This window comes from Populus euphratica, unplaced genomic scaffold (genome assembly GCF_000495115.2).
Source record: "Populus euphratica unplaced genomic scaffold, PopEup_1.0 scaffold416.1, whole genome shotgun sequence".
NCBI lineage: Eukaryota > Viridiplantae > Streptophyta > Magnoliopsida > Malpighiales > Salicaceae > Populus > Populus euphratica.
Genome location: NW_011500303.1, coordinates 57,132 through 128,778, shown reverse-complemented (window position 1 = coordinate 128,778; position 71,647 = coordinate 57,132). Strand labels below are relative to the sequence as shown.

At 32.8% G+C, this 71,647-nt stretch overlaps 6 protein-coding genes, 1 long non-coding RNA gene, 2 other non-coding genes and 2 pseudogenes across 12 annotated transcripts; 6 read left to right on the top strand and 5 right to left on the bottom strand.

Moving 5' to 3' along the window:
• Window positions 1-13,438: 13,438 nt before the first annotated feature.
• LOC105113391 (phytosulfokines 3-like) lies at window positions 13,439-14,275 on the top strand. The gene is made up of 2 exons (XM_011009546.1): window positions 13,439-13,849; window positions 13,969-14,275. Exons 1-2 carry the CDS (start codon window positions 13,724-13,726, stop codon window positions 14,098-14,100), a joined length of 258 nt encoding a protein of 85 aa, XP_011007848.1. The 5' UTR covers window positions 13,439-13,723; the 3' UTR covers window positions 14,101-14,275.
• Window positions 14,276-19,192: 4,917 nt separating this feature from the next.
• Window positions 19,193-20,852, top strand: LOC105113390 (uncharacterized). Its single transcript, XR_839960.1, has 3 exons — window positions 19,193-19,598; window positions 20,366-20,682; window positions 20,780-20,852. It is a non-coding gene; the product is annotated as an uncharacterized LOC105113390 (long non-coding RNA).
• A 1,626-nt stretch (window positions 20,853-22,478) lies between these two features.
• On the bottom strand, window positions 22,479-24,029 carry LOC105113389 (protein PHLOEM PROTEIN 2-LIKE A10-like; annotated as a pseudogene).
• A 5,687-nt stretch (window positions 24,030-29,716) lies between these two features.
• LOC105113386 (uncharacterized) lies at window positions 29,717-34,259 on the top strand. Of its 3 annotated transcripts, none has more exons than XM_011009544.1 (8): window positions 29,717-29,787; window positions 30,572-30,736; window positions 30,821-30,866; window positions 31,535-31,649; window positions 31,783-31,850; window positions 31,994-32,641; window positions 32,744-32,848; window positions 33,036-34,259. In XM_011009544.1, the coding sequence occupies exons 2-8, from the start codon at window positions 30,663-30,665 to the stop codon at window positions 33,426-33,428; spliced, it is 1,449 nt and encodes a 482-aa protein (XP_011007846.1). In that variant the 5' UTR covers window positions 29,717-29,787; window positions 30,572-30,662; the 3' UTR covers window positions 33,429-34,259. The 3 variants fall into 3 exon arrangements, with proteins under 3 accessions (XP_011007846.1, XP_011007845.1, XP_011007844.1); XM_011009543.1 differs by lacking the exon at window positions 29,717-29,787 and adding an exon at window positions 29,809-30,071; XM_011009542.1 differs by lacking the exon at window positions 29,717-29,787 and adding an exon at window positions 29,809-30,106.
• LOC105113387 (uncharacterized) lies at window positions 34,106-37,501 on the bottom strand. The gene is made up of 3 exons (XM_011009545.1): window positions 36,830-37,501; window positions 35,873-36,060; window positions 34,106-35,053 (listed from the first exon to the last, which is right to left on the bottom strand). The coding sequence occupies exons 1-3, from the start codon at window positions 37,425-37,427 to the stop codon at window positions 34,319-34,321; spliced, it is 1,521 nt and encodes a 506-aa protein (XP_011007847.1). The 5' UTR covers window positions 37,428-37,501; the 3' UTR covers window positions 34,106-34,318.
• Window positions 37,502-42,938: 5,437 nt separating this feature from the next.
• LOC105113385 (GTP-binding protein At2g22870-like) lies at window positions 42,939-45,905 on the top strand (annotated as a pseudogene).
• A 1,322-nt stretch (window positions 45,906-47,227) lies between these two features.
• LOC105113384 (uncharacterized) lies at window positions 47,228-48,399 on the bottom strand. The gene has a single exon (XM_011009541.1). It carries the CDS (start codon window positions 48,273-48,275, stop codon window positions 47,682-47,684), a length of 594 nt encoding a protein of 197 aa, XP_011007843.1. The 5' UTR covers window positions 48,276-48,399; the 3' UTR covers window positions 47,228-47,681.
• A 10,930-nt stretch (window positions 48,400-59,329) lies between these two features.
• LOC105113383 (putative glycosyltransferase 7) lies at window positions 59,330-63,082 on the bottom strand. Of its 2 annotated transcripts, none has more exons than XM_011009539.1 (2): window positions 61,452-63,082; window positions 59,330-59,802 (listed from the first exon to the last, which is right to left on the bottom strand). In XM_011009539.1, exon 1 carries the CDS (start codon window positions 62,858-62,860, stop codon window positions 61,484-61,486), a length of 1,377 nt encoding a protein of 458 aa, XP_011007841.1. In that variant the 5' UTR covers window positions 62,861-63,082; the 3' UTR covers window positions 59,330-59,802; window positions 61,452-61,483. The 2 variants fall into 2 exon arrangements, with proteins under 2 accessions (XP_011007841.1, XP_011007842.1); XM_011009540.1 differs by lacking the exon at window positions 59,330-59,802 and adding an exon at window positions 59,974-60,618.
• A 3,540-nt stretch (window positions 63,083-66,622) lies between these two features.
• On the top strand, window positions 66,623-66,696 carry TRNAT-AGU (transfer RNA threonine (anticodon AGU)). Its single transcript has one exon. It is a non-coding gene; the product is annotated as a tRNA-Thr (tRNA).
• Window positions 66,697-66,829: 133 nt separating this feature from the next.
• On the top strand, window positions 66,830-66,903 carry TRNAT-AGU (transfer RNA threonine (anticodon AGU)). The gene has a single exon. It is a non-coding gene; the product is annotated as a tRNA-Thr (tRNA).
• A 324-nt stretch (window positions 66,904-67,227) lies between these two features.
• On the bottom strand, window positions 67,228-70,917 carry LOC105113382 (heptahelical transmembrane protein 4-like). Its single transcript, XM_011009537.1, has 4 exons — window positions 70,663-70,917; window positions 70,169-70,431; window positions 69,168-69,474; window positions 67,228-68,084 (listed from the first exon to the last, which is right to left on the bottom strand). Exons 2-4 carry the CDS (start codon window positions 70,426-70,428, stop codon window positions 67,422-67,424), a joined length of 1,230 nt encoding a protein of 409 aa, XP_011007839.1. The 5' UTR covers window positions 70,429-70,431; window positions 70,663-70,917; the 3' UTR covers window positions 67,228-67,421.
• Window positions 70,918-71,647: the final 730 nt, after the last annotated feature.

The following is a 71,647-nucleotide window of genomic DNA, read 5'->3' as shown; positions in this document are numbered from 1 at the left end:
TCTGCTGCCTTTGCCGAAAGTACAAAAAAGAGAATATGCAAGTTGAGGGGCTACTTACGGGGATGATATCGACCATCAAACATGCATCAACGGATTGGATTTTTAGTACATTTATTCTCATATTTATGTTTAAATAAATATCTATATTATACTCATTACTGAGTAATTAAAAAATTAAATATTTACACGTAATTTATAATTTATTAGGTTTTCGATATTCATTGAAGTATTATTTATTATTTAATAATATATATGAATGTATATGTATGTATGTATGTATGTTAAATGATAACATTATAAATATTATAGATATGTAGATGTATGCATAATGTTAGTATTAAGGTATGTGTATATTATACTAATGAAAACATTATAAATATCTTACATATATATATATATATACACACAACACTAATAAATATATTTTGGGAACTATCTAATAGGTGGCTCAATAATAAAAATTTAGAATTAAAAAGTCTATTTTTATTGTAATTTTAAATTCGAGTCTTGTGGTTGCTAATACGAAGACTATTAAACTTACATAGTCATTAATTTTAGAGCTTCTAAGATTAGTTAAGATATACGTAAATTGATTCAAACATCCAATATATATATTCTGGGTCTTAAGTTTATCTATTTTTATGTGCTTATATTTTTATTTTTGTTTATAATTTAATTTATTTTGTTAAATGTTTGTTGATTAAGTGTCGAGTGTTGAGCTGTTATTAATTTAAGATTTTATTTTTTTTAAAATACCTTTGTAATTTTAATTCAAGAGTAGTTTGGTTATTTTCTAGAAAAGACTAACGAAAGTTTTAAAAAGTTTAACAATAGTCCAGTCTAGTCAATGGATCGAGTTAATCACAAAGCAAAACTAAATAATAAATTATTATAGTACTAAAAACTCAAGCACTAAATTGTTATCCACGCGAAATCTTTTGGGTTACGAATTTACAATATTAGAAAAGATTGAGGACCAAATAAGGGAAAGAATCTTTAGGTTACAAGAATCATCATTGGAGTAGCTGGAAAGAAACTCAAGGAAAGAAAGGAATAAAGCATGAACTGATAATCTATTGTTGCTGAATAAATGATAGGCACAAGCCCGACATTTTAAAAGCAAGATACGCTAAAATCATAAAACATGGGCAAAATAATGCCTTTTTTTTTTTATCTTACCTTTTATACCATCAATATCTTAGCAGTGAAGAATTTAAATGATTATTTAACAAGGACAAGACATGTTGCCTGTTTCTAAATTTCTTTGTTATATGCTACAAATTAACATGTTGTAATGCTAAATTCCTAGTTATGAAAATAATGTTTCCACCTCTATAGTACACGTGTTTAGCTTGTTCAAGTAGTTTGTTAATCGGAGTATGTTTTAAGGCTTCGTATATATAATATACAGTAATAGGCAAAGCTGCAAAGGGCATCTAATTAACTTTCATCTGTCTATAGCGTTATATGCATCGATCCATGATTCCTAATTGCTAGATGAATGTATCATTAAGCTTTATATGCATGATTAAGATAATTAATTAAGGCAAGTCTAAGGAAGCATTTTTATTTCTTAAGAGAGCTATGTAAAAATATTCCTAATGAGTTCAATATGAAAATTACAAACCAGTCAACGCACCTACTCAATCTGGTGTAAATTTGTCAGAAAATGGAGAAGATATATCCATCCAACAGAACCGTCTGGAAGGCAGATTAATTAGCAATTTATGATTCGTAACTTACTGTAATACATTCATTGGTAATAGAGAACATTCGATACATTAGAGGAATTTTTTTTTTTTTATGATTTATTCTATTAATTTTTCTTCGAATGAGTTCAACTTGGTTGGTTATAGTGACAATAACCATGAAAGATATATTGATGATAGCAAGAGTACCATTGATACTATTTAATTTTCATATGAAGTTAAAAGGAAAAATAATTGTGACCCTTTTTTCTACTTAATTACGAGAGACATCAGCTTCATGCATTTTTGTTGCTGTGTGGAAGAAGAATTTTGAAGACAATATACATGTTTCAATAAAAAAGCATATAGAATGTTGTTGATAATAAATCTGTAATTGATTTGAAAAAAAAAGAAAAGTTTTTCATGAGAGAAATAAGTCTATAAATATTAAATTATATTATATTTAATTAGAGTACATAAGTTAAAAAGGGTCTGACTTGATTTTATAAAGTTTAAGGATAGAAATCCAAATATTTTTACCAAAGAAAAAAGGTTAAGACAATAAAAATAAAAATATATTTGATTGAAAAAATAGAGATAAAGATATAAAAATAAAATTATATCTAAGATAATTTTGAAGTAAGTTTTTATACTTCCAAAACAAGAGAAATAGAGAAAATATATTTCTAGAGATAATATTTTTTATTTTTTATTTATAATATATTATTATAAAAACTTTTCATTTCAAAATTGCTCAACTAAGACATGTAATAATAAAAATAATAATTATTATAGTTTTGAAACTCCACTCATGGGTTGATTCGGGGTTTGGATTAACCCAAGTTAGTGTAATGATTAAAATAATTATTATTATAATTTTAAAATTTAATTTGAAGATCAACTTAGGGTAAGATCTAGGTCATGATCGAGGTTAACCCAAGATAATAATAAAATAATTATTATTATAATTTTAAAATCTGAATCGAGAGTTGACTTGAGATAAAGTCTAAGTTACGTGTTGAGAAAGTCAACCAAGATCAATATAAAACAAAACTAGTCACTATTATAGTTTTAAAACTTGACTTGGAAAATGACCCGAGGTAAAGTTTAGGTTACGAGTTGGGAGGGTCTACCCGGCTAATCTAATTTACTTTTTTAAATAATGAAAACAACTTTTTTTGTTCATTTTTCTTTTAAAAAAATTAACAAATTTCTTATTTTTGTTTTATCTGTAGTTTTTAATCAGGTCATGTCAAGTCAATAATTTCTTTATTTTTTTTAAACTTGAATCTATCTAAACCTCAAGTTAATTTGTGAAGTCAGACTTAGTTGTATAATTAAAGTTATTATAATATTATTAATTTTAACATTCAATATAAATTAAAATAAAAAATTCATATTTATTTTTTTAAATATAAAAATTTGACAACAATATATATTAAAAATAAAATAGGCTTTTTCTTATATATTTTATTATAAATTGTCCATTATAATTAAATAGAATATAAAAATAACCACTTTATCTTATTCATTATTATCGAAAACAATTTTATTTTCATTTTTTTTATCTTATCTCTTCTGCCTTTATTTCTTTTGTTCCAGTATAATAACAAACGTTACTCTTATATGCTTAAATAGTTCATACATCAATCATATGTCTACTATTTCCATTAATATAATACATATGCCGTATGTATTATATTAATGGAAATATAATACATAATTATATTTTTTATGTCTACTATTTCCATTAATATAATACACATGCCACGTGTTATTAGCATGGAATTGCAAGGATTGTGCATGTACTAGAAATTCTGTAAATATCTGTATATTTTTAAATTAGACGTGTGAAAATTAGTCAAAATGTTTTAGTTTTAAACACTTCTCTTGCAGTGCTTTACCTCTATATTTCAACACTCTTTTGCAGTGTCCATGAGGCAACTTTACCTCTATATTTCAACACTCTTTTGCTTTACCTCACCTTTAGCTACAACCCGATCATGGTGCCCTTGTCGCAATCTATTCTCTCTACTGTATTCCTATCCTAAAAATGAACTCAAATCAGTTGCTTGCACTGTTCAAATAAATAATGAAGCAGGTTTTTTTTTTATTTTTTTACTTTATCTCTTAATATTTTTTAATATATAATTATAGAATTAACCACTATAAAATACTAAAAATTATTATAACTTTATAAAAAATAAACAAAAACAAATTTATTAAATTTAATAAAATTTATGACTAAGATCGTGAATGCTAAAGATTAACATAAATCATAAATTAAAGAAAAATAAACAAAAACAAATTTATTAAATTCAATAAAATTTATGACTAAGATCGTGAAGGCTAAAAATTAGCATAAATCATAAATTAAAGTTTTATTTAAAAATTTAAAATTTTAAATTAAGATTATTTTTTAACATTATATCATAATCTTCTTGATCAAATGGAGGGTGTGAATCTCACCATCTCATCCTATTTGATAAAATTAAATATAAAATAATGATAGGTTAATGCAAGTTTCAAATTCAAAAAACTTTTATTTAAGAGGATGTGTTAGAAAATAATATAAATTATATCTTAATATCTCAATTAATAACTTAAATTTTTAAATTAAAATGATTATTTAATAGCTGATTTAATGAGTTAAGTTATGAAATCTGAGTTGATAATATATTATTATCTCAATATTAAAAAAAGATATCATTTTCAAAGTCATATCATATTTTTATTGGTCATCCAAATTATTTTTGGATTACTTAAATTGATTAAATTATATCAAAATAATTTTTATACGATTTAATTTAAAACTAAAATAGATAAAAAATTAGGTTAAAAAATTCTAAAATTAACTCTGTTAAGTTAAATTTAATAACAATATAAAAGTTTCCTACTTGCTAGACTTGTTTTTTACTTTCAATTTTTTTTATTCAGATCCTTCGTGATTCAGTAAACTAGTATGCAAATGACACAAGTAACCAAATGACTCTTAAGCAGGTACTGCAACAAACTACCCGTATGACTAAATTCAATATTGTGCATAATTATATTAAAATCCCTTAACTCATTGTTCTTTCCCAAATGCTCACATTCATTCCTTATTCTTCTTTTTTTTTTTAAACAAAAAATGCTCACATTCATTCCTTATTCTTCTTTTTTAAAAAAAAAAAATCATATAAAATATTTTATAATCAATTTTAAAATCCATTTTATTTTTAAAAAAATATTTTTAAATCATCAAATAAATTATATGTACAATAATCCACTCATATATAATTCCTTAGCATGACTTTCACTGTAATGATCACTACTGCCACATCAAACCACAATCACCCGCACCCGCACCTTACCACTTAAATTGTTTTTCATATAAATATGTGAATAATTTTTTTTACACAAAAAAAATACCTATAACCACAAATTAACGCTAAAAATAAAATAGAGAACTAATTTTATATTTATCTCTGAATTGCGTGTTAGTTTTAATTATATACGTTATCTTAGTATATAAACAGATAGAACGTATTTTTTTAACAATCCAAGAATATTAATCCTTTTACACGAACTATATGATATATACAAAGTCCTGTATAATTAATGAACAAATACAACAAATAAATTGTGTATATATATATATGTATGTATGTATGTATGTATGCATGCATTTCCTATATTTAGAACACCTATATATCAATCATCAATCTTTTTGTCCATCTTCGTTCTTCTCAACTCCATTTCCTTTCATGCCCTTAGCCTCGTTGCCATATCCTTCATAGTGTACCAAAGGCAAGTGACTAGAATCTTCAGAATCATCTTTTGTGTCTATGTAGATGCAAGAACACCGCTCTAGAGAGGAGAAAAAGATTGTGGCAACACCATTGATTAGCCATGCTGCAACTCCATCGAGCATTCTACAGGCAGGAACACGTGGGTTGGGAATCGCTGGTTGCTGGACCTTGGGCTCGACGACGTGTCTCCCTCCTTCACAGGAGCACCATTTTGTGCAGCTTCTAGAAATAAAAGTATTGTCCATTCAAGAGGATTTTCAAAATTGTCTAGCTCGAGAGGTTGACGGGTTCTTTAAGGGTTTAACTACAGGCTAAACACGCTCGTCTCTGGAGGCTTGTACACAAAAACAGTGTTGTAATGTTGTAGAAGGTAGATGCCATATATGCCCTTTTGGACATTCAAAAACCCAAGTGGAAATATAGTATAATTCTAGCCTAGAGTTGGAGGATACTTTGATGAAAAAGTTAGGGTAATGGGACAGAATAATTGATATTTTTCTAGCTGAGGAATTGTTTTTTGTGTGGGTTAGTTGAGATGCATTTCTTGTGCTGGGGTTTTTAATCATAGGTCCTACCATCATTAATTATAGGTATTCTATGTTATATTTTTCTTTATAAGAAAGATGATTCCATTCAATCAGAAAATTTGAAGCTCACAATATATAGCTTATAGCTTATAGGTTTCATTCTTGACATTACATAGGATACCATCAATTTAGGCGAGTCAAAAGCATTTTGCAGACGAGGCATTGCCATTTTTAATTGACTTCTGGGAAACTCGAAGGGTCCCCTGCCGCTGTTACAGACTCTATCTATCTTAAGTAACCCCTTGAGGGATTTTCTTCTAGTTTGGCAGTGGAGCTGGTGATCAGCGTAAAGAGACCTGAGAAGAAGCAGGAATAAACATATCCTCGGTCACCTAGGCACTCAAAAGAATTTAAGCTAGAATCTCTTGTCACCGATTTGATGATGATTCAAAGTTTTGAATCTATTCCTTGCCCAGCAATCACTTTAATCATCGACATTTAACAGGTTAAAAGTACTAAAAAAATTTAAATTCAGATAAAGATTTCATTAAGTTGAATTCACATGGACATCATACAGTGTTTTTCAAGGTCGTGTTTAGTTAGTGTCTTCTAGAAAAGACAAATATTAAATGGATAAAAACATAATTTGGCGAGGAAACTAAAATAAAAAATAAAAAATGTAGAAGATACTAACTATATATCATTTAAAATATTTTAGTTTATTTTTATTTTTTATTCTAATTAGTTTCCTCACCAAATTATGTTTTAATCTATGCTTTTTATATTTGTCTTTTCTAGAAGACACTAACTAAAAACACTGTCACTGTATTTTTGGTGAGGAAACTAAAATAACTAAACAGATAATCTTTCTATCTTTATATATCATTTCAAATAAAAAAAATATCATTTCTATATTAATTGTCACTGTATTTTTTATTATGATATCATTTCTATCTTAGGATACTTTAAATATCATTTTTTTTAATTTTTTATTTCGTGTCTAACATACCAAACAAATTTGGACAGCTAGTTCTCTTATTTAATTATGCGGTTTTAAAAAGAATGAGAAGAATTGTTGTTCAAAATGAAATATTAGATACTCAATTATTAGTTTGAAGATTGCTTTTTTTTTTTCCCCTGTAAAGAAGAGACGCATGAGATGCATGAGGTGAAACATTATCATGTGTTCTTTCTTTCTTTCTTTCATTCAGTTATATTCTTTTATTTATTTATTTTCTGTTGTTTTCCAAGAAAATATAACTTGCCTAAATGAGCTCCTGCCATTAGCTTTCTATGCCTTTAAAAGGAAGAGAATAACTGAAAAAAATAGAATGTCGAGGTCATGGTGAATTGAAAGAGGAAAACAAAAACAATGAGTGAAGGAGAGTTTGGTTCACTCCAAATTTTCTTGTTATTTATATTTTTTTTTGCGTTTTAAAAATATTTTTTTTTAAAAAATATTTTTTTAATTTACTTTAAATTAATATATTTTTGATATTTTTAGATTATTTTAATATGCTGTTATCAAAAATATTTTTTAAAAAATAATAAAAAATATTATTTTAATATATTTCTGAATAAAAAATATTTTAAAAAATATCTTCAACCATACTTCCAAACTGATTATCATATTTGAATATACAATTAATAAAAGAAATTAAATCAAAATATTCTGATAAAATTAATAATTTTATATATAATTATGGATTATGGATTATGAATTGAATGGTTGAAATGAAATAGAGAATATACTTAATGTATTTTTTAAACAACACAATGAGAAGACCAACAAGCCAAGTAAAAATTCAACTAGGTTGGTAAAATATCAGTTTCTAATTTTTCTTTGTTCAAACTTTCGTTTGAGATGGAAAGATGTGTAAGAACTTAAGAGTAATATTGTCGTCAGAAGGTTAAATTGTCATAACTGGTGGCAATATTTTGTAATAATACGAAGGCTGGAGCAGCTAGTTAAGATTAATGTGATTAGACTTTGCTTTGTGCTTTTTGATATGGTATGCTTTGGGCCTTTAGGCCCCATTAATTCGTAACAAAAAAAAAAATAGTATTCATGAATGAAATTTGGACACAAATTGTTAAATATAAGTGTTCATGTCACCTGATCGATGGATCAATGCAGTCAACATGCATTGGGTTATTAAAAGAACTCGGAAATAAATTAAGGAGGATTATTTGAAGTAAAGTATTTTAAGATGCAAAAACATGCATTCAGGTTTTGGTAATAGTTGAAAAGATTGAATGATACTATAAAATTAGTTTGAAAGCTGATATTCATCCTTTTTTTTTTTGAATTTATACTAATTTAGCTATTTTATTCTTATTTGTACTAACAACAACATTTTACTTGGAAGACCAAAGACAACTTTAAATTCTTTACGCCTATTTAATGTTCGGTTAATCATAAATTTCATCCTTTTATTTTTTATATTCTTTTAATAGGGATATTTTACTCTTTTTAGAATTTACTAATTTACTTTCCGCACTATGCTATAAGTTGGACTAAAATTTTTAAAAAATATATTTTTAAAAAAAATAAAAAAAATCAAATGATGTATTGCTTGCTAAGTTTTTGACTTAAAAATTCTAAGTTCTAAAAGAGTTCCGAGTTCTGTACTAGATTATGTCTTAGATTAGGATTATTATTATTAGTTGTTGCAATTTTTTTATTAAACTTTTAAAAAATATGATAGAAATTATTTTTTGAAATATTTTTAACTTGAAAATATATTAAAGTAATATTATTTAAAAAATAATTTTTTTTTTGACATGATACATCAAAACAATTTAAGAATATAAAAAATTATTTTAAAACAAAAAAAATTAAACTTTCACCCATCTGTATATGGGCCGCACTCACAAAGAGTGATTAAAAGATTATAAATAGCAGAGATATATTGAAGTGTTAATAAACAGCAAGAAAAATATCAAAAGTTTTCCTTAACCTATCTATCCCCTCTCGAGTTTCCATCAAATCCACCACGCAACCAATGATCAAATGGGCCAACGCAAATGTGAGGATAACATACTCGGATGCTATGATTACAGTTAACTCGACTACTTCTCCTCCAAGTTTGCAGGTTGTCGAAAGAATGACAAAAGTCTGCTCCCATATGCGTTTCGCCTTTAGGCCCCTGGACATGACAAGAAAGACAACGTAGTCGACACCCAGTGTTTTTTTATGAGAGTCAGTATTCGGCTTGTTATCTTATCCATCCATCCATGATCAAATGGGCCGACGTGAGGATAACCATACAGGGATAGCCCATGCTATGATTACTGTTAATCCGACTACTTCTCCAAGTTTGCAGGGTCCAGAAAGAATCAGAAAAGTCTGCCTTAAATTAGGCCCCAGGACAAGACTAGTAGGACAGCTTTAGTCGACACCCTTTTTTTTTTTTTTTTTTCGAGAATCGGTATTTGGCTTGATATCCTATCCATCCATCCATGACATCATGGCCTGCATAAGCCTGGCTTCACACCTGGCTAATTGTCCCGACATCGGAGAGCCCTTCCAATCAAGGTACCTAAGACTTTCATGATAAGCTGTAGCATTTAAGAAAGCCGGTTTGTAAATGTGGTGGGAAGCTCTCGCCAGGAATTCCACGTCGCAATATTTAATCAACACGAACGATCTCTTCTTTGATGCTATTGGAATGCCTTTTTCGCCATTATGATTCAACATTAAAGAGCCATATTTTTCTTGGCTCAACTTGATGCCCCTTTTCTCACTCATTTATCTGGGCCCTTTTGACCCTTTTTTTGTAAGAGTTAGGCATGAATCTCTTGTCCAAACCTCAATCATGTAACACACTCCAACAAATTATTGTATGGTGATTGCCTGTTTGCCTTGAACAGCTTCTTGACTACCCTGTCATTTGATGGACAGTGTCTTTGTCACTTAAGAGATATGGTTCTCGTACACTACTGTTTGATTGCAACTCCTCGTCCATCTTTCCACCGACAATTTCAACCTTGAAAGACATGTGAAAGAAGGTAAAAACACATGCAACTATACATATAGAAAACATGGGTTTTGCTCATAGCAAGAAATGACGTATGGAATGAGGACATAAAGCCTTCACTTTTTATATAGTAAAGCACACTATCCATGGTAGACTTTGCAGCCCTTGGTGCTTGTATTTACATGGTGTAGTCAAATCCCGTTTTGGTTTCATTTAAAAGGAAGTCTTACATGCCTGAGTGAGGTTCAAACATATATCTTTAGATCGAGCATATAATTTCTATCATGGAGCCCACTGCTCTGGCAGTTTTACCCGTGATATATATGGAATTAAGTCCCTGTATTATTCATTTTCATGGGGGCAATGAAAGTTAATAAACCCGACGACTTGTTCTATGAGTTGGTTCAAAGCTCAGTTCATGAGTTTGTAGATTGTTTTTTCAAAAAACAATAATATTTGTTTTTTCTTAAAAAAAAATAAATTGTTACATTAATTAATTTATTAGATGTTATGTCCTAACTCTCCATCGATTTAATTTAAAGTCCGGTCCCAGCTAAAGACTGGATTAACTGATTATCGAGTTAACCCGCTGAACTAAGCGTGATTAATAACACAGGAATAATTAGTCACATTAATTTCATTATTGAAGCAAGTCCTCTACTATATACCCTACCATTCAACTTTTACAACGCCTTTAATAAAGTATGAAAAGATTGTTGATGCATTATCACAATGATAAAAAAAGACCACAGATGATCACTTTGTCTAAAGGATAAGGATTGCTAAGTTGCAGAATTAGAGAGGCAATTACTCTAATAGGTTAAAACTGATCATATTTGCAGGCAGTGATGCTAAATTTTCTAGCGTGTTGTTCTGTTTTATTTCTAAACATGTCAAAACGTTTTTGATCAGCCTCCTTGCTACCCAATTTTAACATGGTTTTGTGTCATTACACTAATCCGGTTATAGATAATCGTACAATTATGAATAATCTGTTTGAAGTTCGATCCAGGGAGATTTAATGCACGAAAATTAATTTTAAAATATCATTTTCGTTGAAAAAAAAACAATTAAGGTATATTCTTTAAAAAAACAATCAAAACATGTTTTATGGTCGCGGTGAAGAGTAAGATATTTATATTTGTATTTAATTTTGATTTTGTTTTTGTTTTTTCCCTGTCATTTTATATCCATCAAAATCTTATTATTACTAATCATTTATAGGAGTTATTTATTTTTATTTTTCTTTTTAGGAAAAGAGGCAGCCATGCCATACCGTAAATCTAAAAAGAGAGCACAAAAACAAATTAACCATTCAGCAACAAAATATCCACACACAAATCAAAGTCCTTTTCATAAGAATTTGACTTTTAAAGATTGGGTGTGAAGGAGCGAAATCCAATATGAAACCAACGAACCAAGTGCTATAAATATAATAATTATATTGTCTAACACTTGACCATAAATATTAGAATCAAGGAATCTAATCATGCTGAGAAAGAAGAGCACAAACCCCTATAGCTAATTAACACTAATTAGTCATAAATAGGAGATGGAATTTTGATCAAGGAATATATGTAACTTGCCTACCGAAAGGATTTCATTTCTAAATGCTTTTGACTCCTTCAACCATTGGCTTTGGCTTTCGGTTCAACCAGCTGATATCTTTCACCACAACACCTACGATTCCTTGCAGCATTTTCAAAGGAGATTCACCCCTTTATTAATTGTTTTCTTTTTGATTTTTCTCCAATTTATTTGTTTTTTAGTCAACCTTTGTACACTAAAGCAAGATCATGTTCTTACCTTACCAGCTGGTAGCTGATACCAACTCGTTTCCCACATATTAATCCATTAGTTTATTTTCATATGATTTATTTTTATTTCTTTATTTATCTTATTAAGTTTCAACAAATACAATATATCCACATCTAGAAGGCATAATCACGAGCTCAATATTAACGTATACATACTGTAACGTGAATTATACTGCACACTGTTAGAATAGTTTCATGAATCTTTGAATAATCTGTATAAATTTATCAATATTGTTGGTTTATTGGATTTTTTATATCACCAACTTGTACTTGCAAAATATTTCTGATTGTGACATCGTGACAAAATTAATTTTGATTCACGTATTAAACGATAATTCAGCGGTTTTGCTCCATTGCGTAGTTTTTTGTTGGCAATTTTTTTTCGAAAGTCAATAATATCAAATAAATAATTAAAAAAAATAAGATGTCATTTATTAATCCAAGGAGGAAAAATATTTGTAGAACAAGCTACGTCTACTGAACATCTAGCAGAGGATATTCTTCGGAACTTTTTTATTCTATATAATTATGATATTTAGTTAATTTTGCTGCCACCATGCACGGAATATAAATAAGTGCTAGTAGGACTCACTTGATAATGATTTTTGACCGGGGATGATAATTGCATCCATGAGATGCAGAGGTACGATCCCATTAATTTACTTGAGTAGAGGTGGTTATATATAAGAAATTCTGCGTGTATATATAGAGATGGAGATGAATACTCTTTGTTTTTTTTTACTAGGAAGGTGTGGTATCCCTAGCTTTTACAGACCTTTATACATATATTTATAATTTACTATATCTATGATTTGTCAATATATATTTGAAATACTTTTTGTATTTCCCCCCCTATGATTGCCTCAATTAAACTCACGTACTTGATAAATGTAAAATTCTTTTTTATAGGCTATATATTTAATAAAAATTGATCATAAAAAATAATGTGATCTCTAATAGACATTCGTTTCCAATTAGAACAGGTATGGAGAATTAAGAATTATCTCTGTTATAAATAGAGGCCGATATGAATGTAAGAAGATTTTTATAGATGTTTATATGATTTTTTTATAAATGTACAGAATAAAACAAATAACAGTAATGATAAAATAGAGTTTTGACCCATAGAGATTGTTTAATAGTGATAATGATAATGATATATTTATTATTCTAATTTTATTTAAAAAACTTATTTAAGAGATAACATTAATGATAATGCAAATAAAAATAAAAGCAAGGTAAAGAAATAAGAAAAATGATGTAAAAAACTAAAACGTTCGATTTTATCATAATTAATCCGTAATTGTCCTTTTAACTATGATGGTTAAAAATAGTTATCGACAGTAATTATTCCCTGAACTAATTAACAATCACTCCAGAACATCATTAGTGAAATTTGAATTTTGTTTTTTTTTTTTTTTCTTTTTCCCTTCTTCCGTTTACTCTTCAGCAACCATTTGAAACCAACAACCTCCCTTTTTCCTGCTCTATATGCCAAAAGTCCCAAGTCCAAGTTGGCCAAGTCATTCTATAATAACATGCAAACAAATCTGTGGTGATATCACCGATGATTTTCAAACCTTTATTTTTTATTTTATTTTTGTATCAATTCCTGTGGTCTGCTTTTGATTATCTCCTCCTTTTCTTTTTTTAAATTCCTTTCTGGAAGAACTCTCTAAAAATATACAAGTTTCACTTTCGATTTAATGTTCCGTAGTTAATGAGCTGCTATATTAGAAGTCTCTCCCACCACCACAAGTTCACACCATCACCCTTACCATTGATCTCCTCCCTCCCCATCTATAAATACAGAACCACACATCTGTATGTATCCTGTCTTGTCTCTGAGTCTCAGAATCTTATCAACATCTTATATCCATTCCCGTATAATAATTTTCTTTTAAACACAGGAAGAAAGAGATGGCCGGTGTTGTTAAGGTTGCCGCACTCTTCTTGGTAGCCCTCCTCCTCTGCTCCACAGTAACCTATGCCGCCCGCCCTGAGCCAGGCTTTCCTGATGGTTCTTTGGCAAATAACCAACATAAGGTTTGTTGAATTTGGAACTTCTTTAATTTTTGTAGTTAAACATGGTTAATTTCATATGCAGAAGATTTCGATTGATAGGCTTTATGTTTTTGATTAGTGGGTTTTGTGTATTTGTTCAGGTTGTTGAGGCCGAGCATGCAGAGGTGATGGAAGAGATCAGCTGTGAAGGGTTTGGTGAGGAAGAGTGCTTGATGAGAAGGACACTTGCTGCTCACACCGATTACATCTATACCCAGAAGAACAAACCATGAAGTGCTGCTACAATGGTCTTATATATGTATGGATATTGTGTCAAGAGAAATATATTTAAACTTTTGTTTGACATCGTTAGTATGATGTTTCCTTGGCTTAAATGATGATAAATATTTGTTCAAAGGTAATATATATATAGCGTTGGTGTATTATAACTCGTAACTTATTATAACTTGGGCATGGATTCTATGCTAGAATAATAACTTGAGGATTAATTTCCTAGGTTTCCCCTGCCTTTCCCAGTTCTCATAGTCACATGTATGCTTTCCAGCCGGTATGTGTTTACAATAAAAAATATATTAACGTTTGATCATAACAGAGATCAAAATATTAGAGATATACGAGATAAAGATATATAAAATATGTTTCTGTTTTAAAATTACAAAAGTTCATATTGTATTAAAAATAAATTTATTTTATGTATGTATTTTATCTCTTCAATGAAATATGTTTCTATGATAATTAATAACAAAACATAACCTCGTATCCCAAGTTTTCCACCATGGGATTCATTTACTTCATGCCAGTTAGGAAGCAAGGCTTTACCACTCTCTCTTTTTTTCTTCTTATCGTTCCATTTTATGTAGACACTTATTGGAGAGCTATATAGGGTTGGGTTTTTCCATAATTATTTCCTTGTATATTCCAACCTCTGGATTAAACTGTTCTTTTTTTTTAAAAAAAAATCATATTTATACAGGAAAAAACAGAAAACAACGTAAAAAAATCCCATATGATCCTTCTTGTGCAGTTACTCGGATAATTATTTCACTGAACAGCGGCCGTCTACAGCTAAAAAAGTTGCTTCGAGGCTTCAATCATTCAGGCTTACCAACCAATTATGTACTGAATTTGCGTGTAAGGGAAAAGATGCCATTGTCTCTGATTTGACGTCCAGTGATTCTTTTCTCAATCGAGTCATTGCAATTTCCTCATTTAATTCTTTGACTGATCCGACAACTTCCATTAAATCTGTGTACATATCACCACTGCTGGTCAGCAAGCTATTTTTCCACCAGTCCACACCAGGCTACTGATATTATTATATTATAAGTTATATTTATAATAATTACTATTTAGTAGAATCAGTGCTTAGGATATCTGGAAGAGACATGAAGCCCTTGCTAGATCCTGATGTTGGCAGAAATCTGCCCATAAATGAGTTTAGGTAACAGCAACCATTCGGATTCATGCAGGTGTGATGGACGGTCCACGTCTAACCAAGGACAAGTGGCAAGTCCATCATATTCAATACAGACATTAATATCCTAACACCTCCATTCGAAGGAAGCTGTCTTATTATCTCACCAGAGGAACCTCTCTTAAATTGAGGAAACAAAGGTGATTTCAAGGACATCCTAATTAATCCCTAGAAGCAGAGGCACAATTATCAAGATATCCCACCCACTGCTTATTTTAATGTTACACAAGTTGATGAAATACAAAAAAAAAAATTATAAAAATAAAAATACTAGTTGAGGAAATCTTGAACAACACTTTAAATATAAATTGAGCTTTTCACATGCTCTTATTTTTTATCAAGACATGCTGGTTTAATTATGAATTTAATGTCTAAATTTAGTTATACAGTTCTCTGTTCTTAAAAAATTAAATTTATTATGATATAAAAAAATCTCCAATACTTAAATTAATAAATATACAGGAGAAATAATATACAGCATAATTAAGCAAAAATATATAATTATTTATTATAGAATAAAAAATATTGACTCTAGTAACTTCTTTATTTACATAATAATTTAAAATATTTATGAAACTGGATCACGTCAGCTCACTTCATTTTAATAACAATTAGTTAATAAAAATATTAATGCCTACTATTAGTTATTAGTTATAGTTTTTTGGCTCTCTAATGGATAAGTGGATGATATCATACTTTAGTTATAAATAATAATTGTTCGAGAAAAAGAATATTTGATTACATAAAATAAAATGTGTGTTTGCACCGTTGATTGCTAGCCAGAAAAAACGGTGCTAATCTTTATATTAAGGGTGTAATTATAGAGAATATATTAAAAAAAAATTGTGTAGATGAGTGATCTGCAGCGCCATATTCTAACTCTTTGTAACTTGAAAAAACTATGAATTTTTCTGTGGCGCTGGGTAGAGGCCCAAATAAATTTCCAGGCTCCTTTTTTATATTTTTTCAAGTGGATCATCACAAGCAAGTCATTAAATTAATAGAGCTCATGAATGGATTTCATTTTAATACTATGATCTAATAATAACTCATATGTATTCTTTGATTTTTTTTTTACATAATTTCTTAATTAGCACGACTCTTTTTTCTCCGTTGTATTTAGATCATAAAGACATTCAACTTGAAACTGTTTATTCAAAGAAGGCAACCCAAAGCAATTACAGCACATTTATTTTGTGTGTGTGCGTGTATATACACACACACACACACACACACACACTCAGTTTTTGATTTTTTTTTAATAATTATAAGTTTAAATCTTCTTATAACTACTAGAAACTTATATAATAATTAATCTTAAAACTTATAAAATTAATCAAAATAGTTATAAACTGACTCAAATATTTATTTTAATAAAAACAATTATATATTATATATATAACTGCTCGTCTTAGAATTATATATATAACTGCTCGTCTTAGAATTAATTGCATAATTATATTCTTGCTTTTGGATAACTGCGGAGCATCAGTAACCCCCCTCCGAATTCATTGCTTGCCTATTGCGATATAATGTCAAACGACGAAGAACCATTAAACCTATTATAATAATAGATGGCTGTTTCGTTCTAACGTAAATTTGATTGCAGTCTCGTGTGTATTAGCCATGGCAATAAATGAAAGACTTAATTACGGCTTTTGTTCTTAAAATCCATTATTAGATTCTATTAATGTATTAACAGACTTGGTGCCAATGGTTAAGAAATTTACCACTTTAAGAACTCGATTTTCTTGCAAGTAATAAATTAATTAATAGATTTTTATGTTTTTTTCCCACCTTTTTTCTGGCTGTTAGATATAAGAAATTTTATTAATAAGAGGTGGAATATAAAGTTGGATTCTATATTCACATAAAGATACACAAGACATATATAATCAAAGATAGAATTGAAATAAATAACTAGAGCAAACAAATTTCTTGATATTAATATATCAAAATAATCTAAAAATATAAAATAATTAATTTAAAATAAAAAAATCAAAGTTTTTGAAAAGTTTGATATTATCAGCGTGCCTAAATTAATATATGTTCCTTAAAAACCTTTCGATTCCATATCCGTAGAACATCATTATATATTATTTATTAAGGAATTCGCTTTTAAATTTTTATTTGATGAATTTGGGTAAGTTTGTATAAAGATCTTTTGAATTACTGTTTATTTTGATTTATAATCTCTTGAAGAATTTTTCATTTTAATAATTAAATCTTGAAGGACAGGAAGAAATAATCCGAATAAAATCCTCGAGTAATAAAAATAAAAGAATTATCAACCTTCAAGCCAGTTATTTCTTCCTCCATTTACTTTTAATATTATTTCATGTTTTATTTTTTTATTTATCAATTATTCTGGCTTGTTTTTTGTTACACACGTGATTTCCACGTTCTTTTTAATATATTTATTAATAGAACTTAAGAAAGATAATACAGATACAAACGTACAATAATTCAATTTAAAATAAAAATAAAAATCGAGGGTATAATAATCAAAATGGACAATAGTTTAAGGAGGTTCTTTTCCCCCCTGTTATGCATGTGATTTTCACATGCATTTAACGAATTCATTAACCAAACCTATTAGATAGATCTAAACATGCAATGGCTAACTTATTAAAATAAAAAATAAAAAGCAAAAATCTTTTAAGGGGTGTTATTTGTACAGATTAGCCATGGATTCGGGATCGTAGTTTGGTCCACGAGGAATAATTTTGTTTGACTTAATTAACTTACGGGGAAGAGATGTCAATTACCATCTAGAAGAGGAGAATTGGAGATGCAAGGATCTGTCATGAATCAATGTGGTGGTCCGTCCTCTCCCCATTTATATGGACCCTAAATAAGTACATGATCTTCCATACCTTTTGACAAAGCTGTGAACACATGGTCTTTAATGGTCCTCCTCTCCCATTTTTTGCTAGCTAGCTTATCTATAACTATATGTGGCGTGGCTAGTTGGCTACCTTGACCACCTCTAGCCATATGTGATTGATTGTTGATAAGCACCTATGTTTATGCTTCAAAGAAAACCCACAAGAGATAAACACAGGTGATAAAGACTTGATTTAATAATGGAGGAGGTGTTATCAAATGACCTGTTAAAGGTGGATTTTTGTGGATTTATGGGTTGAATGAATTGATCGGTCAATTCAAAATAATTTCATTTTAAGATTTGTTTTAAAATAAAGTCAAACAAATTAGATTTTAATCAAATTAATTACATTAATTTTTACTTTATTTAATTTGAAAACTAATCTAAAATAAATAAAAAATATAATCTAGATTGAAGTTATATCTAGTATTGATTGCATGAATGTCAATGATAAATAAAAAAAAATAGCTTTTAAATGAATCTCAGGAGGTGCTAGTTAAGTTCCGAGTTTGTTTCTTATAAATTACTAGTTTGAAACTTATAAATTTTAGAGCAACTAAAAATTTTCATGATTATTAATTTTAGAGCTCATAAAATTAATTAAAATATATACTAATTGATCCGTATATTCATTCATGTTAATAAAAAAAAAAAAGCCTTTGAATGCCTATAAAATGCAATCTTTAATATATCTTCCTGGTTAATAAAATGGTCTCAAGCCAATTATAATCTCTCAAGCTGTAACTATGAACACATATATAATAGTATTAGCAACTTGCAACTGCTAGCAACCTTGATGGTAATATCTACACGCACACACGGTTTTAGAGTTGGACTTTCCTTGTAAACCCAGAATTTTCTGAGAGATGTCAGAACAATTTAGAATATGAAAATAACTTTTGAGCTGAATCCCACGACCAAAAGGCATATGACAATGAAATGGGTATTATTTAATCATCTCAACAACATCTTCAAAATTTGACAATCTCTTCTTCATGTTTAAACTTCTTTTATATTTCATGTCGGCTGCTGTAGGAGGCATTTCATATATATATATTGAAATGGCTTTTTTTTTTAAGATAGCTTCCATAGACCAAAATTTAATTATTTTTTAATCCAGTCTTAAATTGATTATTAAAAAGATTTAATGTTAAACATTGAGAAGATTTGACTAAGAAAATTAAATTAATTTTTAATCCATCTTTACTTCGATAAAAAAAAAAAAAAATGACTAAAAGCTTTAACAGCTGAAAGGGAGAGACGCAGGAAGGTCAACCCGGAAATCGAAGAGCGGCGTCCAAGTGCAAGAAAAACAATGTCTTTAGTATCTTCGAATCCTTTTTTTTTTTTTTTTAAATTATGCTCTTTAGAAGGTTTCTCTCATTTCCTCTGGTGATTGGAGCTGTTGTGTACGTTTTCATCATGTTTCCTCTTCCACATTCTTCCAGTTTATGCTTCTTGGATTTGCTGTCTGTCTTTTGGTCATACAACCAAGCTTGTGTGCTAAATTTAGCCCTTTAGAACACATGTTTTAGGACCCATTACCTCTTTCTACAGATAGATGGAGTTAATTTAGCTAAATTAGAACTCCTAAATATGATTGGAAAATTTTGGAGAGTTGATATGTTTTTCTTTTTAGCTAGAAGTCATTTTGATGCTGATTTCAAAGAATCTTTAAGGCCTGAAGACTTGTTAGAAGATTAGTTGTTGGAACAGCCCAATTTTCTGAACTGATTTTCATAGATGTTTTAGAAATTGTGGATAATGGCAGTCAAAAAGGGAAAGAACTTTCACTGCTTCTTGACTGATTGCATGCACCTTATGATTTGCAAACAGAAGCCAGAATGCAATCCTTGTTCTGCCTTTTGGCTTCTTACCAGAATTTAATAGAGCTCCATCGCTTCTGAGCTTACCTGGTTAAGCTATCCTGGCGGGACCTTGAGCTTGTCTGATCAGTGGTTTGCTGATTTTTGCTGAGATGTTATGGCGAAATTGTATATAATCTTTTCTGAAACTACTTTTGCCATAGATGATACAGCTTTTTCATTACCTCAATGTTGTGTAAATATGAACTGTCAACTATTAAGCTTCAAATGAAAATTTTCATATGGTTTCATTTGATTTTATAGTAACATGTCTTTTATGCTTAGGGAATCACTTTATATGGCTTTTGCAGCTTCGGAGTTGTTTCAGGGAAGGCAATATTTGGACCCCCACTTGATGAGTACTGGAAAAAGAAGCTTGTGGAAGAGGCATCTACAAAGGGGACTGACACAAGCTCAACCTAGCAGATAGCGCTTGCAATTTCTTCATGTATAATTCCTTCATAACAAGAGCAGAGAAATCAATTTTGCAACACTGTAGAGGCTTATTATGTGTTCATGATACTGTTTTCAATTGATAAAATGTAGAATCTGGGCACATAATACTGTATTTTAGATAAGATGGGCTCCCAGCTCCATCTGTAAGAGGATAAGATAAACACTGTTTCTGGTCAAAGGAGAAAAGCTCAAGTCACCTTTACCTCGTAACTGCCCTAGAGCTGCACCACCCAATAATGAATGTTACTGACCTTTGTTCTCCTTACGAGGCCATAATCAGTGAAGTTTACCATGTTATTGAACTTCTCTGAGAAGAAGCTTCAATTGTGCCAGATCAATCAACTAACTTTGTGTGGAGAAGACAGCTCAGGCATTCTATACTGATCCTAGCTTGGACGTAGATCCCTTTGTTATGAATTTTGTTCCTCCAATCTCTAGTTTAATTCATGGAGAGAGAGAAAAAACCTAATCCCAATTCACAATCAATCATTTTAAATCCCACTTAATTACGAATCATAACTCAAACGAATCTATGAAACAATTTATAATTTGAGGCCCAAAAAACCTCAGTACTAGGTAGATAATTCCTGAGGAAGAACCTGAAAATCTAAAGGGTTAAAAACCCGGATGGCTACGAGCAGAAGTATCTAAGCCAAGTGATGTAATCCTAAAAGAAAATTTATACGTGATATGGTTTAGGATCCGCAAACATCACCAGCCTGTGGCAAAACTGCACGACTAAAGCCATTGCTTTATCAAAATCCCGCCAAAAGACTTGCACCATGTTCAAAAAAAGGAAATCTTCAAACAGAAAAGGCATTCTGCCTTGCCCCATTTCATGAGAAAACATGCAACTACTAGATATTCTGACACTATCTTGGCTTTCATGACATCAATACATAGGGCTGCCTTAAACTTATAGAGACATATAATAAATCAATCTCTATAATAGTTTTGGAGTAAATTCTTGTACTTTCAAAACAGAAAATGCATGGACACATGCCATTTCTATGTCCACTATCCCCGTCACTTTTATCCTGAAACAGTAACCAAAAACTAAAGCTAATGTACAAGTTTGTAACAGCCAAACAAGATGGGAAAAATATATCAGAAAGTCACAACATGCAAAACAGAATCAGAGCATGATCTAGGAAGCTACCTAAACCATGTTAAAATGCTAATCAGAAGTTGAAAGTAATCTTCAACACTGGAGTGCAGTAAGTTTATAATCCAACCGCACTGGGCACTGCATTGTTCCTCTTAGTCACCGAAGAATTTTATCTCAAATTCTCAGCAGGCAATTCATAGTCATTACTCGGGGAGGTCTACAATCAACATGCTCAAATTGATGCCATTATAAGCACAATCTGTCATCGATGAAGTCTTCTTTTATAACTGTAAAATCCAAACAAAGCCAGTGCGAAATAGAAATAAAATTGAATCATGTAACTGCACTCCATATGCACGGTATTCATAGATTTACAAGGATAAAGCATGCCTGCAGGCAAGTTTCCTGCGTTTAAACTTCTTCAACTATATACGTTGTACGATTGTGCTCCCAAGAATATATGCGAAGCGACCATTGTCGACAAACTACTAACAAGTTCCTTTACCTGCAGATATGGTCTCTTAATCTTAAACTAAATTAATGGCAAATGATACAGAATCATTCAACAATTCAAACTGGCACACAACACTAGGAGTATCGAATATGTGCAAGCACAGAGTAATGCATCCAGAAGCAATAACAGAGGATTTTGTCAAATTATCGGACTATATTCCTTTTCATCTTACGGGTGTATAAGGATAATTAGAACTGGTGCCATTAACCAACTACAGGTACTTTCACCAAACATGTATTCTCTTCAACATTACCACACAAATAAAAGTATTGCACCAGTTTTAAAACGGGTTAAACACAAGAAGCTTCTGTAGTAAGAAGCAAGATTGAGTCAACAAATAACCTTATTCTTCTGGTATGGGAGATGAACTCAGCTGTACAAAGAAATTAGATACATCTCGCATTCTTCGCGCAAAAAGTGGCATGAAAGACTTGAGTGAATTCAATAACAAGTGATGTAGAAACATTCAACCACTTAAGCTGGAACCAGAATCCAAGCAGCATCCAGTATGTGCAAGCAAAAAGAAATGCATAGGGTTGCAATAACAGAGGATTTTGCTTTGACATATCTCACAACTTCAATACCAGTGTCAAAAACAACTTGATGAGAAAAATCAACGCATCTCCACATTCCATTATATAGCTTCCCCAGCAGAAACTCCAGGAAAGACCGAACAGTCTCAAACGTAACCCTCCCAGTTACTTCGAGAACAAGCCTCCTGTTGCTTGGGACTGCCAAAGCAGATGACACTTTATTAACCCAACCGTTCTCCTTAACCTCAGCAACTGACTTTCTTGTCATAGATTCACTAAAAAATGCTTCGTTCCCGGATACCCCATCCTCTATTGCACATTCTTCTTGATAAATGGCCAAATAAGGTGAATCGGAACCCGAATTCAAGTTAGAATCATCATTTGTCAAGACTTGATGAGATGTCTTGACATTAGTCTCAATTGCACCATTACAGATTGGTACCAACACCTCTCTCATTTTGGTTTCGTGCTTAGGATTGGTTAATCCAGCAAAAATATCGTCATAGGTGTTGATATGCATAGTCCTGTCAAGGTAAACCGTAACTGCTGTGCTCCAAAATAACTGAAGTCAGCTCTCTACCCTTATCACCACAAACCGCTTCCATCACTTTTTGAAAAGAATCGTGGCCATCAGCAGCAGCATTCAAATCTGAAATTGAATTCAGACCACCTTCATACAATCCCAGAACCAAGTTCCTAGCAAAGCTTCCAACCATAACAGAAACAAAACCAGACCCAGTTGGAGAAGCAGGCTTCTCATAACCCTTGTCCAAGAAACTTCGACTGACTTTGCTATTCCTATCCCCATGCACCAGCATCATGATGACTTCTTGCATGGGATTGGTAACCACGCAAAATTCCCACAGTAAAAGCTTGTGTAAGGGTAACTAATCCTTCTGAAAACTCATTAGACCTTGCCACTTTAGAAATTTGCTTTAAACTATTGGGAATTTGGTCTGATTCTGACAGAAAAAAATCTTTAAAATCCTTAGAGACAACCCCAATAGTTTCAGCAGAATCAGAGATAAGATGTGCAATAGCAACTAAAGCTACAAACAGTTTTGACATTCTCTTTCGTTTTTCAGCTAATGAAGGAAAGTGATAAGCGTTATAGGCAGTATATGTAGAGAAACCAAGAGCTGCTAACAAAAGAGCCCGCCTCTTGTTTTTACTGGTATAATCAAGAAGACCCTTTTTCAGCAACTGCAGGTCCATATCAACTTGATGATGGAAATTCAAGAATCATACCAGCCCACCGCAAGTAGTAGTCTTTCAAGCAACTTGAGTATTGCAAATGTTAATGTTGATTCTTTATCTTCTTGCTTGCTTAAAAAAGAAGGGAAAATCTGAGAAGGAGAGAAGGAAAGGGACGTGATGTCAAGGCGGTTGCAGAGAAGTGAAGGAAAGGGAAGTTTATGTGTGCACGTGCACGCAGTCAGTTGTTTCTCTTTCTGGATTCGAGAAGAGTCACGATCAGCTTCGAAGCTCATCTAACAACCTTAAAAAAAAGACCAAAATATTTGTAGTCCGTATATTTTAAGTAACATAAATATTTAGTCCCTCTAGTTTAGAAGCTTAATATCGCATGCTTTTTCTTTTTTTTCCTTTTTAAAGAATTCATGATTAGCTCTACTATACTATACACTAAAATAGTTGGGGTAAAATTGCATCACTATTAAAAAAAATTAAAGGAAAACGAGCTTAGACTCAAAATATTATAGATTAAAACAATGTTTTGACATTTTTGTTCTTCGTGGCAAAATTGCAAGGATTGCTTCTAGGGATATTTTTATCTATTTTAGGGGTTCCCTAGGTATTATTGAGTTAATTGAGAGTAGATTATTCTGCACCTTGCTTTCATAATATAATTATTTTTTTATCTTTAAAAGCAAAATGACATTTATCTCACTTAGAGATATTTTTTACTTTTCATGTTTAATTGCACAGTAAATTATCAAAATTATCCTGGGAAGCCAACAAAAACACCAACATACAAGGGTATCATTGTATTTTTGTTTTGGTTTTCAGTAATAAACAACTTAACAAAGGGGTTAATGCATCTTTTATTAAATATATAATATTATTTAAGCATTTTTTAAGGAGGCATGTGGGAGCTCCGGGAAAGATATGGCAACGCATGCTCAGGATTTACTTGGTCAAACGGTGGCTTTCAAGGCGGTAATAAAATCTTCTCAGTGTGTGTTACTTCATAACCTCTAGTTCGCAGTCAACAACCATTTCTTTATTTTTTATTCCTTTTCTCTCTCATTCTAGTTAACTATGTTAAAAATCAATGCAACCCATGGATTTTTTTTTATTTAGATTTGGTTTTTATTATTTTAATTATTATTTATTTTTTAAAAATAGTTTTTAAAATTATTTTTTTTTAATTATTTTTTTTGAGTTTTTTTATCCTATTGAATTTAATCTTTATTTTTTTATTGTTATTTTTTTACCTGGTTTTACTTTGATTTTCTTTTTTATTTTGTCATTTCATTTTTTACATTAAATTTGTTAAGTGTTAAGTTTCTTGATTGAGTTTGGATTTAGTATTTAATGAGTTGTGAGTTTGAAATATTAATACAGGTTTAAGAGCTTTGTTAAGGTTTTCATTGTTTTTTCTATCTTTTTAATTTTTTAAAGAAATTTTTTAATTAAATAAAAATAATTTATTTTATTTTTCAATATTAAAAACATGTTTGGTAATGAGATTGTGTTTGCGTTTTGTTTAAAACGCAAATACAGCCCGTTTGGTAAAAAAACACATTTTACTGTGCATGGATCCCATGTTTTTTTGCGTCCGAGACACAGGAAAAGAAGAAGCAACATTTTGCTGCTTTGTACACACTATTCACACTAATTTTAATTAGTATGGACAATGTAGAATACATTGTTCAGTGAACAGTGCAAAAGATTTGCACTGTTCACTTGAAAAATAACGAACAACAATTCTCTTGCACTATTCAAGAGTGAATTGCACTATTTACACATTTTTTTTAAGTGTTAACAATTTTTTAAAAAAAAAACTTGTATAGAAGAGTGAATTGCACTGTTCAGTGAACAGTGCAATTCACTTGCATTGTTTACACACTTTTTTTTAGTATTAATTTTATTAATATTTTTTTTTAAAAAAAACTAGTTTAGAATAAATTAAATTTATTTTCACTGTGATGTGAACAATATTGTTTTTCTTGAAAAACTAGTGTATAGTGAATTAAATTCACTCACACTATAATATCAATTTTATACCTGATAATATTTTATCTAATTTTATTACACGCTCAAAATATTATGAAAATTGTAGTTCTTATCGGATAAATTTTAAACGTAATGAAATTATAAATATTTTAATAAAATAATAAAAAAAATATTTTATATAAAGTATTATTTATTTCATGATGTAATACGAGTAATTAATTCTACAATATTTAAATTTAAAACTATCAATATTAATATATATTTTTTAAAATTATTTTATAACCTTAATTTCAAAAGCATTTTTAACCAAACACATTAAACTACTTTTTCTTCAACCTCAATTTCAACCACAGTTTTAACCAAACACCTATTTTTTTAAATCAACCTCAACTAAAAGTACTTTTTATGAAACAATTTTTTTCAAATCACAACCACAACAGCTACCACAATACCAAACACACTCTAAATTAGTTGGGTATTACACTGGGTATTTTCCCCATCTTTGTTAGATCTTACTTTTTTAAAAGGAATTTTTTAAATTATATTAATTTATTTAATCTTTTAATATTAAATTGATTGCTATTGGATATTGAGCTTATTGATTGAGTCCAAATATAAAATTTAACGGATTATAAGTTTGAAAAATTAACCTGAGTTAAGAATATTTACTTGGATTTGTTTGATTTTTTCCTTTTTTTGGGCTTATTATTTTTTAGTCTAATTCTCAAATGTTTCTTACTTCTTTTTTTGGTTTTAATGAGAATTTCCATTCATTCTAAAAAAAATGGTTACCTTGGACTTCTTTTTTTCTATCTTGTTGAATTTAGCTTTTATAAGAATATTTGTTTTTGAATTAAGTTAAATCAATTAGTTGAATATAAACATGAGATATTCGTTTTATGATATTTTTATACTTTACTTTTTATGTTGGTTTTCTGACAACACGAACGATCATTTTCAATTACTTTAATCTTAGATATTTTTTGCTTATTTGAAAATATTAATGTCACGTGAATATTTTTTTACATTGTGAAAAAACTTACCTATAGTGTAGTATAAGCCATCTAGCTAGTTCATACTAATATAGTTGGGTAAAGCCTTCTTTTTTGTTTTTCATTCCCCTTCTTTTTTCTTTTATTTTTGTCCTTTGATTTTCGTTTTGGCTAGTTTCATCCTTTAACCATGGGTTTATATCAAAGTCATTTTATTTTTTTTCTATTCTATCCTTTGATATTTGGTTAATTTCAAATTAGTTTTTATAATTAGTTTTAATTTTTTTTTAAGGTTATCACAATCTGCAATAAACACCCCAACATCTAGTTTGTGCATGATTTTGCAAGCCTATACTTTTATTATCATATAATTAAGTAAATACAGTTAAGAAGAAAAGTTATCAAATTCAATAGAGTCCATGATACAGGTCGCAATTTGATAGATTAAGTTAAAAATATTCAAGTTAACTTGAGTTGATAATTTTATCTTGTTGAAAATAATTAAAAAGAGAAAGGAAATATAACATAAACATATCTCATTCATAAGGGAATAAGTTTTATGGATGTAGATTACAACTCTTTCAATATATATATATATATATATATATATATATATATATATATAAAGAATTTTAAAAATTAAATGATCGCATCATTAATATTATATATGCATTTAACTAGAATAATTAAAATGACACTTTTAATGTAGACTTCGAACTTAATGCCAACACTTTATTTTAATTTAAAAAATCTTATAACTCTTGAAATTTGAAATGTATTAGAAGATCATGGTTGGTGTTACCTTCTTATCTCTTGTTGATAATAAAAACTTTAATGTTTTTATTTTGAGAATATCTTTCTTGAATCTTTATCTCTACTATTTTATCTTCATCTTGAAAAGAATTTTATATATATATATATATATATATATATTTGTCTTAGCTACTTTTTTTTTTTATAGCTAGTTAATATCATCTCATTATCATCTTTTCAATATCCTTTTCTTTAGTAATTATATTTATCTTAGCATGATTATTCTTAGTCATTGGTTATAGCTTTTGTCATATTTTTCTAGTCATACATATTTCTTTCAAGATATGACTTTTCAATGATCATTTTATTTTGATTTACTCTTTATCATATTGTTGCTTTTTTCTTATCATGGTTCATCGGTCAATTTGCCATCTTATTTTTAGGAAGAACACTCTTTTCTTTCTCTTTTTTATTTTTTTTCCATGTATGATCTTCTTTGTATAACACTTTCTCTTGTGCAGTCTCTTAAACTTATTCTATCTCTCTTGATGTAAGGTATTAATTTTTTTTATTGGGCTCTATCATCTTGCACATCCACTGTCCATTTGCTTTTATAATTTATTCCTTCAACATACATGCTCTAACTAATTTCTAAAATGCCCCACGAGATTAAACTAGCTTTAATTCCACTTTATTGTGAATACTTGAAAGCAGAGTAAATGTGAAGGAAGCATGATGAAAAACAAGTCTCTCTCGTATTACTTTCGTATAAAAGCAAGTCTTACGAACTTGAACTTGGATTACAATACTCTCAACACACATATTTATATTACTCAATGCATAATTCTAGATACATAAGAGGACACATTATTAATATTTGTTATTGCACTTGGAAAAACTAAAAGGAAACAATGAATTTAGACTTCAAAGCTAATGCCAAAATATCTAAAAATAGTTTCATTTTAATTATATTTTAATCCCTTAAAGTTGACCTGATGGAATCAATAACATCCTATAAAATCAATTAGTTTATAAGTCAACTTATATATGATAATTTAAATTTGATTAAATGAATGTTTAAAACAGCTCAAGCAAAAATTGACTCGGAGTAGGTTTCAAATTATTTTATTAACCCCCACTAAATTTAATAACTATAATATATTCTAAGGGCGCATCATATCATATTGCATCGGACACGAAACAATACGCTACTTCACATCATTTTTTTTTATGTTAAAAGATATGAATTTGCAACTTCAATCCAATGGTTTTGTTTGATTCAGGTTCCAAATTAGTTAGATCGGCAGCCTACACCCACTAAATGGTCCAACTCCAGCCCCTAGGATTAAAATCTTTTATAGCACCCAAGGACTTGCCCTAACGGTGGCAGAAATCTTGCTCCTTCCGCTGTCATGGGTTCGAGCCCTGGAATTGCACGTCTGTCAGTCCCGCGCTGTCTTACCTGCCTGCTGGTTTTGCAAGGTATTCAGTGGGCCGTGGGGATTAGTTGTGGTGCGCGCAAGCTGACCCGGACACCCCACGTAAATAAAAAAAATAAAAAAAAATAAAAAAAAATCTTTTATACTACTAGGAAAAATGTGGACCAAGCTCCCTCAACATTCGCTGATTTTGGATGACATTGCCTCCACTTTTCCTGCAATTTAATGTAATAGCATTAGCTAGGAAGGAATGCTTAATCCTTCCTCCTAAAATATCTCAACACATGTATTTGTTTTTAATCATGGAACAAATTAAAAAAATGATTTGTTTGACCCAAATCGGATAAAAAAATGTACAATTAATATACTATGGAACTAAAACATTAATGATGAAACGAGTCAATAATCATAATGAAAACATGAGTCCATCGATTTGACGAACGAACAAGGATTTGTCACTTTCCTGTGTTCTGATATATTTTTATTTTTCTTTGTTTGTTTGACTTAAATTAAACAATATGGTCTTGTTCGTGATATTTTTTTATAAAATCACCCACTCTTCGTCCTCTTCCGTGCTTCCTTCTTGACTGATGACCGCCTGTAGTGAGTGGTATTCATGGATGGCATGGATTCCAGAGAAGTTCTAAATTCCTCTCACCCTTAAGTTGAAAACCAACTGGCACATGTCATGGACTGTATACGTGGCAAAAACCCAATGAAAGTCTCAGTGCTCGTCCCAGGTACCTTTTAATCCTATGCAAACACGTTCTGATTAATCCCGGAAAAGGAAAACTAGGAAAATGTAAAAAAGGAAGAAAATAAAAAAGTGGGATTTGCATTCCAAGTTTGGCCTTGGCCATGGCCTTAGGGATTAGCTTGGCCTGTTGCCTGCTATTGCCATATATAACTCTCAAGGCACCAAGAAAACGCTCTAAAATTAGCCCATCCACAGTCCACCTCTTGGTTCATCTTCCATATCTCTCACACACAAGACAACACAAAGCTTTTCGTCTCCTGAATTGAGGTGTGTTTTGCATATATGATTTGCTGTTTCACAAGGTAATTAATATATATATATTTTTTGTAGTTATTCCTCCTCTTCCTCCCCCTCTTTCTATATATATTCAAGAAATTTATATATCCTTGATTAAAGATCAATCTTTCTCTCAACAATTTCACCCAAGAAAATTTCAGGATGCGTTAATTTCTGCTCAAATTTGATTTGTGTGTGTGTGTGTAGGTCAATGAACCATCATTTATGATTGAATCAAAGACGGATTCAAACACATATTTTTTTCGTTTTATATATCAAAGAAAATATTTGATGAGGTGATATTGCTGTTAATGTGTTGTAAATTTGTAATCTTCATGTTTCTATAAAATCTTAAGAAACAAGATGGCCTAACAGCCGCATTTTTATCTCCACCTCTTCTTCCCCAAGCAATTAATTTATATATTATTGTATTGTATTAACGCGTTCCTGAATTTCTTTTGCACGTGTTATGAATATACGTGTATATATAGATTGTAAAGGATGATATGTACACAATAGTTCTGGTGATTTCCAAGGCCAAGCAAACCTTGAAGCACTGCTGCTGATTAAGAAGATATACACATGGAGATAACAGCTTATAAGCCTTATATCGATGCAGAGTTTGAATCCCTCATGGAAAGAATTTATCCTCCAAGGTATAAGTCAAAATATTTTTGATTTCTTGAATGTATATGCTCTTGTATATTGTTTGTTTGATTTTGCTGGTTTTGGTGGTGCAGAGTTTGCGTAGACAATGAAACATACCAAGATTGCACTCTTATTAAGGTGATTACTCCCATTATCATTATTTACACTTTATTTGCAATCCCAATTGATTTTAGACCTGTAAGTATTTAACTGATATATTTTTCTTGTTGGTTTACATAATATTTATAAAAATCTGTTCGGCTTGACATGTTAATTGAGTGATCTACCTACCGATCCAGAGCTTGACCCTGCGAGTTTTACTTCGGACTAGTCATTTTTTTTTTCTATACATTCAAAAATATATTATTTTAGATTGATTCATCAAACTCGTAAGTCAACTCACCCATTGGATCTTATAACCATAGTTTACACAACTTGTTGTCTTGATATTAACACTTAGCAGTTTCTAGTTCGTGGATAACTTATAATGGGACCCTAGTTGTAGGTGTAGAAGATCCCATCAATCTCACTTGCCCTAAGTAAGAGATGGAGATCCCTTTTGGATTCTCTGTGATTGACCCACCGAGTGTATAGCCACTGGAACTCAAATTGTTATTTTCAAAAAGAAAAAGAAAAGCTTCTTCTGCTGTCATTAAGCTTTAATGTCAGAGAAGCAGTTTTCTACCTGTCATCCCAAATTGCACTATTGATCTTTTCATAAATTGTTAGCCCCAAGGTTTCATTAAAATTGAGAAACATATACATTTATATGCCTTGCTATGTATTTCGCTGTCATTGTGTTGCAGGTTGACAGTGCAAACAAGCAGGGGATTCTATTAGAGATGGTCCAAGTCTTGACAGATCTTGACCTTGTTATATCCAAATCATATATTTCCTCTGATGGGGGATGGTTCATGGAAGGTCAGTGCCCACCCAGCAAAATAAAAGACCATGCTTGCATCACTCCTCTGTGTTTGTAGTAATGTCTTGTTCTTGCCTTTGCCTTTTTCATGCGGGTTTGTTTTTATTTTGATTGCATGGAATGGTATTGCAGTGTTCCACGTGACTGACCAGCTTGGGAGCAAACTCACTGACGATAGCCTCATACTTTACATTCAGCAGGTCTCTCTATCCGTCCATACACGTACAAGTATACTTAATGGTCATGTATAGATATTTATACCTGAAGCCTTTTGTCATGCTTTTGATATGGTTATGGATGCTCTACTTTTATGTAATAACAAATGAACGATAAACAAAAATAGGCACTGTGTGTAGATAGAAGAAGAGGGGTATCGAAGTTATCGCAAACTTCTCTCCACAGAGAAGTTAGGCCACCATACGCGTCAACAGATCACACGGCCATGGAGATAATTGGGACTGATCGACCAGGTCTGCTCTCCGAAATATCAGCGGTGCTTTCCAAGTTGGAGTGCCATGTCACGGCTTCCGCGGTATGGACCCACAATAAGAGAGCAGCTTCCATAATCTACATGGAAGATGGGTTCCAAGGAGGACCCATCACAGATCCAAAGAGACTAGCACATGTGCAAGAGCAGTTGGAGAATGTTGTGGAGGCTCATCATGGGGTGGGGGAGAGGAGGAGCGTGCGACTGACGGCTCCAGCACCAGGAAAAAAGACCCACACGGGGCGGAGGCTCCACCAGTTGATGTACGCCAACATGGACTACGAACCATGTCAGGGATGCAATGGAGGGGGTTTAGCACATAGAAATAACTGTACTAAAATTCATGTATCTATTGATTCTTGTAAGGAGAAGGGGTACTCTGTGGTGAATGTCAGGAGTAGAGACAGGCCCAAACTCTTGTTTGATACACTCTGCGCTCTAACTGATATGCAGTATGTTGTGTTCCATGCTGCGATTAGCGCTAAGGGAACCATGGCCGATCAGGTACGACATCAACATGCATTTCTTTCAGATCGTAACTTCTTGTTTACTGAAATCGCATGACAATTGGCTATTTGATGCTTGCTCGGAATTTGGATGTTGCAGGAGTACTTCATTCGGCAGCAGGATGGGTGTACTTTGGACACAGAGAGCGAAAGGCATAAACTAACCCAATGCTTGATTGCTGCCATTGAGCGCAGAGTATCCCATGTATGTACGGTAAAAGCTAGCTTACGTTTATTGAACTCGGCCGGAAAGGTCAACGTAAGACCGGACCCAAGCCAAATTTTTAAGCAACTGTACTCCGTTAACCCGCATAATCAAAATACCACTAATCGGTACAGTTTCTCGAGCATAAGCAATCATTACTAACTTGTGACTGAATTATGTTCTGCAGGGAGTGAGGCTGGACATTTGCACTCACAACCGAATGGGACTCCTCTCGAATGTGACACGGGCGTTCCGAGAGAACGGGCTATCAATATCAAGGGCTGAGATTGGAACAAATGGTGATAGGGCAGTTGGTTCCTTCTATGTTACTGATGCTTCAGGATGCGAAGCAGATCCACAAGCAATAGATGAGGTAAAAAAAGAGATGGGAGGATCTGTTGTGGTAGTTAACAAATCACCAGGCTGGACACCAAAAACCTCCAAAACTCCCTTGGCAGGTAGTATTAGCAGATATAGCAGCGGCAGCATAGATGAAGAAAAGCCACGGCTCTCTCCAGGAAGCCTATTTTGGTCACAGCTTAAGAGGCTTTCAAGCAATTTCAGCTCCATAAGATCATGAGTATTTTATCTTCCTAGCTCAGTAGCATCCACTGGAATGATCAATCATGAGCATATAGCATTTACCTCCAAGCAATCGAAGGAATTATTCTTAGTAAACATCTCGTCACTTCTATTTTCCAGGTTGCAATATCTCAGAATTGTTCTCAAATTCAATTGTTTCTAGAGTAAATTATACGTTAGCCCCATCTCTTTAGTAAAATCAATGAGCTTGTCTCTTTAATATAACTTAACCATTGCCCCACGCATGAACGCTCTCCATGGCAAGATTAAAATCAAATCCACGCATTGTCTTGCACAGTTTTCTCCGGATCAACAGTGTTGCATGGACATTCAAGTCATCTGTTTGTATAATTGCATGAATAGACTGCATACTGTAGGTAACACTCTTCTGATTTTAATACCTCCCACGCCAACTCCAAGCAAAATTATTCCAAATTCTTGAAATGACCATCTAATTTCAGTTTGCAAAAACTAGGACAGCAATCCATTACCTGTTATGCTGGCTAACAGAAAATTATTCCAAATTCTATGAAAATATAATTGGGATGTGCTTTTTCGGGACGTCTCCTTTTCTTTCTGTTATCTTGATGCAATTTACTATTCAGAGTAACAGTTATGAATTCAGCTACCACATTGCCAACCTCATCTATCTCCACATCAAAGCAAGATCGCGTGTTGCATCGGAATGTGTTAAATTATTACATAAATACATATTTCATGCAAATATGATAATCCAATTTACATTGGAATTATTTACATTGGAATATAAAGTTACACAGCCCAACTCGGTCTGAAGAAACCACATGCAAGATATTCACAATAAGGAAATTAAAAAAAAAAAAAAAGATAAGAAGAACAACATGCGACATGAAAGCTTTAAAGGCAAAATCACATCACATCAATGTCATCAACATCAAGCCAATCACTAGATTCCTTGTTTTCAGAGTTGCGAGCACTTACCTTCTCAGACCCAGCATTTTTTATGCTAACGTGCTTGATATCCTTGACTGAGTCAGCAGAGCTTCTGCTCAGCTGAACCCAATCTTGTGATCCTTTTGTTGCACAATCAGAGCCTGATGCCACTTTCTTGTAACTTGCAGGTTCATCTCCATCATCCTCTTCAAGATCACTGAATGAGACATCCTCTTCATTTCCAAGAGGCATAGAGGATCCACTGACACCAATCATTTCTGAACTATCATCTTTCAACCAATCATCACCATCATCGTCAATTTTCTCTTCCAGAATCCCAGAGGAGGAACTAGATGATGAATGTTGATGCTTGGTCTGGTCAACTTTTCCTTCCTCTACCACGGATTTGTCAATAATTTGCATCTGAGTACTTTCAACTGGATGCTTTTCTGTTTCCGATTCAGCAGAAACAAAGGAAGGGGCTGCTTCATTATCAGATGTCTTGGCTGCAAGTGTGGGAGAGACTGCTTCAATGCCAGATGTCATGATTGGAACCGATTCAGACTTGGCACAAGATGGCACAGACAGAGACTCTTCATGTAGCAAATCAGCTTTTACATTAGAAGTGTCAACTCCAGACCAATCTGGAGTGGATTTTGCCTTGGCTTTGTTCTGTAACTCATGCGACAACATCGCTCTTGCCTCCACTATCTGCAAGCATACATAAGCAGTTAGCGATGCAGATAATCAAGTTAATTGCTCACAACACAATAAAGGAACACAATGTGTTAAAATCACATGGAAGTGAAATCAACTAATGACAATAACCAATAACTGCCAAAATTAAATAGTAGAGAGTCAGTTTCCTGGTTCTAACATCAACAAAAGTACTTATATAGAAGTCAAGATTGATCCAAATAGAAAAACAAGCTGGACACTATCATCAATTTCCTGGTTCTAAACTGCCTTTCAAGTTTCTGTTGAGCAATGGTCATATACTGAGGCAAGAAAAAAGGCTCAGACCAAATAGAAAAACAAGCTGGACACTATCATCAAGTCCAAAACATCTACTAATGATATTCTGGTAAATTTTGCGACACATATCGAATCACAATTTCTTACATTAGCTATTGTATCAGAGACCAAGGATCAAAATTATCATACCATCAAAAGCTTCTTTCGCAGAACTGTTCATCATCTTTGCAATGCATACATAAAGAACTTAGGCCCAGATTAGCGAGGAAGATGTTTATGAAAATAGAAAACCATATGATTTACAATGACTTCTGCAATGATGGAACGATTAGGATTATGCTATAAGTTCAAAATAAGTAAACTTACTAACACAAGTCCTCTATGTCAATAAAAATAATGTGCAGATACAAGGACTGTTATATAGATTGAATTAATGAAACAAGTGTATTGCTATCGAACCAAAATGAAGTGTAACAACATTTCCTATTGAAATTCTCAATAATAATAAATAAATAAAGTGAAACAACCAACCCTGCCCAAAAAAAAAAAGCATACTTGGGGAGTTGACAATAGTTCAGCATCATGTTTACTGAGTCTAGGGTGCAACAGCACAAAGTAAATCTTCCAAAAGCAGCCCTCACTCATATATCCTGGACAAAGTTCAATCCTCAGAGCAGCTAATCTGGGAGCAAGATGCTCAACAGCTAAAGCATGTTCTTGTTGGGCATCTGACATGTCAAAATCTGAAAAAGAATATACAATTAAAATCAGCCGTGCTCACAATCAGATCCAAACATACCCTTGACTTATTGCTTCCAAGCAGAGTGTGGGAGAAGCATATCTGACGCAAATAGAGTAATGCAATCACTTCAATGGGTTATTGGCATGTAGTTTTTGGCGTTGCTTATGCACATCAAACTAGGAAAAGTTGAAGGGAAAAAAAACCCCGTAAGATTAAGGAACAGGTAACTTATTATTCATTTCAACTTCAATTTTTAACTAAATTGTAAAAAAAAAAAAAAAAAAACCATGATGATGATGATGATAGCACTCCTTTAAGTGTCACATTTCATGGATTGGTAATTACTAGACCAATTGAATCAACCTAATCACGAGTGGTTCGACTATATAAACGACATTAAGAGTGTGTTTAATAATGCGATAAATGTATTTTTGCAAAAACAAAAGGCATTTGGACCGAAAAGCCATCAAATTTAATGCTTTTTCACCAGCTTTTTGACGGTTCTAACATCAGTATATCAAAACTATCCAAAATAATTTTGAGAAACATTTTCAAAGGGGACCCAGGCGCATTGCCAAACACTACCTTACATGAATAGCCTAGACTGCGGTTGCTTTATTGATCTGATAGGCAACACAGCCACCGAATTGCTATGACTAGGAAGCAATGCACCATTTAAAGATTGAAATTATAATTTGTATGTGTTTAGAGCTATGAGATGGCAAAATATTTGTTCATTGTTTTGGTTTAAAAAGAAAAAAAAAAAAAACCTTCAAACCCTTGAGCATCAGGAAGAGGGAAGTCGAGCCAAGTCTCAGGATGCATGGCGACATCTCTAGCAAAACCCACAACTTCTTCAGTCACGCCCACAGCAGAAGCAGTAACCCCAATCTCATCACTCTCGGATCCAAGCTGCAGCAAATTGGAGGCAATCTTAGTAAACTCCGACACCGTTTTGTTACCGGACAGCTTGGTGATCCCTGACTTAAATCTACCCCCAATTTCCGCAAAATCGCTCCTAATGCCGGCAATCAATGGAGCGTCATCGTCATCATCGTAGGATCCATCCGGATCCGAAGTATGAGAACGATTCTCCGTCAACGGTGATTCGGGTGGAGGAGCGAGGAAAGATGCCACACCCCATAATTGGCGGGTTAGGGTTTTTTTGAGATCTGTAAGGTCTTCTTTGACTCCACGAGGTGTCGCGGATTGTTGTTGATCCGATTCCGAATTCGATAAATCTTTATTATTATTAACATTATCGGTAGTTGGGGCGGAGGTTGTGGTGGCGGTGGTGTTCTTATCTGGTTGTTGATCGTCGTCTTCGAATTTGAGAGAATTAGCTATAGATCTTGCTAGCCATGACATATTTTTTTTAAGTGAATCGAAAGCCAAAAAGAATAACTTGCGCTCTAGCGGAGTAAGTGTTTTATTTCTTAGCTACGACCGCCATACCTCACTGTAACTATTTTTATTTTTATTAATCAATTGACAGAGACAACGGTCATTAAGTTTTTAACCGTCGTCGTTTTCTGCCATCCCAATAATTTATTTTATTAGTTAAAATTATTTTACCCAATCGGGCTTGTAGTGATTCAAATAAGGTTGGATAAACTCTATCTACACTCTTGATTGGATAAACAATTAAGAAAAACTTGATTTGATCAGTATGAACGATTGTTAAAAGAATATAAAAATAAATATTTATTTTATTATGGTTTACATGAATAGTGAAATACGATACATTTCACTTTTATATTATAATAATAATAATAATAATAATAAAAGATAATCGTTTGATACTTTATTTATTATATGTTATTTCATATTATATTTTAATTTAAGAAATTTATTGATTATAATATTGATTATTTGAATTTATTGAGATGCAAGTTCTCACCGAATCATTCATGGCTTGAGCCTTATGTTGAGTATATATGATATGCTAGACATATTTTTATTGATCATGTTGAAATAAAAGAACTTACAGCAAATGTTTGATGCCGCACATTTATATTATTGAAAACAACGTAGCAGTTGGTTTATTTAAACCTTACATGATGTTGAACAGGAAACTTAACAACCCGTGATTTACGTGGTAACAAATAGGAAAACAGTTTTAAACTTAGTCTATGTATCCTACATAGTATGATTTATTTAATAGAAATACTTTGACAATGTCAGCATTCTTAACAATGACTCCCCAAAACTGAATGTAGTACACATCTAATAATTTATGCAACTTCAAAAATATGTCTAAGTTGAGTGGTTTTGTCATAATATCTATAATTTGTTTTTGTATCTCACAATGTTTCAGTTTCACAACTCCATCTCTAGTCAGATCACACAAAAAGTAAAACCTTACATCAATGTGTTTGTTGCGCCCGCACATAACTGGATTTTTTGATAACTTAACTGTTGAATTGTTGTCATATAACATAGTAGTACATTTTCCTTGAGAATTACCAAGTTTTTCCAATACTCTCCTCATCCATACCCCTTGACATGCACAAGATATAGCTGCTACAAACTCTGCTTTAGTAGTAAATAAAGTAACCACCAGTTGTTTTTTTGAAGACCAAGAAACAGCTCCTTAACTAAGTAAAAACATATAACCAGAAATACTTTTCCTGTCATCCACATCTCCTACATAATCACTGTCTGTATATGCTAGCAACTCTTTGTTACCTTCCTTTTGATAAAACATTTCTAAATTCACCTTACCTTTCAAGCATCTAAGCACTCTTTTTGCAGCTTATAAGTGTATCTGAGTTGGATTTGCCATAAATCTACTAATAAGACATATAATATACATCAAATCTGGCCTTGTTGCAGTTAAATACATAAGACTTCCAACCAATTGTTTATACACAGTAGCATTTATTTTGGCTCCTTCTTCATCCTTCATTAATTTAACGCCAAGAACAATGAGATTTTTCACACTATTACTTTTTTCCATCCCAAATCTCTCCAAAACATCTTTTGCATATTTCTTTTGACTAATATAAATTCCATTAGAATTTTGAGGAACCTCCACATCAAGAAAATATTTCATCTTGCCCAAATCAATCATACCAAATTCAAGTTTCATAGAATTCTTGAATTTAACAAATAAACTTTCAGTATTACTAGTAAAAATTAAATCATCAACATATAAACTAACAATCAAAATTGTACCTTCATTTCCTGTTTTTATAAATAAAGTGTGTTAACAGTTGCATCGCTCAAATCCTCCTTTGACAAAGTATGTTTCAATTCGGTTATACCATGTACGAGGGGCTTGTTTAAGGCCATATAATGCCTTTTTTAATCTGTACACCTTGTGTTTTTCACTTTTCTTCTCATAACCTTGTGATTGCTCAACAAACACTACTTTATTTAATTTGCCATATAGAAAGGTATTTTTAACATCAAGCTGATACACATTTCAGCCATGTCGAGTTGTTGAAGCAATCACCATTTAAATTATATCTCATCTAGTAACTAGTGTAAATACTTCAATATAATCAATACCATGTTGTTGTGCATACATTTTCACCACCAACCTAGCTTTACATTTGTCAACTTCATCATTTTCATTGAGTTTAGTCTTGAAGATCCATTTTACTCCAATTTTTCTTCATCCCTTTAGCAAATCTGTTAGCTCCCAAGTTTTATTTCTTTCAATTGCGTCTATTTCCATTTTCATTGCAATTCTCCATTTGAAAAACTTCACTACTTCTTCAAAAGTGACTGGATGAGTGAGTGAGGTGAATAAAAGCAAGTTTTGCTCAGCTTTTTCTTCTGTAAATTCTCCTCCACTCACGTAATCTTCCATCCAGAATGGCACTCTTCTGCTTCTGCTTGCTGGTGAGTCTTCTATAGGGGAATTGTGCAAGTTATCTGGTGAACCATCTATGCTTCTCCTTGCTGTTTCAGCTTCTGTTGAGTGAGCTGTAAGTGAACGTGAATTTTCTCTAACAAGATTGCATGAAGATGAGCTAGCTTCTGCACTAGCTTCTGTATTACATAAAGGTAAGCCAACTTCTGTTTCTTCTTCATCTTCATTTTGATCACGTTCACTCTCTTCTTCATACATGTCTCCCCACTCAAGAGTATCAGATACTGATACTTCATTATTCCCTTGCCAATTCCAGCACTCATTCTCATCAAAGACCACGTCTCTGCTTGTTACTATCTTCCCAGATATTGGATTATAAAGTCTATATGCTTTATACTCTTCACTCATCCCCAGCAGCACACATTAAAAACTGTTATCATCCAACTTCTTTCTCAAATTATCTGGCACATGAACGTGCCCAATACATCAAAAGACCCGAAAATAATTCATATTTGGTTTAACACCGCTCCAAGCTTTTTCAGGAGTCATCTTTTTTACTGCCAAAGTAGGACTTTGATTAAGCACATGTGTTGTCCAGTTTACAGCTTCTGGCCAGAATTTCTATGGAACCTGTTTCTCCGACAGCATGCTTCTGATCATGTTCATGATGGTCCTATTCTTGCGTTCAGCCACTCCATTTTGTTAGGGAGTGTAAGCTGTAGTGAGTTGTCTGCTAATACCATGATCTTTGTAAGCTGCAGTGAGTTGTCTGCTAATACCATGATCTTTGTAAAAATTATTGACCTCAAAGGATGTAAACTCCCCACCTCTATCTGTACACAGACAGCAAATGAAAGTTCCTGCTTCTTTCTCAACAATGTTTTTATAATTCTTAAAAATAGTGAATGCTTGAGATTTTTCATCAAGGAAGTATATCCACGCCTTACTGCTATAGTCATCAATAAAGCTTATGAAATACCTAGTCTTGCTATTTGAAACAGGTGTGATAGGACCGCATATATCAGCATGAATTAGTTGCAGCCTTTGAGATGCTTTCCATAGACTTCTCTTTGGAATTGCCTCCCTATGTTGCTTGCCCACCATGCAATCGGTGCAGATTTTTGATGAATCTTTTAACTATGGTAATCCTCTGACCATTTGTTTATGCTGCAATATTCTTAGACCCTTATAACTTAAGTGTCCATATCTGCAGTGCCAAAGATGAGTATTGTCTTCAATGGTTGTTTGAAAACAATTGGTAGTCTTCGGTGCAATTGTTGCATGCAACATAAACATTATGTTTGCAGACATTGTTGTTTGCACGATAAATCCCCTCTCTGGATGATAGAGTTTACAAACTCCATGTTTGATGAAGACAACTACTCCTCGTTCTTGCATTTGTCCAATGCTCAACAGATTATTCCTCAATTCAGGTATATAAAAGACATCTGTGATTACCTGAATAATTCCAGCAAGTTGCAACCGTATGGTACCCTTTCCCAGCACAACCATTTTTGAATCATTCCCTAGCTTTACAGATTGCTAAAAGTCTTCATCAAGATCAGAAAACCACTGCTTGTGTGCACACATATGATTGTTGCACCCTGAGTCAAGAAACCAGACATCTTCTCGTCCTGATTGATTATGCTCCACATATGACATCAACATCAACTCTTCTTTCTTCTCAAGCTCTGCATAATTTGCTTCCTTCTCCCATTTCGGACATTCATACTGAAAATGTCCTAATTGATGACATTTATAACACTCTATTAAGGCTTTGTTAAAGACTGGATTGATTTTTCCTCTGCCTCTTCCCTGAAATGCTCCACGTCCTTGACTGCCTCTTCTTCCACCAAATCTGTTATCATATGTAACTTTCAATGCCTGCTCATCTCTTTGGTGTCCATTCATCCTTTGCTCATGTACAAGTAAACTACTCTGTAATTCATCAATGGTTAATGTGTCTAGATTGTTGGATTCTTCAAGAACACACCACATAATCAAACCTTGAAGTCATTGATCTCCATATCTTTTCAATGATCACGACTTGTTGTATATTTTCACCATGAATCTTCATCTTGTTGGCTATGATGAGTGTTCGGGCAAAATATGCATCAACACTCTCCCCTTCTTTCATCTGTAGAATTTCAAATTCTTTCCTAAGAGCCTGAAGCTGTATTCGTTTCACTCTTGTAGATCCCTGGTATTTCTGCTTCATGGAATCCCAGATATGCTTGGCCGTGTCTCTATTGAGAATTGTTTTCATAACAGTCCGATCAATAGCTTGAAACAAGTAGTTTTTAACTTTCAAGTCTTTCAGCTTTTGATCTACAATAGATTGTCGTTGTGCTTCAGTTATTTCAACTCCTTCATTTGCAATAGAAACACCATTCTCCACCAAGCTCCAGTATTCTTTTGAGCGAAGAAAGTTTTCCATAAGCATGGACCAATGATCATAATAACCATCGAACTTAGGAATTGCAGGTTGAACTTGGAATGTGTTCATCAATCCAGACAGAGATGAAAGCAGTGTTTGGTGGATTGGATTTAGCATGGAATTTCGGATTTAGACGGTGCAAATGGAAATGGATTCTGAGCTTCTGGTCAAATGCTTGTAGATTCTCAAAGGAGAGCCATTAATTTCCCAGGTCTTGGCTCTGTTACATCGCCAATGGACTGTTTCTGTTCAGTAGACTTATCGTCAGGGTACCGTTATGCATCTTTATCTGTTTTGTTGTGAAATAGTAATTAAAAACTATAGAAAACTATTGAGTATTTTAGTTCCCCTTCACATGGTTTAGTTTCTCTTCTTAGTCAGGATATCATTGGGGGTAGCTATACATCGACTATGTCATAAATAACAGTAAAAAAAGAAAGCAATAAAAGGTATGATTATCAAATTTGATTCGAAAATAAATTTAGAAAAAGGTAAAAGAATAATAGAGATGGAATAATGAGATTTTGATAAATAACAGTGAGAGACCAAATTGAGATAAAATTGAGAATAGAGGGACGAAAGGTTCCATAAGCGAAACATCCTGATAATGTGGAAACAGGTTAGAAACGGCAGCAGCTACACTACACAAAAATGAAATGCTACTGCTTCGAAACCGCCTAATCACTCTGTCATAACCTCCCTCTCTAACTCTACACACAAGAAACCCACTTCCATCAACCTTCTCTTTCCATTACTCGACCCGAAAATTTCCTAACCCGAGCCCCACCCCGACCCGCCATTTATCTGCTTCAAAAACGTCGAAACCACCACCCCCTCCCCGATGTGGCCCGGTTAGTCCGTACAGTTCTCTTTGTGCCGCCAGGTGCAAACACGGATGGAGTGACAGAGGAGATGGTTTTGCCTGGCTCGAATATTGTTGTGGGACCATATGCGGGTCATGCCCATATCAAGGAAGTTGAGTATGTTAAGAGTGGGGGGGCGGCTAAGTACTGTCCGAGAGACGAGCTACCCGAGTTTGCAATTTTGGGTCGGTCCAACGTGGGGAAGTCTTCACTTATCAATGCTTTTGTCAGAAAGAAAGAAGCTTCTCTCACTTCTAAGAACCCAGGTTGCATGCTTTAATTATATTTAAATTAAATTAAATGTTAGATGATTTTAGTTTTGGAGTGTGAATTATTATGGGTTTTGATTTAAAAAAAATATATATTATTCAATGCAGGGAAGATTCAGTTGATAAATCATTTTTGGTGAATAAAAGATGGTACATTGTGGATTTGCCTGGTTATGGGTAAGCAACTCGTGTTTCTGATATCTCTCTCTGTTTTATTATTATTATTATTATTATTTTATTTTCAATGTTTTTTTGTGGAATAAACTGATGCTAGGGATTTTTGCTTCGAAAGTTTTAATTTTTTGTGAAAGAATGCTTGCTAGGCTGCATTTTCTTTATTTTAATAAATGGGATTGCTTATGGTTCTGTTTTGATATGCAATTAATTATTGATCTTCGTCGGGGATTAGTAGAATAGTGTGCTGGATTTGTCTTGAGATTAAGGGAAAATTTCCCTGCTTTGTGAGATTGCCAACTGATCTAGCTCGGGAGATGAGTGAAGGTTTTGCTTTTAGGTAAGGTTCTTCGGTTGAGCGGTAGTTCTCTCCATTTTGTCCGAAAGAGGAAAGGTAGGAAAATTATGTTGACATTTCGAGTGTATGCCCGCAAATTTGAGGTGCTTCTATGTTTTGCAGTGATTCTGTGAAGGGAACAATTTTGTTTTTCCAGTCTATGCCATTTGGATTGATTTGTATATTTGTTCTTTTTATATCAATTAGTAATATTTTTGTGATGGAAAGTTTTGTGTTCGACAAAACTGGCAGATTCCAATATCGTTTTCCGCAATCTAATTCTGGGAACATTACTGAACAATGGTCTGATATGTATAGCTTCAATGGCTTGATGATAAATTAGAGTGCTTGTGATGGTCTATTTCTAGAACTGGAGTTACAAATTTTGAGTTTATAGTGGATGGGTCATATGCAAATTTCTTAGTTTGCCAACCCTGATGGCTTTGACAATGAACAGGCAGCATAGATTTATAAATTCTTCTACCAACCATTGACTGATGGGTGCATCCTTAACTTTCTTTTTTTCATCTCAAACATAGGTACTAAACTCTCATTTATTATGCTTTTTTTTACTCGCCTGTTATTTCTTTTAACAGTTTGAGGTAGTTCTTGACTTCAAGTGTACATGCAGTATAGGGCAAGTGCTGGTACTGAAAGAAACTTGGGTTGGGGCTGCTTGTCTTACTCTTTTTCCATGCTACTTTTGTCTTTCAAAATGAGATTTTTGGTTTTGTTAACAACTCTTACTGAATTCCTAATAGTATATATGTACTTATTTGTCTTGGGTTAAAGCTGATGAGAATACCGTGCACTTATCTTAATGGGATTGTGGAAGCTGCATTTGTTCATTCTTCATGCATTTGTTTTTTCTTTTGGTGGTTTCTCTTCATGATTTATATGAGGACTTAGAAAAACTAATTCCAGACAAAGATAAAGGCCATCCACTTGTGTTCTCGTAATGGGCCACTGTGGATGTTAGATTGTAGTAGAAGATAACCACAGTTTTAGCAAGGCAACAAACTGTTCTACGGGAGCTTTCCCAGCTTGTGCATTCTTAACCCATCATTTCTTTTTGAACTCATGTGCAGATGCTCTGCTTTAGTCAACGATAACTAATTAATTGTTCATGTTTTCATCATAATGTCAAAGAATTGAACGACTACCCTTAATTATCTTGTTTGTTTTCACCAACAACTGTCTTGGAAATTAGTATTTTTAATGTGTGGTTGAATTAGTGCTTAATAACCACTCTGTTTTCAGGTTTGCGAAAGCCCCAGATTCTGCTCCAATGGATTGGTCCTCCTTTACAAAAGGGTACTTTTTGAACAGAGAAGCTCTGGTAGCTGTCTTACTTCTCATTGATGCTAGTGTCCTGCCTCAAAAGATTGACTTGGATTGTGCTAACTGGCTTTCCCAATTGAATTTTGAAAGCATTTCCTGCCTTCTCTCTCTTTCTACTCTGCCAAACAACTGTACCTCTTCAAGTACGAGTTCCTGTTGCTGCCTCTCTTTGTTTTCGGTGATTGCTTGTGGGTTTTATGGTGGGATTTTTCTACTAATTTTAGGGGTGACATTGAGCGAGGTATGTTACTGTTGAGAATATGTTTTTTTTATTCTTTTTATTTTGAAAATATAAAAATTCATTCAAAAGTTATATAATAAAAATAGATTTATTTTTATTTTTATATTTATGTTTTTATATACCCTTTGCATATATATCCGCTAAATGAAAGCAACCCTATAGTTGAACCATGGAGGCGGCTTCTCTCCATCATTTCTTTCATTTTGAAATGCTTAGTAATGGTCAAATGACGAAATATCAGGGAGTATTTTGAATTTACTTTTTTTTTTTTTTATGTGTTCTGGTATATATTTGATTTGTTGTTGGTATATATGAACAGAAAAAACTGCACAATGATTCAAGGTTTACCTAAGAAGATTCAGGAAGAAATAGAAGTAATTAGCAAAGGAAAAGATTGTTCCTTGGAAATAACTTGCAAGACCAATTGCATGGTGATCCGAAAGTTGATGAGTGCCTAAATGGAGGAAATTACCAAAGGACACTTAATATTGCTGCTTTTACTTGCGGTATTTTAAAAAACCACAAGTAAAAACTACAGGATTTGACATAAAATTGTCAAAATGGGCAGGCATAAATTCCAAACAAGAAAGAGAAGAGATTAAAAAAGAAGAAGAAGAAACCAAAGTTTTTTATCCTATTTTCCCAGAAGCATAGCTTTAAAACCAGCATCATCAAATCCCAGAATCAGAAGTTCAAACCAGCTTTTGTGTTCTGTCGAGGTGCCAGGATCACACAAAATCAACACCCAACATGACAGTGTCCCTCTGAGATTCAGTAGAGCATACTCTTGGACAATTTGACCCTATTCTTGACACAGATATTTGCATCTTTCTCTTATGTCTTCGGGGCATCCAATTAGGTCAAGTTCATTTCATAATGTAGTTGTGGTTTTCTCTCGTATTTGAATAGACCGTGAAATATTAGTTTCTAATCTGGTAGAATAGACCTCCCACCATGTGAGTACATCACCACCAATTGGCAGCCTAACAAGAGTAATCATTTGAAGATCTACGCAGAACTGCTTAATTAGCACTAAAATAAACCTTAATTATTTTAGCCATATTTCTAATTTTTGAAGGTCTAATTCACCATTACATAATAAATTCAATACACGCTTCCATCTTTGTTTTGTTTCAAGACACTGGACCATGTCTTCTTTTTGCCAATTTTAGGATTGAATTCAACTAATTCTAGGGTCATTGACCTTCAACCTTAGATAAAATAACTTTTTCGGATTCACTTTTAAGCTCTTGAATCAATTATCGAATGACAATTATGCTAATAATACAATTAAGCAATAATTATGAAATAAAAATAGATAATACAAGAATTTTTAACATGGTAAAACCTAAGGATGGGAAGACATCCACTACCATATGTATGAATACATAATTCATTAACTTTAAGAAAAGATTACAAACTTGAATCCAGATCAAAACCACTTATAGCTTGTTTGGTAATAGCCACTCATCCAAATAATTCACTATATATTCTTGTCCTTTTGTGTTTTTTTTTCTCACTATACATATATTTTTTATTATAAAAATAAAAAAATCGAACTTGAGATCGCTAGCTTAGGATCATAAAAGAGGACGATGTCAGTTAAACTACAGTTTATTCTAGACATTTAATTTCACACAAGTAATCATACTGTACCAAAGCTTTTCTGGCATATGAACTGGAGAAATTATACCATATATTACATGATTTGCATACAAATTAAGCACTTGATCAAGTGCATAAACTTTCTTTCTAATGTAATTAGCCACGCACGTACATTGAAATACAATATCAGAAAATTATTAAAACGAATCAACATTCTTATACATTGATTGATTCACTTTGTTATACACAAATGACTACCTAGTTATACATGGTCCAGGGCTTCCGTGATTGATGATTATTCTGGTGTTTAAGAAGCTGAATGGCTAGGACTCAACCGACACCATATATATTTTCCTAATTACAACGCAAAGAACTTGGGTTTTAAACAGCATCTCTGTGCAGCTTCAGCAAAAACGAAATGATTCCCTAAAAGAAAAACGAAAAGAGGAAATGGGGTATGAGAGCTGCTTCAATCTAGCTAGAAGAAATTGTGCTAACAGTACTGGAAGTAAAATATGTCATGGGGATGTAACATCTAAAGCACGGTGCCTTGCTCAAGACTGGAAAGAGTTCCTGGGCTCAGAAGAGGATAGGAACACCAAGCATGATAAGATGGTGACACATTCAATTCGAGGGAACTTGATACAGACATTATACTTTCTGGCATCCTCTCGGGTTTTGCATCCAATGATTCATACATTAGCTCCTGGTACAAGCTGGCAGACAATGGGGTTTGTGCAGGCGAAGGAAGGAGCTGTAAGGGTACTGTTGCGATCTCTCTGTCTCTACCAAATAATGTTGGTGTAAGGAGATCAAGTGGAGGAGGTGCCACGCTTTGTAGCCTTGACTGCGGCTCTGGCTCTGGCTCTTTCTTGGGCGCACCAGTGAGCTTCTGAACAAGGTCTCGGAAGTTTATAGGATCCACCTTGTAAACTCTTGGTGGGGTTGGTGGCAATGGTGCTATTGGTTTCTTCCATGGTTTCATCTGGGTTTTCCGGATTGAATGAAGTGATGAATGGTAAGATTGTGGCATTTTCAAGCCCTTTGTTTCTTCTGAGAATTGCTTCGAGTACATTGATGATGATGTCAAAGAAGAAGAAGAAGAAGAAGAAGAATTATATGTTTCCATAGTGAGAAACAAGCTTGGCTGGAACTATTTTTGGTGTGCTCGTGCGGGCTTTAATTTTGAGAAGATGAGGAATGAGAATTGATCAAAGGAAGACGTCTACTTTATACAAAGATTTGTACAACGAAATCTGTGGATGAGACAGAAATGGAAACTACTTATTGCTGAAGCTATACGTTTATTTAAACCGTATTTGGTTTTAGAAAATATATTTTTAATCTAAATATAATTACCACGTAGACAAACAAATATGTAAGAATAAATTAATTAATAAACTAACAAATAAATAAAACTATATATCTATGTTATAGCCGACGCCTATGTGAGTGCTGACATCGACTATATGGTCCGATGCTGAATTCTTGAATCTTTTTATTTTATTCATTAAAATACTTCCCACCGTAATTGCCTTCATTCGTCCTTTGAATATTTTTTGAAAAAAAATCGATATTCATTCATTATTTGTTCTTATGAAACATAAAATAATTTATTTTTTCATGATTGAATTATAACCAAGTTTTTTCAACATTCTTCATCAAAAACTTGAATTAGTTTCACTCATATCCAACCCTATATAAATACATTTTGAAAAAACAATTATGCCCGCCGACCATGTAAAGTAATTAGGTAAAGTAATTAATTAATCAACATATTGTGCAAGAAGCTGAAGAAAACATTATTTAAAAAAAAATAAAGAAGAAGAGGCAGAATTGTTGTTATAAGAAACGAATAATTCGCCAGCCATGGAAGAACATGTACATGAGACGAGGTCCCAAATTGCTAAGGTGGAGGCTAGCCGCCTCGGACCCATTTTCTACTCTTACATAATCAAGCACGTCACTCTCCTGGCATTTGTTCAGAATCCTTTGCTAAATTAAAGTACTCAACAATTTATTTATTATTATATGTGTAATCCATCCAATCTCATGATTATGATAGTAAATTTATTCTACAAATACACACACACTCATTAACTTTATGCATTATTGAAAGAATAAGAGAAGTGGGAGCATTAATATGTTTGTGTTAGCTAATTTTCTTGCTTTTAATTTGTAGAATCAAGGCAGTGAGAAAAGAACTCCCAGCTAGTAAGTGTGAAGAAGTTCGAAGGGATGGAATGTCCAATAAAATGTCTGGCAACGAATTCTAATTTAGAACGCTATGAATTCTTAGTGGTGACCCAATAAAGATATTTTATTTTTCTTTGAGGTTAGTCCTACTGTTACATTACAGGATTATGCATGTCAAAGTTTTTCTCCAGCAAGCAAGGTTCACACAGCATTCAATTGATGGTATTTTAATTTCGCTGCACTATCCATGTACTAATAAGATTTATTTCTCCCTAAACTCTCACCCTCTTAGGATTTGTTTGGGAGCTTGGTGTGTTTAAAATTGTGTTTTATCTTAATTGTAATTTTAAAAATACCTAGTTAATTAATATATACTATAATTTTACGTAGATCCTGGTTATGAAAAAATAACAATTTATAATTTTTTGTAAACTTATATTTTAAAAACCTACCTTTCAATTGTAATCGCAAAAATTATTTGTAATTTGTGGCTCATAGACAAATGTAAGAATGGAGTGGAGTCTACCGAACTTATTTGAACAATCAGGAATTTTTATGTAGTTTAAGGCCTACTATAAATATATATTATGTAGTCCTATTTTAATATAGTGAAAATAAAAATTTCTTGTTCATATGAATACAAATATAATTGTCCAACTATATTAAATCTTGTGTTCTTTCTGGTTCTCTTTTAATACAATATTTATTAGTAATTGTTGTATTTTTTTCACGACACTGTTATAATGCTAAAAACACACTTAGTTACCATGAATCTACACCAGTGCCAATTGTGGCAAGCTAAAGATCAATGGCTTGAATTTATGCTTGCACGATCATGCTTTCCTTTGCTTACCATGAAAGTTGGGAGAGTAGCGAGGAAAATATTTGAAGCAACAAGTTTTCAGATCTAAACCGATGTTAAAACTAAACTACAGTGGCCTGTCTCTATCTCCAAGTCGCAGCCGTCCTAAGTTTTTATAGAATCTTGTAAAATTGGCTGTAAGCAATTGCGTCAAAAAAGTAATTTATTGAAGTACCATCGTCTTCAGATTTCAATCAAACTCAATAATGCATGACCTTTCTTTTCTTTTCTTCACTTGTACATATTTTCAATGGGTAATCCTGCTGCAATTTTCATATGCAACCCACATTACTCAATAATGCGTTTAAATTGTGCTTGCTTGATAATTTAAAATAAAAAAAAAAACTTAGCTGGAGGTACAAAGAGCGAAAAATAAAACAAATTTATTTATGTAATAGTTTTAAAGTAAATTTCTATAATTTTTAAAAAAAATATGCATATATAAGTTTTTTTATCTCAATTATCTTCACTGTTTTTATTTTCACTATTTATGTCTTGAAATAATGATCAAATCAAATGCTCTGGTTCTAAATCTCACTATCTATGTTTTTATTTTTACTATTTATATCTTGAAACAATGGATATCCATATTAATTAAAAAAATATATAATCAAGCTCATAATAAAAAGAAGTATACCAATGGATAATATTGTTAAGTGTGGAAACATGGCTTTCAATCTGAAATCTCAAAGATGAAAGGCTAACAAGAGCAGATTATCGAACAATCATTTGCCATACAATTCCACTGTATATTTAATTTGGCCAATTTGTTTTTAATTAAACATAAAATTAACCTTGACATATTGAACTTGATTTGGGATTTTTGTTTTTCTAACCGTTGGAGTCAAGATCAGGAAGATCGATTCTAAGCACTATTAAGGTTGAACCACACACATAAAAATTAATATTTTGACGTGGATGGCTAATTACATCAGCCATCATGCTTTTTCCTTGGAAGCTATAAGTTAATATGACATATCGTCCTTCTATTAATTATGGATATGTATTAGCAAATGTGTCCGCACGTTGTTGGGGGTCATTTAGATAATTTATTTAGAATTATCAATAAATTATGAAAAAACCCAAATTGATCTAAATTTAATTACAAAAAAAAACATATTGATGATATTTATACGAATAAATTACTCAAATACTATTTTTGAGTTTGTGACTCTATTTGCTTTTATTTAAATGTTCCGTGATATAAAATCTTACCTATTCATACATTTTCTTCAAACTTTTTATAGTTGATGGTTCGTGTGAATGCATTGAATCTCTCTCTCTCAATCGAACTACATATTTAATATAAAGAGAAGTCTATATATTATTTGAGGAGGTTTCTATAATTAATATAAAAGACTTTAAATATTAAGAAAATATAGAATTAGAAAATAAGGGATGTAGTTAAAAGATTAAGGATCAATGAGTTGTTTTATATATAATAATAAATTTGAAAGATTTTTATATAATTATTTATATAACATTAAGGGTATGTAACATTAAAAGAAACAAATAATCAAATATTGTAAGGATGTATTTAAGTAAATATATATTAATTTTCTATTTTATATCAATTTTTAATTGAAGACAAATATTTTTTTTATTTTTCTCATAAACGAAAGCAAATAATCAAATAATAATATAAATGGAAAAAAAAAGTGAAATGGGGAAAATAAAAAAATATAGTTCTGTCACTCCCATAAACTTATGAAGTGAAAATAACAACACAAAACCCATAAAAAATGACAATAAAAAGAAGTGGGGATATACCCACCCTCGATTTTAGTAGTACGTTTTCCTAATTTTAAGTTAGAAAGGGACTAAATTAGTCATTAAGATATGCCCAACAATGAGAGTATTATGTTGAATATCTTTTTTAAATATATTTTATTAATGTGATAAGCTTTTCCATGACGGGGTTCTAAATCTTATATATATATATAAACATTTTATTATTATTTTTATCGAGACAAGAAATAATATATTCTCGGGTAGATGTCGAAATTGAGAGACCTGGAAATTAGGGCATGGCCTTATGAACAAGCCGACAAGGTGAGCCCACAATATATCTATGGGAGGAAACTTGCAGCAGCTTCACTAGCAGGGTACCCAACAAAGCCCGGAGAGATAAGGAAGCCCAAGTTGCTGGTTCGCTTAATAACTTTCCTCAAGTAACCAAAACATGTACAGTTAAACATAGATCAGATCATGTAAATTTATTAATTAATCGGAGATACTATCTAATCAAGATGTTATTTAAACTAAAAATTTAAATCGGGTTTGAAAATTATATTATTTAATCGAGATTACACTCTACCATGATATTTTTGTATTATATCAAGACGAAAGATATGAAGACAGCTAGAATAAAAAGAAAGAATCATCCTTATTTTTCTTGAATTGAAATGATAAAGAAAATAACTTCAAGACTGTCTTTCCCTTGTTTGTCAATGTATATTTCAGTATCAATTTATGCTATCTAATTAAAAGTATTTTCTACTGGAAAAAAAAAATACAGGTTTAGTAACTAAACTATTTATTAACTTAATACACGATTCTTTTTTTTCTTACAACATAATCGATGTTTTTAAATTTTAATTTTGATCTAAACTAAAATTAACTATACACAAACTTGTGAGCTGGGAGTTTCTTTTGCTAGGATATTTCTATTTGCCCTCAAGGAGTGGTTGTCAAGGGTGATTATGACAGGTAGTGAAAGCTTCAAATTACTAATTAAGAAATTGACAAAAACGAAATTAAAGACTTGACCACTTCGCACCGTCACATGACTTGCAACCGTAATGAACACTCTGGGGTCGAGCCCCCACGTTTACTCCTTGTTCTCTATGTTCTTGTCCACAATTTTTACTTTCCAATATCTAATCGATTTTAATCATATCTAGTGTGTATTCGATGATTAAAAAAAAAAGATAAATTTTCTAGTTATATGATTTATAATGTCATTTTGATTTGAGAGCATAATTATAAAATCTAACTCCAACTCGGAATCTGATCAGAGCTGCTCAGGCAACATAAATTTTGATTATTTTAAAAAAAATCTCAATCAATATTCTTTTTTATATATAAAAAAACTTGTGTTTTTTTCCCTAGTTGACGTCAAATCTTAGATCGATGGTTAAGTGAGTAAATATGTCATAATCAGATAACTCTCGAGTCCGAGTCCAAAACTATAACTTCAAGAACGTGCCTAAGTGGAAACGGAAACTCCTAGCGACTTACATTAAATATTGACTCTATCAGGTTCAAGCTTTCCACTCGTGAACACCAGATTGTTTTTCTTTTTTTAAAAAAAAAATTATACATTTAAGTTTTTCACTTAATTTTTACTTTATAGATAGCTAAAAAAAAGTTCTTACGACATCAGAAGGTAGACGTGGGCAAATTTTGAGAATAAATGCAGACGACAATAGGTTAAAATTTGGAATCCTGGCATATGTTATAATCGAGGATTGGATGGAAGTTATATGTATTACTATTTAATGTATCTATTTAATTTATCATCCATTTAAAATATAAGCCAAGATTGTGACCTGCAAAGTATAATGCTTATACATGTTTTCCCCCTCTCTTGAACTTCTTTTTCGATTTTTACCAAGAGTTTGCTGTCGGTGATTTAGGATATTTTTTTATAATCAAAAACAGTTGGGCATCACTTCTTCTTCTTCTTTCTTTCTTTTATATTCTTGGTCCTAAAAATAAGAGGAAATGTTGTTTCCTTGATGAAGGTTTTCTAGACAATTATTAAAAAGACTTTTCTCAAATAAATATAATTTTTTCAATTATTATAAAAATATATTTATCAAAAAACAAAACCTTTTATATAGAAATCATTTACCTGTCAGGTTTACAAACTTGATAGGACTCCTTGGTTAGCTGAAACTATATTGAAGTTGCACGGATTAAACCAATATACTATATTAGTAACTATTAAACAAACCTTGAAATTTCAACTTGATAGTAATTAAGGATGATAATAATAATAAAACATTTGGTTTGTATTAACTCTCGAAGTTACAACATTTCACTAGTATCTATTGAGAATCTTTCAAAACTTTGAGGCTTCAAATCCAATGATAATTGGAAATGATAATGGCTCGATTCCTAAATGAACAATTAATAAATTTTTGATCATTTTTTTATAGATAGTTTCATTAATAAAATCTGATTCTATCTTATAGGTTTGAAAGCCAAGTTAAGACCTAGAATAAAATTATTAATCTTCTGTTTCTAACAATTTGGCTAATGAAAGTTACACTGATTTATTTTTTATAGCTCCTGAGATCTCCACAAATATAGCTCATGAGATCTCCTCATTTGTGGAAGGGGAAAGCACATATCAGCTATATATATAAAATATTTTTGATTTTTTAAATAAAATTGTGGAAGGGGAAAGCACATATCAGCTATATATATAAAATATTTTTGATTTTTTAAATAAAATATCTTTAATTTAAAGTTTTACCAAGAAGCCTAGAATTCTATTGGAATAAAGAGTACAAGTTCAACACAACCCATCGACATCCAGAGCTCAATATTTTTTTAAATTAATATGGGTATCTGGACCATGATTAATACTTGGTTTGCTTTAGAGATTATAAATTTAATATCTTGGTTTGCTTAGAGCTCAATACTTGGTTTGCCTTAGAGATGATAAATTTAACATCTCGCAGGACCTATGTATATTTAAATTTAATATTTAACTGAATCCAAAAAAATAATAAATATAGTATCTTACTGTACTTATAAATATCTAAACTTAGCACTTAACAGAGTTATGAGATAACAGATTATAACCCCTTGTATAATCATCTTTTTAAAAAGCTATTCCAGAAAACAGGAAAAAAAAAAACCAATAAACATTGAACTATCAGTAACGAAAAATTAAAACGGCAGTTACAGTATATAATGTATAGGTTTCTGAGTTTGTATATTTCTTCATTTTAGAAAAAAAAAAAATTGGATTTTTTTTTCCGTGTCGTTTCTATTCCGGTTTGCAGTTTCTCATGAATCTATGATCCGGCTTAATTACTTGACAAATGCACCACAATTGGTCCGTAAACCACACTCCATTCAATGGATATATGGCCACAAAGAGAGTAAACTAATACAGACATCAAAGATTCTATATTGGTCGTCTCTTAAATATTGTTGAATGATAAAGTTGAGTTAACTAAAAAATAAAAATAAAACAAAAATAACTACATCATCAAGTGGTTACAAAGAATTAATTAAAATGTCATTTTCTTTTTTATATACATATATTTTAACAATAAATCCATGTTCTTTAAATATGAAAAAAAAATTCATATGATTGGTGTAATTTTTAGCTTAATAATGGTTTGTTGGCAAGTTATAATTAGTATAGAAAACGTTTATGGGCATGAAAGATTCTAAACTAATCTTAATTTTCCCATTAATTAAATTCATATATATAAGATAAAAAAAAATAACTATTATTTTAACACTATGGTTTTAAATAAATAAAAAAACTTAATTGAAATGGTATCATTTCCCCATCATTTTCGACTGTTGATAAACTAGTAATTGCAATCCTATTAGCCCCAACATTCCATATATATTTGCCTTGCCAGCCCCTGTAATTGCAGAGCATCATCTATAAACTCATGTCCAGAGTCCTCGAGGATAAGTTCTAGTCTTCTTCTTGCTTTCTTCATCTCCCATTTACCTGTATTTATTATCACTCTGTTCAGTCTTCTTTAGAGAACATGGTTATCAATAAGAAGTCCAGGAAAGAAAGCACACTTAAAAAGATTCTGAAGGCACCCCTTAGGATTTTGGCGAGGGCCAGGGACTTCTACATGAAGGGAATGGCTGAATACTCAGATCAGGTCTGTGTGATGAGTTGCCCAACAGGCAATTTCAATAACATGCCTCGAAGTTACAGTGTCAGCTCAACAAAACCAAACCCCTTGGATGATAGTAGTGAGCCTTTAAGGGCTGCCTCCACCAGGAGTAATTTAGGAAGTAGAAACAGCAAGATCAATGTGGATGTTCCTGCAAGACAACAATATAGTCCTAAGAAATCTGCAACTCGACTAGGAGACAATATGCCTAGGAGTCATACTGTTGCTATTGGAAGGATTGATGAAGAAAAACCATGTGATTTTGATGAAGAGGATGTCAGGGTTAAGACTAATGTTTATCCCAGAAGCAGAAGCTATGCTGTCTCTATAAGGTGAAGTAGGGGGCCGGTAGTTCCCTTTTATCTTCACTTTTCAGACTTTCTTGTTCTCTTGTTTGTCAAATTTGGCTCAATTTCTTGTTTGCCAACATATATTTACAGTACCTGTTTCAGCTTAATGTTCCAACTTTGGCACGTGTGCCGTTCATATCCTTGTTTTTGACAATTGAAAAGGAAGCTTGTCATCAATTTTCATAAATTTCTTAATCCTTAGTCGTCATGTAGAAGGTTGCCTCGTCCTAAATTGGAAAAAGTAATTGAACTTAATCTTGAAGGTTGGTGCTAGAAAACCTTCGATACATACTACCTTAAATGTGTTATTTATTTTTGTTGGAATTGGAAAGTTCTGTCTCAGAATCCTCATCCCCATCCGCTTTCTTTTCTTTGACTTGAAATTTTATATGGATTAGTGTTAAGGTAGTATTTGGTTAGTTCCATTCACCAGCGCAGACTGAAAAAAAATAAAAATTGCTCTCCGAACCGTGCTGGATAGTCACCTATCACGCAGTTCTCACTCAAACCCAACCCGTGGTGGATCCCGAGGGACAAAGTCAAAGCGCCGATCAAGCGGCGACACTACTCTAGGCTTAGCTTTAAGCTGCTATCGTTCGGTTTGGATAAGTCAAGCAGCTTCGGTCGGTTTGCCCAGGTGATCTTCCCTTATCTTCCCTAACGTTCAGAGTTGTTCTGGTTTGAGCAAGGAGCACCGGCTGAGCACCCTAAACGAATAAGAAATGGACAGCAGAGGGTGCCGCAGGCATGATTATTATTATTCAACCAAGTTGAAGCTAGCAAGATGTCGACTACGCACCAGAGCTTGGTAAGAACTGAGGGACGATGACAGAAGAGAAAAGTTTTGAGCAAGCTAGTCAGCATGACTTAGCAATCTAAACGCCTTAACTAAATTGGATCCAGCAGTAATCCAGACAAACAAAGGCGTACGGTCATAAAGTTGTGGGCTAATTAAAATTCACATTTCACAAATATTATGCCTTAACTAATGAGGAAAAGCTAATAGTGATTTTAGGACAGTCATTCAACATTGTCTAAAGAACGTACCCCAATGTTCGACAAAATGCTGTTAAATATGAGAGTCTCTTAGTGCTGCCATTGACAACCCAGGCAAGAAATCTAATTATTTTATTTTAGCAAATTGGGTAATGCTTTTATTTGTTTATCTGTTTTCTTCCGGAGGTGGTGCTAAACAGAGCAAGCTAAAGCAGAGGAGGATGGCTAAGAGGGTGGCAAGTGATGCAAACGAAATCACAAATAAAGAAAGATAAGAGTTTGTGACCGAACAGGGTTTGCATACAAAAATACTAACCCGTAGTTTTATTCTAAATTACAATTATAATATATTTTGCCTTCTTAGAGGTTACAGCTCTTTAGATAAGTCAAGAAACTGATCATTATAATGCGGGAAAATCAAAATCCTGAAAGAAAAAAAACATGATATCAAATCCAAGATTTATAGAAAATCCAAAAACTTAAATAATATTTTTTAGACCTAATTTGAGGGTTTTCCAAAGCTGTTAGACCTTATATAGAATTGGATCTTAAAAATTATCTAGTAAAATTTAAGTATCACCTAACAATTTGATTTTTAAAACTTTTTATGTCAAGTTATATTGAACTTAGCTCTGTTATGTAAATAAATCCGCTAGGTTTATATATATATATATATATATGATCCATTAATAGCAGATCTTCGTTTAGATGTTGTTCAGAACCGTCAAACTTTTCTGACCCACCTACATCAGCAAAGGAAAGCTTGAAGTCCTCTACTGTGGAGACTGCCGTTCAAGACCAAACTTTGAGGTCTCCAGCCCAGGTGACTTGTGATCAAGATTTGAGATTGGAGTAGAAATCTACTTGAGGAATGCCCCATCCATCTATTTCCCTTTTGATGCGTCGACATACCAGAAACCCAAGTGTTTAGTTAATTACTATTAGCTCAGATGTTTTCAATGTGATCTTTTATTATCTGTTTCAACAGTGTGTATTGATTGTAGGTTGCTTTGTTTCAGGCTCCTTGGATTCTTGAAACATAGATATAACACTATGCTGCTAGCTCATACAAATTGCAGATGAAAGGAAAACCAAACAAGCAGCCTCTGTTCTGATAGATTTTCAGTAGGGTGGATTTGCAGAAAGTTTACTGTTACAAATCGCACCTTAAGAGCTGCGATTTGATATAATGACATTGACGATTACCATTTAAAATCTGTATTGCTACCATTTCATCTCCTCCCTTCCTCACTCTACGATCAAATCTGAACTTTGATCCTCCCATGTTTTTGGTATAACCATGGGACAAAAATTTATGGGATTCCAGCATGGTTCTTGCAACAACAGCTAGATCTTAGTTGCTAGAACATTTTCATGTTATTATTATTTTTCTTATTGTAACTTTAGAATTCCATTTTGCTCTTGCAATCGATTCAATTTCATGTAGAATTGGTTCCAAATATGCTGTTAGAAGAATCATAAAAAAAAAAACCAGTGATTAAGCATAAGACAACTCCATGTTTTTCAAGAGAATTAGCTTAAGTTATCCCCTCATCTCCAATATATCCATACAAATATAATTGTTCCTAATATTTTCTTCATTTTAAATTATTCTTCGATATATTCTTCTAATATATATTTTCCCAAAAATTAATAGAAATACACATATCTTCTAAAACTGGGTTAGGTTTAAGTTTCTCCCCAGAAAGTATTTTCATTAATTCTGGTAAAAATACTTAACATAACGATCATTATTCAGAGATAAATCAAAAGCAATCAAAGATAAAATAGACCAGGCATAAAAAAAACCAAAGACAAGTAGCGCTAATTAATTATATTTTTACGTTTTGCATTATTTAAGACTAAAAATCGTTCTGATTTTAAAAAAAGAATCGTAGAAACACAGACAACTTGCATTTTATTCTTCTTCTCATGGATCCGAATTTTTGGGTGAAGTAGCGCGACAAGATTCAATGGCCAATTATTGCACAAGTTCTCTACATAATCAAGGCATGAGGAGGAGACAGAGGCACAGGCAAGGCAAGCAAAACTTGCTTCAATAAAGCAGGACAGTCATCCTATTCACCATGGCAATCACTGCTAGCTATATATACCTTATAAGCATGGAGACAACATTTATCAAAGGGAGGAAAGACCTACGAAGAAAGAAAAAGACATGAATCTTGCAAGAGTGTCTCGTGCATGCAGACATACTGATGAAACATAATCCACTGCCTTAAGCAAGACTACTTGAGGACAACTGCTGCATTTTGATTCAGTCATCCCTAATTGCCAACAGAAAATATACAGCCATGTCGCATGAATGCGCACAGGAATGGAAGGGTTGAACCACCCTAGCCAGGTTTTCTGTCATTCAACAAAACATATGTATGAGCACTGAGTGATAGAAATCATGTGTATGTATAATTCGATTTATGCAGTGTTTTTGACAATAATCCACATGAATCTCGTACACAACGTAGTTGAAAAGCCTTGTCATAGATTACAGACACGAGGCATTGCCCCCACTTCAAAGTCAGGTAGAAAACTGTCCGGGTGCATATATGAATCCATGAGATCAGAAAATACATGTAACACGTCGGGATTGGAATGATGAAATTGGAATAACTCAGAAAAAAACTAAAAATCCGAGATGATAGATGGAATAATACAGCTCAATCACAAGGGTAATCTAAAATGAATCTAGAATGAATTGATAGGCCACTATGTCTTCAAATAATTTAATGATTTATCATTCTACTCAGCTGCTCAGGAACAACTAATATCCACAACTAGCATATTAGCCATGTAATGAAATTTTTCCAGGCTCGATGGATCTGCCGGAAAGGATTTCGGAACTGGGATCACAAGGTAGGGATGAGTCTAGATTGCCTACGTTTTAAGAATCGACGCAGTGTCAATTCCCATCTGAAGCATTGAATTTATTATTTTATTCAAATCCAACGATATAAAATGTTGATATTGAAAACATAGGCATTGTAGCAAGCTAGCAACCCACCACAAGGCAATTACTGTTTCACCATAACAGAAACTTGGAAATTTTAAGAGAGAGAAGAAAATCCAAAAAAATAGCTACTCTTTTGATCACAACAGCCACTTGGGCATGGTTGAAGGGATGCTGGAAGGTGTTTTTGGTCACTTTGGAAAACGAAGATCTTAGTCCCTATCACGAGCACAAAAGCACCATGATTTAGTCAAAAATAAGTTCAAGTGTCACGCCAACAATTCTCTTCTTTATGCACATAAACTCAAGTCACCCCACCCCACCTAACAAAATCATGCTTCTATCATACCAAGTCCTCCATAAGTGGAACATTATCCTCCAATCATGCACTAGTTTAAGCCATGTAAAAAAATGCCACTACATGCTTCTCTCTTTTCAGTACTTTCAAACAAAGCCTTCAATTATGGCCGTAGTGTTTTTTATTTTTTTTTCCTTTTTAAAAAGAGTGAAAAAAAATAAAATAAACCATGGCCACCAATACAACAATTAAAATGGCCAATCAATTATTTCATGCGTTACAAACATCCAATCATCATAGTATATAACATATTTTTGTGAGAACCGACTTGAAACTAACCTCGAAAAGAAGCTGAGTAGCCATGTCAATATCAACCCACAAATTAACTCCAGTAAAAAAAAAAGGGTCATTGTTTTTATTATAAAAACAAATTCATTAAAATTAACTCGGCTAATCTCATGAAAACGTGAACGAGTCAAAAAGATTTTATTATATTAATATCCTTTTCAATTTAATTTGAAATTCATCTTCAATCAGGATTTTATGGGTTTTCGGGTCAACTACTGAGTTTAATAATTATTGTATATGGTATAAAAAAGAATACTCAAAATTTATGCTTGATGCTCTTATAAAAAACAGACAAACCTCTGATCAAATACTTAAAAAAAAAAACAGTATAAACCAAACCAAAATACAACACCATGCACGGATGAGCAACTAAATTAACCACTGTCAAAATCAAACAAAACTTACCTTTTTTTCCTATGTTTTGGTCGGTGAATCATTCACCATGGCCCATCATCGGGATAATCAAAGGGGGTCTCGGTGACCGTGCCAGAATCCAGTAAATCAGGGTGCACAAAACCATACTTCCTCAAGACTTGATTATCAGCGAAATTCAAAGCCTTGACCATCCCATTCCAACAAGTCTCCCCGTGATAAATCTGGTTGTGATCCCCACTACAAGGCTGACAGCCAGTAAAATGTGTGATGAAGGGTCTCCTCCAGCTCCCTTTACCATTCCCTGCCTCCTTCAAGTGTGGTTCTCTAAACACGCCGTATTGCTCACTCACTTTCTCTGCATGTCGTCTCCTCAATTTCCCATCTTCCTTTTCCAACTCCGTGTACTTCTCCGTTATGTTATCGTACGTTGGCACTATATCTGCCCAATACCCTTCAAAGTAATACTCCCCTTCTAAGTAAATCTTGTCCATCAAACCCTTATCCTGATAAAGCATATAGATCAAGCCCGACTGATCGTCTGATTCAGGGAACAGCTTGTCCTTGAATACTGACCGTTGGATTGGACCCCACTTCTTATATTCAGAACTCATTGGACCCATGCTACTCCATTTCTCCATGAAATCCATAGACCACTGACAATTTCTTATCAGAAAAACGCCAGCGTTTAAAGCCGTCCAACTCTTCTCCTTGTAGATCAACTTTTCCCAGCCGTGGACCACCAAGTTATGGTTCCTGTAATCATAACGCCGTAACGGGAGCTTGTATTCCATGTCGGTGAACATGGCATCCGAGTCAACCCACCAGATCCACTCAGCTTCTGGGTGAGCTAGCATGGCTGCTTTAACGACGGGTAGTTTGGCCCAATAACTAGACATTTTAGGATGTAACAGAACATTGTTGTAAAAGATGTCGTAGCCGTGGATTCTACAGTAATCAACTTTGTTCTTGAAGAATCTTAAAAGTAAATGATCACCTATTGGGTTCTTGCATGGCTTCGATTGTGATCCAGTCACAAGAACCACACGATCACGAGCGCCAGGAGCAAATGAAGGGTGACGTTTGAGCCACTCTTTTCGCTTCTCGTCCCAGTTCTTCATCGGTCTCTCGATCGAATAACTCATTTCTTGATCGTCATAGAACGTTTGGTCTGGTGGGTCGTAGCCTAAATTGACAGCAGGATTTTCTTGAACGCATTGGTGGGTCTGGGGGTCGTTGGTGGCGGATTTTGTACTACCGTTGGGTTCGAAACTGTGCGGAACTGTGTAAGACCACAATGACCAGACTAGTAAAAAAGCTAATAGAGCACCGCCAAGATAGAGAAACCCGTCACTGAAACAGGAAAAGGGTTTGTTTCTAACACTTGATTTCGCCATTGGAGAGTATTGAGACTTGTTTTGGGGCACTTCTGGTGTGATCATTTTACATTAAACTGCATATGAAAGAAAGAGAGAGGCTAACCAGGTTAGATTTTTCTAGTAATATTGTATTTTCTTTTGGCTAGTAGTAGTAGCGACAGTGAAAGATGTGTTGGACTAGGTAGGTTTTAATGCATTGACCAATATTGATGCCGCAAGTTAAGAGGAGAGGGTTTATACAGGAGAGATTATCATATAATTTGCAAAAATCTGGTGGGGTATTTAGGAGCAAGAAAATGAGTTTGTGATTGGAGGATGGAGAGCGTCGGTGTCCCGGCGCCTTGTAGGCTAAAATGCGCCGGGCTTGTTAATCGAGGGCTAATAATTATATAATATGGTCCTTGCTTTTTGTTTTTGTTCACATAGGTGCTTTTACTTAAAATTTGATGAAGTCAATTTATCTTCGTCTGTTATTTGAGTCTAGGGATGGTTATAAATTCAGTATATGTCAATCTATTTTTTTTTCCCCTAAACTCGAATCATATCTTCTAGGTTGTATTTGATTAGTGTTTTAGAATAAAAAAAAATATATACAAAAAGAATATAAACTGGTTTGGTTAGAGGAATGGAGATAAATATTTGAAATAAATTTATATTTATAATAGTTTTAGAGTTGATTTTTGTCATCTCAAAATATAAAGGAATTGGAGACATCTTTTTTTTGTCCCTATTATTCATGTCTCTTTTATCTCGATATAGTAATAAAATGTTGTCATATAATTTTATGTTAAAATCTTACTGACAACAAAAGAATATTGTCTATTCTATAACCAAATTTTGAATATTCATGAATATTTATAATTAAAATTATATAAAAAAAATTATAAAAGGAATAAATTACTCTAACTACAATTTAAGAACGCCATGTTCATTAAAAAAATATAAAATAAGATTGCTAATTGAGTAACAAGTAGACACTAAATATTATTTATTATGTACTAAATTCTCTATATTATAAGTACATGGATACCTAAAAAAACATAAATTTCAAACTCTTGCATTTAGGTTTTTCCATATCACATCCATTGAATACCTATCAAACATTCTAATGAGGTTTTCATTAGAATATATAAATAGTATTGAAAAAATTGTAAAAATATGTCTATTATTGTTGTTATTATTATTATTATTATTATTCGGTTCGATTAAATTTATTTGATGAAGGATCTCATATTTTCTTTATCTTTAAAAAACGGGGGATTGATTTGATCATAATTAAAGTTAAAAATTTTACTGAGCAAATGGTAAGAATAGAAGGACATGTGAGAGGGAGTCTTAGACCTGAAACGACAAGGTAAGGCGTGAACTACGGCAGTAATGGGGCGCGTGTTGATGAGGTGTGGGGTTTTAGAAGTGACACGTAGGCTATTACACGTGACAGTGTATCACCGACACTTTTCCAGTTGAACTACAATTTCTGGTATGATTTTGGACATTTCCGGCATAAGTTCCGTCATTTACGATACTTTTGTCTTAAGTTTTATTTTATTTTAGTTAATTATTATCCTCCATACCGTCGTCTTCCCCTCGCCTCAAGAATTGGGTTCCATTTTATTTTATTAAACCCCGGGGCTCCTTTAATTTGGCTCTTGTATTACATAATTAATTATTTTATTTTCAAAACAACGACCCCCTAGTTCTCCGAATCTCCAAATCACATATAATCACTAAAGAGTAATATATATCTTATCAAGCAATTTTAAAGATGCATTATTAGGTCAATTTAGTACATTAAAGATCTTAATATATTTTATTAAATACTAATTTTAAAATTGTAATTTAAGAAGTAAACAAAAAACAGAGTTATTCTCCTTCATCACCATATTAATCTTGAATCTTTAATTGTTGGTTATGTACAGTATGGGGAGAGGAACTCAGATATAAAACCTCTTAATTTGAAGGGAAAGAAGGGGTTATTATGAAGTTCGGAGACTTTTCTGACTTTAATTTGTAGAATAAAATGGAGAGACGCCTTATTCTAGTTTAAGGAGGTCTCGAGGAAAATGGGAGCCATAGTGTCATGTGATGTGGCCATCGATTGTTGAAAACCCATTCTAAAACAGCACACAAGTCAAAACAGGAAAACCAAACGGACAAATATTTATAGCACTTCAATGCACTATAATTAGCTATAAATTCTCTTAACCATCAACATTTAACCCGACAATACTCGGCTATTTTGGTTATTAGCACATTGTTTTTAATATTAATGAGATAATCTGGTTTGAAAAAGACAATCCGAAATGGCAAAGTTCATATATTTAGTGATTGGATACACAATATTTAAACTTCTTGTTATTTTCAATTGCAATATTTCAAATATAACACTCTGAAATTAGTTCCACGACAAGAGATAAGAGATTGGACAAAAAATACAAAGAAAGACCTAGAAGCACAAGATCATTTTTGTACGGTAAATACAATACATTTGAGTCATTATTGATAATCTTATTTGGTACGTTAGATTTATTTTACCAGGGAATTTTTTTGATAATATTAGTAATATCATAATTAGTGATATTATTAAATTAAAATAAATGAAAAAACACTTAAAAACACATTAATTTTATGTTTTTTTAATGAAAAATAATTTAAAATCACTTTGAAAATCAGAAATTATTGCAGTGCAACAAATCAGAAAAAATTAATGGACGCATGAATTCTTCAACTTTTGTATGTCAACGAGGACAAAAATGGTGTTGTCCGTTGCTAGTGAGGAGTCCAAAAACCATATGTAGCACGCAAGTCGAAACGACCACCAAGTGAAGACACCAATTCTGAGATCAGATCCTCCATGACATGTTTTTGTGGTATAATCAGCTTTTATCTCACAAGAAGCAAGAAGAGCTTTATTATGAAAGAGGAAACAAAAAGGCGTCTTCTGTTCATCTTCTGCTCGTGTTATAAGGCCATGCTCCCCCAACTTGTTTCTTTGTTCCGTTCAACGGTTTAAGGTCGCATCCATCTTTGCAGAGCCTAGTCCAGTCCAGGTATATTTTAGTATCAGAATTCACAAATCATGTCTGGAGCATAGTTGTTAAACCGACTTGGCTTTTTATAAATTGACTTTGAAAATTCAGATCTCGAAGTTTGATTCTAGTTAGATTTAATGTTGAACATAAAAATATAAAAAAATTGATCCAATAAATGATTTTATTTAACCTCATCAAACATTGTATAAACCCTACCGAATCGGTACTAAAAAATTTCTTTTAAAATGATGAAATATATTGCTCTAATAAAAACAATTCATTTGGTTGACTCGATGATAATCCATGGATGAACTATTGACTTGGTGACTGAGATCCCTTTTCGGATTAATTTTCAAGTAGAGTCTAGCAACTGCAGTTAAGAGCCCCAGTGATTTATTTGAAAAAGAAATTAATGGCTAGGTTACGGGAATGAGTGTTTGTCTATGTATTTTAAAAGTATTTTTTTTAAAAAAAATTAAAATTTATTTATTTATTTTAAATTAATATGTTTTTAATTTTTTTAATATATTAATATTTAAAATATTTAAAAAGAAACATTATTAATATATATTTTAACATAAAAACTTATTTATAAAACAATCAGACTCCAAAACAAGAAAGAAACTCGCAACCCTGTTTGCCCTACCTCCATGTGAGGAGTCGATTTAATTCAGACGGACAACATGATGAGCCAACTGCAGACACAGTGACCGTTCTGATCACAGTTGGGTCCTAGGTCTCTCCTGTCACTGTCTGGCAATGGTATCTCATCTGAGAATACACAACAGTAGAGGCTTTCATAGCTCAGTTGGTTAGAGCACCCGTTTAGTAAGCGGGAGGTCTTGAGTTCAACTCTCAATGAAAGCATTTCAATAATTTTTTTTATATATATTATCTTGGAAGCAGGTAACCAAAGACGGTGACCGTTCTGATCACAGTTGGGTCCTAGTCTGTCACTGTCTGGCAATGGTATCGCATCTGAGAATACACAACAGTAAAGGCTTTCATAGCTCAGTTGGTTAGAGCACCCGTTTAGTAAGCGGGAGGTCTTGAGTTCAACTCTCAATGCAAGCATTTCGAAGATTATTTTTATATATATTATTCTTCGGAAGCTCACAGGAAGATAAGCGTGGAAGCAGGTAACCAAAGACAACTCTATCTCCGTTTTTGTTCCGTGTTGTCTTGTCCCTCGGTATTCTTCTATCTCACGCTATCAAAGTCTATTGCGGAATGGAAACCAAAGACAACTCTGTATCATGGCCTGCTGCATGTGTATTGAGGGCTGAATTTATCAACCCAAACTCGCTACAGTCCTCATCATTTGGACAGTTTCAAATCAAGAGGTAGAAACTGAACACCATTTTCTGTTCCAGCACATATTCTTATAGGCGATTTGAATAATAGAATACAGTACAAGAGAATAAAATTATTTTATTCATAGACATTCGTTGTAATGCACAAAAACCACAGCAGAGAAGTATTTTGCTTTTCCACTGCCTTCAAAATATCTAGGCCAGCTTTACTTATTTAGAGACACAATGACATTAATCTAAGATCTCATCCACTAATCAGTTACTTCTAGCATTCAGGAATTACGTTCCTCGACATCCTTCAAGGTCTCGCCACTTGAGGTAAACCAGCCCTGCCTGGTAATGAGTATAAGCTCCAGCCACTACCAATACATGGAAAAGTTGGTGACTGTGCCCTGCAATGTCAAATTTCCCAGGCATCCATCTTTCTGGAATCCTTGTGGCATAAATCAGTGCTCCGATTCCATAGAAAATCCCCATCAGGACCTCATAGCCAGTTGTGTGAAGGGCCTCAGGCTGATGCCAGAACAAGATAAGCTTGTGCAGAATAGGCGCCACCCCAGACAAACCCATGCCAAGGAAAAGGGATGCACGAACGGTACGAAATTCGGGGTTTTGAAACACTGGCAGTAGTGAAACCAATATTGTGGCAACCCCCAAGAGAGTTATGAAACCCAAGTACAGGTTACAGAAAAAAGGATTGCACATGAAGGAGTAGTACACAGGAGGGTAAAACGAGGTGGAAATGAGGGCTGCAATTCCAGCATAGTCAAGCCTAAGCATGATGTATGTTAAGAGCTCGGAGTGGCAAGAGAGAAGGTGGCAAGTGCTGCTAGCTAGCAAGCAAAACATAGCCCCACCCAAGAAAGCAAAGAATGGCCAACGTGTGATTGGCCTCAGCATCAGGGGTGCTATCATGTTTGCAACATCCTCCTTCATGCTACGCTGGATTTAATAGGGAAAAATAGAAATAAGAACATTAGCCAAATGACGACAGGAGATTAGATGGGAGATTCTATACATGCAAATTGTGAGTATACAAAACGGTAGAAAGCAGCAACTGAAAAATAATATCAGCATCAATAAAGAATATTCTTTAAAACCCTTCTCTTCTTGCAACTACTGATGGGTTGGACTACCATTCTAATCATCGCAATACAAGCACCATTCAATCTTTTAACTACAAACAGAAAAATAAATCAATGTTTGTTCCTAAAATATATATGTTATAAATAGACTGAAACATCACAGCAATATGAGTAAAGATAAGGCGTGACTAACTTAAAATAATCGCAAAAAGTTGTAGTGTGAGATATGACATCCCATGCAACAAAGTGAACCTTCAGCATCAAATAGGTGAACTGCTGAAACTTTGGAAATGTAGAACGTAGTTCTATGTTACATGCAACTTGTAAAACAATACACTCTAAGAGTGTGGATATATGCTGTTTTCACCTTTGATTATAAAACAAGCAATTGATACACGCAATATAGTTTGAAATACAGATGGCTTCTATGTAAACAGCACAAATGTCAGTTATAGGCTGTCTGTTGCTCAGAGTCATAGTTGAGAAGTTTTGAAACTCAGAGCTTATGCAATTGGCAAGTTGCCTATTTCTGATTTACAAACATAAATTTAAAAAATCTTTAAATGCAAAAGAAAGCAAAATTCAATCCTTCAGAGGCAAGGTTCTGAAGACAGCATCGGTACCAATCAACACACCACCACAAAAGCAAAAGGATGAAGGAGAACTTCATAGAATGTTGCAATTTCAGTATTCCAAAATCTTACAAACATGGGAGGATATCTTGATGCTCAATGCACCAAGGAACAAGAATATCCAATTTAATCAGAAGTATGAATTCTAAATTCTCCCTCACAAATCAGCCATCTAATTTCAACCAGCATCATATCATGTTACCACAGACAGGGGCATAAATTCCAGTTTCATCACCAACCACCAAGAATGTGGCCCACCAGTGTCATCTATTTACTGTAATATCAGCATTGAGGAAAAAGATCATTACCAGAACACACGCATCAGTCTGGTTGCTATGTGAGAACCGCTCAGGCAAACAATTGTATAGAAGGTCCATGACATGCCATCTTGAGAATGATGGAAGCAAATCAATTGAAGGCAATGTACTCTTTAACTCTCCGCTAAGTTTGTGCAGATCAGGCATGTTGGGTAACGAGGGAAGGCATTCTTGCAATTTGTGCAAATCAGCTTTCAACACCTCAGGTAGTTGTAGAGAGTGAAGATCAACCACCTTTGGAACCTTCATTGCAGTATATATGGTCAAGGAAAGGAAAAGGAAAAACCCAATCAAATGCCTGCAGTGAATCAATAATCTGATATTAAAGACCCGAAACAGAACATCTGACTTCTGAACCAAAACTTATGAAAAGGGCACTTCAAATATTGCATCACCAAGTTCATGGATCTTGGAAATAAGTCAGGATAACAAAATACGACTGGCATATTGAAACGACCAAATCTTGGAACACAAACCTTTAGTTCACTGAACAACCAAAAGCTGAGTTACTGACTAAAAATTCAGGAATTTAAATTTGATATCATCCCTCTTTGTAGACTCAAAAGTAAATCTAACCCACCCACATGAGATTTTAGGCAATTTCTCAAACATTTATATACCAGCATTCCAAACCACAAGATTTGTTGAATATGAACTTCTCATTTTATAAATATTGTACGCTATCAGCCAGCAATAAAAACCATATTTCATTTCTGTCCTCGTATCTTCGCTTCCTCATTCCAAATGGAAGTGCCCCTGTCACATAGACAACCAGCACACTACTTTCTTCCTAAATATGAAATCAAAAGGAAGTACAAAATCAAGCAAGAAACATAAGTGACCAATCTTTCTCTAAACAGTAAAGAACCACAACAATCCACGTACGCCAACATCTACAGCAGATTTTTGCACAAACACCAAAACAAGAGACTTTTAATAACTCCATGAGAAACACTAAATAAGGGGTTGTTGCCATAAGATGGGAAACTTACGTCCAAACATTCAATGTCTCATTGTGGATAGTGAAGACACTGAGCAGAACCTGCTTCAAAGGCCATTCAGAACGGTAATGGCCCAAAATGAACTCATTGTCCCTTAAATATGCGGGCAAGGAATTGTACTCTACAAGCTGGTACTTAACTTTCTTCCATAATCTCTTCCCTTTCCCTTCCCTTGAAACACTTACTGGGAGTTTCTCAATTGTTTCAGATATCAGCTCTGAATCCTCACTCGTATGATTTACACCATCCATCCTCTGTTAAAACAAATGCGCACTTGCCGTCAAAATAAATAAACTAATTAATATATCAAAAGCCGTATTTTTTTCAAGGCAAACCTCAAAATCAAGAAATGGGATCGTACAGAATAAGAATTCAAGAAAGTCTAAGCTGCTAACGTCTTTTATGGAATCAATAAAATAAGAAATATATAAGAATGGGGTAGAGAAGAACCAAGAAAGGATTAAAGCAAAGACAGAAGATGGTACCTGAAATTGAATAGCTAGATGATGATGATGATGATGATGTTCTTTGCGTATAAAAGAAAAGAATTTTCAAGCTCTCAAGTCGAAGGCCATACAATAAATCAAGAACTAGAAATTTAAAGAGGGAGGATCCTTCAAGGGAATCGGAAAAGGAAGGGAAGCAGATGCTTTTGAGGAGATGCGGAGATGCCAAAGTTGGTTTCGGTTCGGTGGCTCTGTTCCGCCAAATGGTTGCTGATTCGAAACGATATTAAGAGAAAATGGAAATAAATACAAAAAAGCATTGGAGATATTTTCGGGTACCCTTTCGGTTTTTTTCTTCTTTGAGATGGTAATACGTTGAAATTAGGTGGTGATTGTGACAATTATAAATTATAATTGTCAAAATGAAGTTTTTTTTTTATTTCTTTTATGCTGATTCAATTATAAACTATTTAATAATAAATTCGTTAAAATTTTTATGAAATGCAATAACTCTAATGATGACTTGAGATTACATCGTAAAACCAAACCATATATTATGGGCATGGCTAATAAATAAACCATATATTTTAATGGGAAGTTAAATGGATCTATTTTGAGTAAATATGTTTTTTAATTTTAGAGATTCCACTTTTGCTTAACATGATTTCAGCATAGACTTATCTAAGTTTTGTAATAATTTTTTTATTTTTTTATTAATAAAAATATTCAGATTAATTTAAACACATCTCAACTAATCTTATAAATTCTAACTATATAAATTTATAATGACCTTAAAATTTATAAAATTTAAATTAATAACTTTCATCAAAAGTAAATTTAGAACTGATTTATTGAGCTATACATCCCTTCATTTTTTTTTTCCATTTCTATTATTATTCCAGCACAAGAATGATTAGCTAATAAAAAACACTATTCAAATGTTTTTTTTTTAAAAAGAAAAAAGAAAACAAACTAGGCTGGATAATGCTAAAATCGAAAAGGCCTAACAAAGAGTCCTAGCTAA

Excerpts from the sequence above, each read along its gene's own strand:
- LOC105113384 (XM_011009541.1), bottom strand. The coding sequence starts at position 48,275 with ATGGAAACATATAATTCTTCTTCTTCTTCTTCTTCTTCTTTGACATCA.
- LOC105113387 (XM_011009545.1), bottom strand. The coding sequence starts at position 37,427 with ATGTCATGGCTAGCAAGATCTATAGCTAATTCTCTCAAATTCGAAGAC. Across the intron at positions 36,061-36,829 it reads TGATGCTCAAGGGTTTGAAG|ATTTTGACATGTCAGATGCC; the intron begins GTTTTTTTTTTT and ends ATTCTTTTTCAG. Across the intron at positions 35,054-35,872 it reads AACTATTGTCAACTCCCCAA|ATAGTGGAGGCAAGAGCGAT; the intron begins GTATGCTTTTTT and ends GTATGCTTGCAG.
- LOC105113386 (XM_011009544.1), top strand. The coding sequence starts at position 30,663 with ATGGAGATAACAGCTTATAAGCCTTATATCGATGCAGAGTTTGAATCC. Across the intron at positions 31,650-31,782 it reads TGGGGGATGGTTCATGGAAG|TGTTCCACGTGACTGACCAG; the intron begins GTCAGTGCCCAC and ends ATGGTATTGCAG. Across the intron at positions 32,849-33,035 it reads TTGAGCGCAGAGTATCCCAT|GGAGTGAGGCTGGACATTTG; the intron begins GTATGTACGGTA and ends TATGTTCTGCAG.
- LOC105113383 (XM_011009539.1), bottom strand. The coding sequence starts at position 62,860 with ATGATCACACCAGAAGTGCCCCAAAACAAGTCTCAATACTCTCCAATG.
- LOC105113391 (XM_011009546.1), top strand. The coding sequence starts at position 13,724 with ATGGCCGGTGTTGTTAAGGTTGCCGCACTCTTCTTGGTAGCCCTCCTC. Across the intron at positions 13,850-13,968 it reads TGGCAAATAACCAACATAAG|GTTGTTGAGGCCGAGCATGC; the intron begins GTTTGTTGAATT and ends GTATTTGTTCAG.
- LOC105113382 (XM_011009537.1), bottom strand. The coding sequence starts at position 70,428 with ATGGATGGTGTAAATCATACGAGTGAGGATTCAGAGCTGATATCTGAA. Across the intron at positions 69,475-70,168 it reads GAGACATTGAATGTTTGGAC|GCATTTGATTGGGTTTTTCC; the intron begins GTAAGTTTCCCA and ends GATTCACTGCAG. Across the intron at positions 68,085-69,167 it reads AGACTGATGCGTGTGTTCTG|CGTAGCATGAAGGAGGATGT; the intron begins GTAATGATCTTT and ends TATTAAATCCAG.